Here is a 72,089-nt window from a genome sequence, read left to right on the forward strand (position 1 = left end):
TTAAGGATAATACGCAAGCAATTAAAAATTATTAAGAAATTGCATTCGTTGATTACAAGTGGTCAAATTAAACTGTCCAGATTATAGCACCCAGTGTGGTGTATTATGTACCAAAAATTAATTAGGCTTATTTAATTATCTTACTATCAGATTGGTGGACATTTATTGGATGGCTAAAAATGAAAAATATCTAAAGGTTCTATTTCCACAATCAAGTGTCCAAGAATCAGATGTTAGGATTGTCCAATCAATCTGATCTTCGGTTTATGATTTAGAAACAGTGATCTACACAATCTAGTCGGCTTACTTGAGTTGAAATCAGTCACGTGTACAGTAACTTAGTGCCTGCGCATCAAGTGTCATACGCAGCCTGAGTATTATTATATATATCAAAAATAGTATGAGAATGAAGCTGCACATACCACTTTACAAGAAGTCGAAAACTCGATCCATTCCTTTCGCTATCTACGTCAGGCCCACCCACGTGGCGTACATCACCATGACGAGCGTAGTGGACATGGGCTGGTCCATCAATCTCCCACGTCTTCTTTAGACAGTGGTGAATGTATTTGATGAATGGCTATGCTAGGGTCATCCTAAGGAAATCTAAACCATCTGTTTCTGGCTATCAAATGGATGGTTGAAAATTAACAGTAAGTTGTTTGGAATGCAACGGCTGAAATCAGACGGTCCAACATTGTGGGACCGCAATTTGGACGTCCTGAATCATCCCACATTCATTCCAGTCGTGTGGGTGAGGCACCGACAGTTTGAAAATAGTGGTAAACTATCACCGTAGTCAAGATGTCATGAGATAACCGAAGTACTCTGCAGCACCTATTTTAGTTAGCGTGTAAAACACGTATGTGAAATCCACTCCGTCCATCAGGATCTATCTTCGATTCTTAGGCTTGAAACCAAAAAAAAAAAGCCAGATTCACAGCTCAGGTGGGCCAAATCACACGGAACAATGGGGAAGGGATGTAACCATAGGTTTGTGTGGGGACACCAAGGTGTGTATCCTTCATCAAAACCGTTAATCAAGTGTAACTCACAAGGATGAAGTTAAGATGGAAAAATCATCGTGATACAGAACTCAGGCAGGCCACTCCGCGTGGACTTTACAGTTTCGAGAACCATTACATTCTTTTTATGGTGTGACCCATATATGTATCTACGGTCCAAATAATGGTTCTCAACTGATGGACGGAGTGGATTTTACATATACAACATGGTGGACCCCACAGAGCTAGCGTATTTTGGTCGACTGCGTAGAAGAGGTGTCGACCATTCCTGTCCCCCAAAATTTCTTTATTATTCTTTTTTCTTAATAGCCATCCGAATCATCTAAAGTCGTGTCAGCAAGAAGATAATAAACTATGATTGAAATGACCAAAATGCCTTTCATCCTAACTCTGTGGGGCCACACCATGATGAATTTATCATATCCACGCCGTCCATCCGTTTTAGTAGCTAATTTTAAGTTATAGTCCCAAAATTGAAGCACATCTAATGCTTAAGTGGACCACACCAAAGGAGAATGACGTTCACCTTTGAAACCTTTCTTAGGCCTGTACGGAAATTACAGAGGGAAGGGGATTGCCCGTGACAAATCTACTCCCTCTGTCTATTTTGAAAGACCACAGTCGCACAGGAATCTAAAATTCAGTAAGATCCAAAAAAATCAGGTGGGCCACACCAAACAAAACCGTGGGAATGGAAATGTCCACCGTTGAAACCTTTCTAGAGCTGACCATGATGTTTATATGCGGTTCAAACCGTTCATATGGTTATTACCACTCAGATAAACTGTAGGCAGAAATATCATCCTGATACAAAACTTCAATCTCTCCCAAGCGTTCAATCTCTACTGTTTCGTGTGGTATGGCTCAAATGAGTTTTGGATCTGCCTGATTTTTAGAATCCTGTATTACTGTGGTCTTGCAAAACAGATGGATGGAGTGGATTTGTGACAGACATTTCTATGGGCCCCACACAGCCCTGGCACAGGCAAACAACTTCGGTCAGGAAAACACAAATATCAGCTTGCTACAAAAATTTTCTTGCCCAAGACACTGTTTCCTGTGGTGTGGCCGACTTGAGCTTTGGACATGCTTCAATATAATCTCACGACTTACAATGAGGTGCTAAAATGGATGGACCGCGTGGATGAGACACATGCAGCAGGGTGGGCCCCACAGAGTTTAGGCCCTAGGAAGGTTTCAACTGTGGATATCATTGTTCCCACTGTTTCCTGTGTTGTGGTCTACTTGAGCTTTGGATGTACTTCAATTTTGATCTGATACACTAAAATGATCTGGTAAAATGGATGGATGGTGTGGATAAAAGACATGAATTACAGTTAGCCCCACTGAGTTTACTCAATACTGGGTGCTTCCATTTTAAGTTTAAAATCCAGTCCACTCATCAAAATAGTAGTGCCTTTCTGATGATTGGATTGGATCATGGACCTATCGTGCCATGCTGGCACATGTGTGGAGTGTACATGACCGCCTATAGATCACTAATCTATCTGTCCAGGCATCACTTCAGTATATCTGTTTATCTAGATTGGGTCCCACTATCCAAACGGTTCAATTTGAGTTACACATATGCCACGCTTGCAAATTCCAAGTGCTTGCATATCATCCATCATACTCTGCCAGAGTATCAAAGTTTTCTCATGGAATAATCTTAAACGTCGTTAATTATGTCTTATGCACCCAACCATACGAACAGGGCACATGGTTCTGTCACTTCTATGGGCTATGCCTACGGCCCATGGGCCCCACCATAGATGGGGGACTACTCAAAAAAAAATTCCCAGATGAGACATTGTCTTCAGAGGCCTACAAATAGACAATTCGTAGAGAAATGGTTCACAATCAGGGCCAAAGATTTGGATGGACGGGATCTTCTATCCAAAAGGTTTCTCAATTATCTTCCATTTGAAGAAATGCCCAAGCCCAAAAAAAAAAAACCAAAACAAAAAACAATGGTCAGGATCGATGGACCCTGTGAATCAGGAAACTCTGTGTGTGTGTGTGTGTGTGTGTAGTTTGGATGCGTCTGAAACTTGGTCTGACCCCTCATCCAAGTGGGACACACGTAATGGATGGGCTGGATTTGTGAACCAACAAATGATTATGAATGTTTTAATGGGAGGGTAACCCCTCTCAACTTTTGTATGTGGTGTGGTCCACACAAGTCATGGATTGACTTGATTTTTAAGCCTGAGGCTCACCATGGAATGGTGCATTTGACTGATGGGGTAGATGCTCGACATGGATCACGGTGGGGCCCACACAGCTCGACCTCATGGAACCATTTCCCACACACACACACAGATATATATATATATATATATATACTTTGGTGGACATTCATTGGATGGTTAAAAATGAAAATCTCCAATGGGACTTATTCAACAAACAAACAGATCAGAGGTTAGGATTGTTCTACAAATCTAATTTTGTGTTGAATTAGCAGTTTTTGGTCATTTGTTAACGTAGTGATTTTCTAATAATGTTATGTGACTCTGAGAAATTTCAGTAATTATTCGGTGGAATTCTTTGTGCTTTGTATGGTGGATTACAGCTGCCCTAGAAATTTGTGATAAGAAGGATCAACATTGAAGGTGGCCCGCCTTCTTCAGAGCCACAAAGTTATCCTTCACAATTTTGAAGATTGGAGCAACTCCCATATCCACTCAAACTACCCCATTTAAAAAATAACTTTTTTTTATTTTTTTATTTTTTTAAAAAAGACCCTATGAAGATGCCTCTTTGAATGTAGTTGATCAACATCAAAATTGGATTACTCCATTATAGTTATTTCAAAGAAAGAGGGCACCAAATGTTAGAGAGATTTTAGGTTGACTAGCCTAATTGGAAGTTGGATCCTTACTCTTGTTCTGGTGGTAGACTCTTAGGTGTTTCAACACCCGGTCAAGGGTTCGAGTATCCATAGGTGATGAAATCCCACTATAGCGTGAGTGCATGTGTTGAAAAAAAAAAGAAGGCTAATTTGAAACCCATGCAAGATTCTGACATCTAGGTTTCTTGTGGTCCTATCGAGTTGTAGTAGGGAGAGAATTTGATTAATTTTCTCATTACGCAAGAATGTATTGATTTGTCTCGTAAGATGAAAAAAGAAATGACATTATTTGCAAGTTGGACATTAAAAAAAAAAAAAACTCATAACAATGTAGGGTTCGAGTTTTTGAATTATATGTTAGGCCGATTGGGATGTAGACAAACATGGGATTGGATAGATTCCCCAAGGGCTATTTAAGGCCTTGAGGAGTCTTCAATAGGGGCATCAGTTGTCACCTTTCTTGTTTGGGGTGGTCATGGAACCTTTTACCAAAATGTTGGAGAAAAAGCAAGCAACGAGTCTTATAAAGGGGTTTATGGTGGGGAATATGGACCTAAGATTTCTAATCTTCAGTTCGTTGATGATACAATTATATTTTATGAACCAGAGAAAGGCATGGTGAATATGTTGGAGAAGATATTAACATGTTTTGAAGTGGTTTCAGGTTTAAAAGTTAATATCCAAAAGAGAGAAATATTGGGGATTCACTTGTCCAGAGAAGAAATATAAAGACCAGCAAAGTGTTCAATTGTGGTATTGTGTTGCTTTCGTCTACCTATCTTGTCCTTCCGCTTTATATTGGTAAACTAGTGAAGCATCTATACCATCGAGTTATTGAAAAAGTTGAAAGGAATTTGTCAATGTGAAAGAGTGGGCATTTATTGTTGGGTGGTAGGGTTACAATCATAAAACAGCCACGTCAAGTATGCCCGTACTTCATGTCTCTATTTAGATGCCTGAAATCGGTGTAATGAATATTTTTCTAGTTCTTAAGCTGGGTGGTTGTTGTAGGGCTTCTGTCGCCCTTCAGTGGCTTTAAAAAAGAAAAGAAAATTCATTTCTTAAAATACTAAAAGAAGAAAAAAGAACCTCCCGTTAGCTTCTCTTCATTCTTACTCTTGCAACTGTAAATGAATTTTCAAATTTCCATGGAATTAAAAAAAAAATAAAAAAATAAAAACACGTTTCCAAAAAAGAAAAGAAAAAAGTGTCAGACTTTGCAAGAATATCAGATAACTCCTCATAATTGAAATAATTCTCCCTTGTTTTCCTTCTACGTCTCTATAATTCCTTTTAGACCACTATAATGTTTGAAAAAAAACAAAGGCACCATAATTTGCAAGAGCATCGAATAACTCCTCATAATTGATAGGTTTCTCCTTTTTTTTTTCCCTTCTATATTGGACCACTATGATGATTGCCCCAACAATCCTTGAAACTGAAGTGGAGGCTATTTTATACTATGGATGTTTGTAACACTTGATGCACAGGAATGGTGTATATGGTAGCATGTATTATCTCAAAATAAACAGGTTAAATCAGTCTAAAAACCAGATCGGTTGAATAATCCTAACAGCTTTAAAAAAAGACTGCTGGATACCTTTCACTTTTAACTGTCTAATATATGTCCAACAAATCTGATAGGTGGATGATCAAATACGTTTGATCATGATACATATAAACTCGTAGACATGATTTAGACTGTTTAATTTGAATTACTCTTATGGAACAATATACCTATCTTTAAGTAATTTTCAAGTGCCTGCGTATCATCCATCACAATCTGCCTCGGTATTGTTCTTGCGAAGTGAAGTGCTATGCATTGCTCATGTAATGATTCCATCTGAGCTGTTCAGTTTCGTGCACCACATAGCTACATACAGGAACTATATCATCCAATGGAAGAATGTCCCACATGCAACTAGTTGTAGATGAAAAAAGGTGCAACCAGATACATGTAGGGTCCACCAGGGTGCATGTATGTCAACCCATCTATCAAACAGGGTTGCCCCATCATGAAAACTGGAGGGCCCAAAAATCAAGCTGGTCCAATCATCATGTCAGGCAAATGATAGAAAACAATAAAGGACCACACACAAAACATTGAAATTCAGTGGACCACATAATGGTTGGATTAGAATGATTTTTGGGGCAGCCCATTTTCATTATGGTGCAACCCTTGTTAGACTGGTTGGACATCATGGTAACCCCCCATGGCCCAACTAGCTCCATTCCAACTAGCTATAGGTGAGGCCTTCACATCCAACAGTGTGAAGCTTGCTATTTGAACTATCCATGGTAGGACCCACGTGCGAGGATGGGCATGCCACATCACATTGGGGTTCAACCAACTTGCATACCAATACAGAAATTGGGCACCAGATAGGGCATACATTACAAGGTTCCACATCAAGAATAGGCAAAGGTGGCTTTTCGATGTCCAATTGAATCCAGTTGTGATGATTTAGTTCAATAGGGTAAATGACCAACTTTCAACTTCTATCCTGTCAACTCCAACTTGAAATTGAATTCAATTGCATTTAGGGGCTGCTGGGCGGTCCCAGCAGCCATCATTATGAACTTAAAATGATCTCACCTCCATTTCCATCATATCCCCCTTATATTTAATCAATTATCACAGCACAGTTCAACTAAGCATACAGAAGCAGCTGAAATCTCCTAACCTGTTTGCAATTTGCAGGCATTGGTGGGTAGCTGTGGGCCTGTGGCTGTTGCTGCTCAATGGTCCTGTATAGAATTGCCGTCATTTGCTAATCAATCCCACACCTTAATTTTCTGTCATTCACTTCCATTCCTTTTGGTCTTTTGGACCTATGGGGCCTGCTTGTTGATGTGAATGAAAAGGAGAGAGTTGATGGCTAGATTGTATAGTTGGTACACCAGGTATTAGGTGGGCCATAAGCATTGCATGCCTTCTCCACAACCTAAAGATTCATTTCCTCACTGCTCAACCTGCAATAAGATTAATTCAAGGGCAAAGAAATAAGGCACATGGAGAAATAATTTCGAATTAAAGTTCCATTGTGATCTAGCTAGAGAGAGAGAGAGAGAGAGAGAGCACATGCACACACTATTAGATTTACATAAGCACTCTCTTCGATTTAAATTACAAACAAACATTTGGGCCAAATTTGTCACTGACGCTTGCTCAAGCTAGTGACGTCAAAATCACACTAGAGCAAACACACATCAATGCTAGATACAAACTGACCAAGTTTATCCTCAAAAAAGCTGGACCTGATTGATAACAAGGAATCTATATGATCCTCAACCAGAGGATGTTGTATAATATATTTGGGGTTCTCAGTCTGTATAATGGGGCCCATGGTTCAGTGATCCAGTCTGTTGGTATATGGACCATGCCCTGAAAATTTCCCACAGGAAGATCTTAGTCATCAAAATTGGATCTTGTCCTCGAAAGGTAAACAATTGTTATGATGTATTTTCTAAACTGTCTATTTCCAGGCCACAGATTGGAGCGCAATGATCGAGCTGTTTCGGCGCTAGTGGGTGATCAAGGGGTTCAGGCACCCCCTTGCCATAGAAACCTATAAAACGAGGAAGGAGATGGTGCTCCTGTTATATCCGATACTGTCGATAAAATTGGCAGATATTTATCTGTTTCACAGGTCAGCAATACAGATACAAAGTGTAATACAAAAAATATACTGTATCAGTCGATTTATCGCACGATAATTCGATATCACCAGATATCAGTGATAGCTCTTTGAAATAAATACACTGAATCCTTGATACATTGATAATATCACCGACATGATCGATGATATCAATGATACCAGCATTAATACCAGTGAAATTCCAGGAAAAAAAAAAAATTTCATTTTTCGAAAACATTTGGGGGATCTCTTCCTGAGGGTTTTTTAAATTAGTGCATTATATGTGCTAAATTATTGTGTTATTTCTTAAAAATTAGTGCATTAAAAACATTTTATTAATTAAATATTTTTGTCTGACATCAGATAGGTTGGGCCACTATAAAATAGAAACCTAATATTTTGAGTCTTAAGGGTGTAATCATGTTTCTTTTAACATCACTTTAAGTTTCACTAAAAAATTCCACCTTTCTACTTGTGTTTCCCCAATGTTTCCCTCTAAAAGGGATACATAGGGCTGTACACGAACCGAGTTAGCTCGGTTAGCTCGCTTAACTCGACTCGAAAAAGCAGCTAATTTTTTGAGCTCGAAAAAAATTCGAACCGAGTTTGAGCTTGCTCGAGCTCAACTCGACTCGGATCGAACCCAACTCGAATCGAACTCGGATCGAACCAGTTTGGTGACTCAGTTACTTTGATATTGATGTTGCTCACCAAGTGTTTGATGAAATGACTCAACAAAGTGTGGCTAATGGCAAAGAAGGTATGCATATGAAACAAATACCCTATTTTTTCTTGATTTTTATGTTTCTTAGAAGGTGTTTGATGAAATACTTGTAAAACCACTGCTGCTGTTTTACATACAGTGAAATTTTGAAGGTACAGTCCACATGTTTGTGAAAATGCTGCACAAGCAAACTCAGCTCGATCTTGGCTCAAACTAGCCTGAGCTGCTGACCAAACCGAGCCGAGCTGGCCAGTCAAGCTCGAGGACTGAGCTGAGCCCAGTTCGAGCTGGGGTCAGCAAGTCGCTGAGCCGAGTCGAGTTGTGCCCAGCTCGACTCATGTACACCTCTAGGGATACATTCCCTGCTGTCTGCCATACTATCGTCTATATCAATACATGTTTCCATATCTAATAGATGTAACAATAACAATAACAATAACAATATATATATATATATATATATATATATATATATATATATATATATATATATAAATGCTCACCTAGGCCCGTCTTACCAGAGTACCCGTGCACACCTTTGCACACATGTCATGAGTGCAGAATCTGAACGGTCCATGTGATGTGGCACCCCTTGAAACCCCACGAGCCCAACTTTCAGCCCGATACAAAACCTTGGTGGGCCATGGCAAAAGGAAATAGTTTCCTCCCTTGATTCGCATTTCCTTTTGCCATGGCCCACCAGAGTTTTGTATCGGGCTTAAAGTTGGGCTTGTGAGGTTTCAAGGGGTGCTGCATCACGTGGACTGTTCAAATTTTGTGCCCATGACATGTGTGCAAAGGTGCGCATATATATATATATATATATATATAGAGAGAGAGAGAGAGAGGTAACACCATTAGGGATTGAACCCTGGATCACTCACACTACACTGTCTTTACCAGCTCATCTAGCCAGCAGGAGAATAATGATATTTTTTAAGACTGGAATTGGAAGAAATGATCCAGCTGCTTGTGTTGTTGCGAAAGCATGCTCCATCACCCATGAATTGGTAACTTAGGTGTGGAGATCAAGGTGTTTCGTATTCGTTACGATACGCCCGTAAAGGCCAATACGTATAGGTAACGGCCATGACCATTACGCAATACGGAGGTAAAACAGGGCTGTTGGTTTTTTGAGACCGTATCAGCCGTTACGGGGCACAACGACCGTTACTCCCATAATGGTCGAAAAATGGTCACTTTTTTTTTCCCTATTTAATTTAATTTCTTTTTTTTTTTCACTTTTCTCATTCCAAAAACTCTCCTAGATCATTTTACAACAGATTTCGACCATCTTACTATAGCTTTTAAGATTAAAACTGTAGATTGAAATGATTTGAGCAAATAGAAGCTCCGAGGCTATTTTTTTGTAAGCTCTGAGGCTATTTTTTCAAAAAATTGAAAAAAGTAGTATTTATGTGTTTTTTCGGATTTCTAGTTCTAATGCTTGATTGTGATGTATAAATATTTGAGACATAATCATATTAAAAAATTCACTAGATAGCCCAATACAACACTCTCACCAAAGAGTGCACCATTACACTACCATAAACATGTTCAAAACAAAAAATGAATAGATATTTGAAATATATAATTATTCTTGATCTTTAGATATTTTCAGAATTTTTTGGGCAAAAGAAAATTTTCAACCGTTACGGGGGTCGTAACACCCCCGTATCGGCCGTTATGGCCAATACCCGTATCGGTAATGGTGGTAACCATTACGGCCACCGTTACCAATACAGAATACCTTGGTGGAGATGGGAGAAGTCATTTCTTTTTTGTTCATTCCTTTTCATGCAGTTACCCACTCTCCCGGTCGATCTTGATGCAATGCTCCCGACAAAACATATTCGGTCATACAAAGGCCCTCCAGGGTAATTGCTTCACTTGGCTGGTAGGAAATGGTAAGGTGCTGACAGTGGATAGTCTACAAAAAAGGCACCTGATTATCCCAAGTATTTTATGTCTCAACACATGATTTGGCAGTCACATGCCAGATGTATTAGGAGACGGGAATTGTAATTCATAATCATTACAATTTTACATTGCATTGCAGTGGAAATCACCTATCCAAACACACACATCAGTGTATTTTTCTCTATGATTTGACATTGAGGTAATGTTAAAGTGTCATCATTATGATTTTACCATGACAAAACAAACACGAGAATTGTTTGTCAAATTACCTGTTTTCAGGAGACAGGTATTGTTATTTGTAATCATTGCACTTTTACAGTACATTACTGATGCAATTTGCAATCCAAACAGGCTCTTTTTCATATTTAAGAAAAGTTGAGTAGGTACTGATGGCCCGCATTTAACATAAAATCATGTCAAATTTTGTACACGGTTCTCCCTCCAAAAGAAATGGGATAAAATCAATTAATTCATCTATTGGGAAATCAGGATCATTGTCCCCATTGTTGAAAATCACCAATGTCCAGCCAAAATATTTCCACAATCAAATAATACCAGTCTGCGTAACAAACCTGTTTCAATTGCTACACAAGCTGTTTGCATCTTACATCAGCAACAAGATGGCGGATGTGTGGCCCGTACCATTTCACTCGCTCCAAGTGTTCTATTAAAACATCCCAGCCATAACCTGAAACAAAAGCAGTTACAATAAGATCAAGCCGAATTTCCTCACAGACTATGTTTTCTCCTCAAGCCGGTTTTCCATGCATTAAAAAAAATAAATTCTAGGAAAGCGGGTTGTCCTTATATTTTTATCCGAGTTATGAAGACAATACCTTCAGATTTAGCAATGCTGCCTATTGATGTAGATACATGTTCTAACCACAAATCCTCCTCTGAATCTTTTACATTTCCATGCACATGCAATATGCCACCCTCTGGCCTGCAAAATCATCAAAATGAAAATGAAACAAGATTTCTACAAACACTGCTGAGGTTGATACCAACCCAATAGGCATGAGTTGTTGATCACATGCATGATATGATTTATTTGTTCTCAAATGCTGAATATTTACACAGATATAATCCTAATAAGTAATAACAAGGTCGAAAGATTTGACATTGGAGGTTCTCATGCTGTAGTCAATAATCATACTATTGACACTCGCTAGGCCAGACAGAGTAAACCTTGCTGGGCCAACCAAGCATACTTCTCCGAAGATGGCAATGATGTTCAATCTGTTGGGCCTATCTCTTGTCAACAATGGTATAGTCCTAGTACTCTTGAACTACTGAAGAGCCGGTGGACTTCCAACGATGCTCATTCCTCTTCTTCCACTGCCAAATTTGTGAAGACAGGTGTGTCTCGTTCCTCAACAATCCCCTCCTTGGGTCATTAACTCAGGAGCACCCAATCATATGACCAGAGAGTCATATGTGTTTTCTGTTCTTAACAAATCAATTTCTAATACTTCCAGCAACCTAGCCAATGGTACTTCATCTAAAATACATGGAATAGATACGGCTCACACTAGATCCTCTATCGCATTGTCATCAGTTCTTTATGTTCCTCAATTTCCATTTAATCTTGTGCCCATAAGCAAACTTACAATATGACTATGTTGCTCTATGCTTTTTAGGATATAAAGAAGATGAATGGGGGAGGACATGAGTATGGCAGACTCAATAGCATAGATCAAGGAACAGTTGGAGCTGCATGCATACGAACCTCATCAATGGCATTGTTAGATGGGTCATCCATCATTGAATACTTTGAAGTATGGTCTCACTGTTGTAGTTTGTGATTCGGTGTCCATGCTAGAACATGAAGCATATGAGTTGGGTGAGCATCATAGAGAGTACCAATTCCATCATACGCGGACAAATGTGGTTCAATTCCTTTCTTGCTGGTCCATTCTAATATTTGAGGTCCTGTCCAGGTTCCCAGTTTGTCAAGTTTTCAGTATTTTGTCACCTTTTTTTTTTTTTTTCGAAAGGCAAAGAAAATTTTTAGTTGGTTACATTTGTAGAGGATTTTTCAAGAATGGCTTGGCTTTATTTAACGAAAGATGAATCTAAAATCTTCTCTACTTTTCAGTGGTTTCATATGGAAACTACGAGGCAGTATTTTTTTTTATTATTTATTTTTAAAGCAAAACTACAAGGCAGTATTAATCTATGCATTTTATGTTTTGAATGCAAGGACAACTATCCCATGATTTTCAGTCTTATTTTGATAAACATGGAATTTTACATCAATCTTCATGTGTTTGTACTCAATAAAATGGAGTTGCAAAGAAGAAAAATTGACATCTAATTGAAGTCACATGTGGTTTATTGATACTCATGAGTTCTCCCAAGTATTATTGGAGTGATGCAGTCTTAACCACGTGTTATTTGATCAACATGCTGCCACCATCTGTTTTGAACGGTCAGTATTCAATTTTATTTCCCAAAGTCCCATTCTATTTTTTCTCTCTCCCCCCCAAAAAAGAAAAAAGAAAGTATATGGATGTATCAACTTGTTCATCTTTTTGAGTCCACAAAGTGATAAATTTGATATTGTTACATTAAGTGTATTTCTCTAGGGATTCTTTAACGGATACCAATGTTATACTCCAAGTTTGTGAAAACAATTTACACGCGCAGATGTCATTTCTTTAACTCCACTCCATTGTTTGTAGCAGCGGGTCAAAACCCTGCAGTACAATTTTTTTTATGCAACTCGAGAAGATTCCCTCTAGTCTACAACCCACATACTGCCACATAAGTCTGCTTTAGCCTGTGCAAATCTAGAGCCAATTGTTGAATCTTCACAGGCCCCCATTGAACCCTATCTTCCAAGTTCCAATTGTTCCTAGAAAAGGGTATAAACTTCTACCAAGCATACACTTTCTCAATTTGTTTTTTTAAAGTGTTCATCCCCTTCTTTTTCATAAACTCTCACTCTCATGATTCATGAAGCCTTAACTCATCCCTCCCTCCTACCCTTGGAGCTAACTGATTTTCCATTGGAAAGCATGTTGTTGGTTGAAGATGGGTCTATATTGTTGAATATCAACCCAATGGAACTGTTGAGTGGCTAAAAGGTGGATTGGTTGCAAAAAGGTATATTGGTATTGATAATTCCGAAACCTTTCACCTATTGCTAAGCTCAATTATGTTGAGTTAGTCTCCATGGCAACAAACATGTTCTGCCCTTTCCGCCAGCTTGATGTTAAAAATGCAACTTTTCAGGACGGTTGGATGAAGAAGTGCATACGGAACTACCACCTAGCCACCTAGGTCCATTGATCACCGGATAAGGTGTGCAGGCTAATGAAATCAATTTATGGCTTGAAGTAGTCCCACACGGTTTGAAAAATCAGTTAATTGATGATGGCATCTGGGGTTCAACGGAGCCAGGCTAATCACTCAGTTTTTATTCAACAAAGTGAATCAGGTCAGACAGTGTTGGTACTATACATGATCATATTGTTGTTAAAACTTAAAAGTCGTGATAGCTGAGGTATATAAGACTTAAGAGTATCTTAACCAGCAGTTCATACAAAATATTTGGTACAACTTGGTTGCTTCTTGGAATGGAGGTTGCAAAGTAGAAAGTAGATTAATTTGCTTAAGAGAAATTATCTTGTAGATCAGCCAGCAGAAACAAGGTTGCTTGAGACCCTCAGTAGATATTGTGGCCAGACATAACCTCTATAGTAAATGTTGTTAGTATGTTTGTGCACGATCGCAGTAGACCACAACCAGAAGTAGCAATACATATTTTGAGGTATCTCAAGAGGGCACTAGGATGAGGAATTTTGCATAGGCTCGATGGTTTAATTTATTCATGAACAAATGATGTGACAAGTAAATAAAACTAAATTGCAAGGATCAGAAACTCTAATCAGGCAAAAGAAGTAATAAATTTAAAGTAAAATGTAGAGAATATATATATATATATATATATATTAAAATATGTGTGCTTGTGACAAATTATTTAACAAACAGCTATAATGAACAGGTGGAACAAGAAACATAAAATATGAGAGAGTGATCATCGACAATGGCTCCTTACATCCAACCATTGTAGGTGATCATTCCTCAAGACATTATCATATAACTCTTAGAAAATATAAGATACAAAGGTGAAAACGTGCTCCAGCAAGTAGAAAGAATAAATAGTGAACAGAAACACTACCTCAATGCCCTAACAGCTGTAAGCCAGCTACTCTCACTTGTTGGCAGAAGACCAAGGCATACACGATCTGCAACTCCCTTCCATAAACACAAAAAAGAAAAAAGAAGAAAGTGAATTTGGGACAAAAACATAGCATCCTGTTACTAAGACACAGATACAGGTTTGGATTTTTCTTTCATCCTCAAAGGAATTGAGCATTGTACACAGTTTTTTTATGAATAAAGATTTAGTAACATTTAATATGGGAACTTCGACACAAACAGAAAGTAGAAATTCATTCATGAAGAATTAGTCAGAGTTTATCTAATGGTCTCACACCCAAAGGTTATAGCCCTTTAATCAGTGGCCTAAAAGGAGACAGTTAATAAAGAGCAGCAGCATTCCAGAGCAAAGGACAAAAATTAGATGACTAGGATCCTCCAATCTGGATGATTATGTGGAGTGATTCATCCCTAGTGGGGCCCGTCAGATCAGTAATTTGGCTAACCAAACCACGGGCTCACTTGTATGGAAGGTGGCTATCAAGACATACATCCACATCCGGTTGGATCAGGACCCTATAACTCCTCTTCCTTCATAAGATTGATGGTAATGGTGTGAGAAGTAACTAGGCAAGCTTTAATGAGATAAAAGTACCAACTTTCAACAATTCAGATAAAAAGGTACGAACAACTGATGGAGGAACAAAGTAGCTCAACAATTAATGCATAAAATTGTAGAAATAGCAGAATAAAGGAAACAACAGACTCTGGAAATGGCAACTATGATCAGAACTCCAACTGTACAGCATAAATTAAAGAGCCATGAAATGTGTTATATGTGCTGGTCCGGGATCAGGTTGACCATCCTAATCTTGGGATCAGCACATTGCATCCGTGTGTGACGTTTTCACATGCTGGCCTCCCTGCAGTAAAGTGCAGATATGTGAGTCCCCTTTGCCTTTATCTACATGGTTTGCACTCATGCATGGAGGTAGCCAAGGATTTTGCATGTTTCCTAGATTGGGATTGCCTCACCTAGTAAGCCAACATACTGCAATCAATCACCCGAACATGAAAGCCAGACTTGAAATGTCATTGTGAGGGTTCCATGAACATGATCATAATGACATGTCAAGAAAAGAAAATGATGCCACAATAAAACCAACCAATTTTTAGTCTCATGAATTTCATCAATGCCAATAGGAAAAAAGAAAAAGGAGACTCAGCCCCATTCAATTGACAGGGGCATGCAAACCCAGAGGAGAGTCGCATAAATCCAAGAAAAAGGAAAGAGAACACAATGCATGCAAGGTGACTCACCATAGTCACACACGGACAAAACCAATGTAATTTAGTGAGCTGGATAGTGTGTTTTTTGTTAAAAGCTACCAGGAGAAATGCTCGCAGTGACAAATTCTTTTGAAGCCCAGAAACTGACAATCCAGAACTGTAAGTTTGTAGTGAGTGCATGTCACGTTCTCACAAATCCACAAGTGACGGAAAAAAAAAAAAAAAAAACAAAGTGGCCACCAGTTCTATGATGGAAGTTAGTTTGCACAAGCCTGGGGAGAGGGGAGCAGACTTGGGTACGGGAGCAGGGAAGAATGGGTGTCAAAATGTTAGAAAGTGTAAAAGGCAAGGAAGTGGGGGCTGGAGCATGAGTTCAAAGAGGGGATGGCGCCTGGGTGGAAGAATCCTGCAATTAAGGATGGAAATTCCTTTGCAACTTTCATGTTTACAAATGACAAACAGTCTTCTAACAGCTTTTACAGAGGTTAGTACATGATATACTCAGGCTTCTCCGACATGATTTTTAGAGCACTAATGGATCTGGATATGAAGTGATCTGATGAGAAAAGTCCATGCAGGCAGTGCAATGGTTTGGTGATCCATGCTGTCGACAAGATGGGGTCCTCCATGGTTGGTAGATGCACCAATAAACTTTTGAACTAAAAGATCCTGACCCCACAATCAATGACCAGAAATAGACAGGAATAAAAAACAGCAATGGTCCAGAAAGAAGGTCAAAGATTGGATAATTTGGATGGTTTTAGTCTTCCAATCCTGGAGATTTTTGGGGCATCCCCTATTCATGGTGGAACCCATCAGATCAAAGGCCTGGATCAACAAGCCATGGGCCCCACTTGTATGTACTCGGCACATAAGGACACTACTCGTGTGCAAATTACTAATTTTTTATATATGACTTTGCTGATCATCAGTATCACATGTAGTTTTTTAGGCTGTATCACTGAAATGTCCTTGCATTAGAAATGGCAAAGCAAAATAACTCAAAAAATCAAGGTGCAACAAAAAATGAAGATAACTTAATCATTCTAAAAGTTAGTACAGCTTTCCACAGAATTCTATATGTATCTATGATATAGGCATTTTGGTGCATACTTTTGGTGCTGTAACTTTGTTATCCCCTTCGAGTATGACACACCTATCTGCCACCAAATTGGCTTGAACATTATGCCGAAGTGCCTCTATAGCATGGGGATTCCACTCGCAAGCATAAACCAGTTTTGCCTTAGACCTGATCAACAATCGAATTGAAATTTACACTTAAAAAGAAAATGAATAGCATGAAAAAATCCACTTGATAAGGTACAGAGATATAGATACATTTAAATCACAGAAAACAATCTAAGAGACTGCAAAATCATTAAGGGCTACACTGCAATGTGTGTTTACGACAAGGTATGAAATTGGGCACTCATCTGCAGTACACATAGCATACACACATGCCTATATATATATATATATATATATATATATATAATGCTCACCTGCGCACCAGTTCTCATGAGTTCTCGTGAGAACTTTCTGAGAACTCGTCACACGTGATGTGAGCCCAAAATCTGAACAGTCCACGTGATGCAACACCCCATGAAACCCCCAAGGCCCAATGTTTACCCTGATCCAAAACTTTGGTGGGCCATGGCTAAAGAAAACAGTTTCCTCCCTTGCATCTCTTTTTGCTATTCCCACCAGAGTTTTTGGTCAGGATGAAAATTGGTCCCTGGGGGTTTCATGGGGTGCCGCATCACATAGACCATTCGATTTTTTGGCCCATGACACGTGTGCAAAGGTGCTCACATGCACTAATGCGCATATGGGCATGCCTCTATGTGTGTGTGCGCGCGCGCGTGCCAGCATTTTGTGGATGAATTGCTATAGTTTAGCACATTTTGGCAGAACATGTTGGAGTCTAGCCTCATCAATAAACACAGTACATACTTGACAAGAAAGGGCAGCACAAAATATCCAATTCCAGCAAACAAGTCAACAACAACTTCATCCCTACAGTCCAGGCGAGCCATTCGAAGCTTTTCTGAAAGATTTCCCCAGGAAAACATGCATTTTGTTGCATCAAAAGAATAGAGAATTCCATTTTCGTGATGATTGACCCAGCCATTGTCTCCCACAAGGATCTCCAATGTGCTATCTCTTGTGCCATTCGGCACAATTCTACCCTAGAAACCACCAGAAAATCCATGTGAAGAATGCTTAAAAATGCCATACTACTACAAAGACATCATAACCAATAATTCCACCAACATTTGTATGTATGAAATGAAAGCAATAAGTAAATGAATAAGCAACCAACAGCACAACCAACTAGCTAGACCTGAACCTTAAGAGAGATGTAAACAGAGCCTTTTTCAAACATCTATGCTAATGCACTTGACCATAAATGAACAAGAGTTCCACTGTGTGTGTGTAAATAAATAAATATATATATATATATGAGTAATGCTCAAATGCAACCAGCTTGCGTGTGGGGCCCACTATGGTGTTTGTACATCTTGCCCCTCCATTAAGATTAACCCATCATGAAAATGAGATGCCTCAAAAATCAGGTTGATCCAACTATTACACCATCGAAAAACATGAAACAACACAACAACACCTAAAAATTTCACTCACCACACACACACACACAGATACACACACACACACACACACACACAAAAGCATTTCAAAATGGATGTTTTGTAGTGCTTGACATGTCGAAACAGTGATATTCAGTTTTAACTATTGTGTGAAACTTAGGTTCAACATGAGTGATTCAAAATATTCGGCTGGAACTGTGACCATGTCAAAAGAAAGTTTGAGACATCAGAGACCGTTAGATTCACATAAACAAATAAACATAGAAATGCAAGAAACAAAAACAAACAAATACGGAAATACAAGAAACAAAAGCACTCCCTATTTAGCAACCTCAGAAGATCAACGTGTGTTGTGAAACTTACCTGACGTGCAAGCCGATGGGCACCAAGCGATTTGGCGACCGTAGGCCAAAGCTCCTCACCAACCGAGTCCCAAATTGGATCCTTAAATGATGACACTGGAAGCACCACAATATCGCCAAGTCGCTCCCACCTACGTGGAGAAAGTTTGTGAGGAACATGGAAAGCAAATAAAAACAGTGACCACTATCTCTCATTCTGCTCCCAGAATAATAGCTTAATGAGAGAACAAAGGAATCAGCATGGAAAAAAACAAAAAACAAAAAACAAATTTCATCACCACCAGCCTTCCACAAAGATAATAGGCTTATTTTGAGAGGATTAATCTATAGGGATTATATATGATCCTCGACCTCAGGTAATGCATTTCAAGTTGAATACGTAGGGCGCACAGTTTCTCAATCCAGAGCATTGATCTGACAGCCCCCGCTTTGAATGGACCATGCCCTCTCCACCTTGGCTACAAATGCAGATTGTTGCAGCACCTTTTCTTAAACATCTATTTGCAGCCAACATGCGAAAGGAGAGGAGTGTCCCACCAAGGAGATTTTTTGGGCTCGTCCACTGTGGGCCCAATAAAGCAACAGCCTAGAACACGGGCCCTGATTGCAGGAACCGAGGGCATGAGGATGCTACGCATCCTCAGTTTGTGGAATGTACACTTCTTTATTAATGCAATATCCAAGACATAGCATGCCAAAAGTATTCAAGTTTCAATGAGAGAGAGAGAGAGAGAGAGAGAGAGAGAGAGAGAGAGATCAATAGTAGGAAGCACACACCTAGTGGGCAACTGCTCTAACAGCTGTAGCGATAAGCCTTTCCGCTTAATCAAAGAGCATACTGCTTCCTTCAGCACCTTTTGGGGAGCATTGGGAGCCTTTCTGACACAAGCAACATCATCATAAAGTATAGAACCACCACATACCGACAAAAGACTTAATGCCATTGTGAGAGAAACCTCATTCAACAGAACCCCCTTCCCTGCAAAAGGTCCCGATGCATGAGAGCCATCCAAACTATCAAATACATCTACTGAATGATAAGATTTTTCCTGAAAGAAGGCGTATGATTTTTCAGTAATCGGTAAACAAATGTTACGCCCATCCTGACTGGAATAAACCTTCCTCCCACAATCTAACCATCCAAGTTCTTTTAGTATGTCCTTTCCTTGTTTGGCATATTTCCGTTCAAGCTGTAGAACCCAGTTTTTAGCATCCACATGGAGCCCATCACTTCTATCATATTTATCAACCCTATGATTCAAGTTTGCAGTTTCAGGTGTGGTTTTTTCATTATCAATGGACAGAAATTCTCCCCCATTAGATGTTGAGAACAAATCCTCCATTACCTCTTTATGTTTTATAATGGGTGCATCTTCCATGCCAGAAGGGATACTATCTGAATATATTAACGGGCACAAGTCTATTTTAATTGGCTCATTAAACTTTGTACCAAATGCATAACATGATACCCCACCACCAACAATAACAAGATCATCGTCTACAACAATGCTTGTGCTACGAACCAAAAGCTCCTTGCTTATAGAGTCAACCCTCACATGCTTCCAGACATGGTTTCGCAGATCAAGTAAAGCCACCTCTTGAAACTGCTGTTGGACGGGGCACCCACCAACAATGCCCAGATAATATTTGTAAATGAACATAGAATGTGAAAATCTTGCAAAGGGGGCTTTCCCTATTGTCTTCTCCTTCTTCCAAATACACGTACCAACATCAAAACTGTAAAGGTCTCCAAGTGCTTTCTGACCATCGTACCCACCAAACATAAATAATTGTGACTCGTCTGCCACCAAAGAATGTGAATGCCGGGGGCATGGCCAGTCACCTTGGATGTGTACCTCACTCCAACATAAGCTTTTGGTGTCAAAGATATGCATGCAGGAATAGATCATGTCATTGTTAAGTCCTCCGTATACATATATTTTTGAGCCCGCAACTCCAGCTGCATGCCGGTGTCTGTGTTGCAGAAGTATTGAATTAGAAACACAAAAGAAACAACTTAAAAAGTCCTGTGGCTCTGAACTTGTAATTCCAAAACAACAAAGAAAGATTCTGATATAAATATTTTGGCTGATGAGAAGCTCTAAATTCTAATGCATTATTTCTAGATAATATTTGAATTTGTTAATCATTTTGGAATGTATTTAACTGTAACGAGAGGAAGCTTTGTCAACATTTTACAGATACAGCAGTGCACATTATGTAATTTCACATTTAACTCAAAAGGATGCAGATGAAACCTAAAGACTCAAAAGTTCATATTGATCCTAGAACTTAGCAGGATCCATCTAAGGTTGTGTACTTCAAACACCAGTTCTGCTTTCTACACTGTGAGATGAACTCAAGACATGGCAAGCACGACTTACAGTTTCAAAGACTCCTGATGGCTGATTCATAACAGTCCCAGAAGTAAATGCTCCATCAGGCATCGGGATGCGGCTAATTCTTTCGTCTTGCAAGACAGGTATTCAAAACGGTAACGGTGGCTGTAATGGCCAGCCTTATGGCTGTTAAGATACGGGCCGTAACAGCCATTACAACCCTGTAATGGTCGAAATTCTTTTTAAAGGAAAAAAATGTATCACCCCCCCCCCCACCCCCCCCCCTTTTTTTTTCAAATGCAACATTGAACCTCGTATTATGTAATGGTCACCACCTTCTTTTCTTTGAATGACAATGGCCAGCACCTTTACCATTATGTAACAGCCAAACTAACCCATTTTTAAATACCATGCTTGAAAGTTGTATTGTAATAAGTTAATAACTAAGGGTGCATGCAACTTCAGCAGTAGTTGAGCTTTATAGATGAATCATGCTTACCTGGCATTTGGCAGAGAAACAGAAACAAAATTAAACGAGCCTTTGTTTTCCTACTTTCTTGTCACAAATTAATATTTCCAGGAGCCTCTCCATAACCAAATTCAATATTAATTTGCAGGGAGCATGTTCCTACTTGCCACAAAAAGTAATGGACGAGTAACACCTTCATAGACAGAGGGTAGCCTTCATATTCAAAGTCATGACTGTTTCTCAGTTTTATCATTTGCCTGATTTTATTTTATTTTTATTTTTAATGAATGATGCAAGTTTATTAGCCAACTGGCAAGAAAAGAGTGAGAAAAATGAACCACAATGGCCAAAACTCTAACGGACCAACAAACAGAATGAACTAAGCATACATCTCTGATGCTGCAGGCAGCTTCTCTACACAATCACCAACAAAAATTTAAACTAGTTAAAGAACAAAGAAAAAGAAGGAAAAAAAAAAAGCCTTTTTCCCCCATCTGAGATATAAAAGAGTCACCAACAGCACCTTCCTTTGCTAGAGAATCAGGCTGATCATCTGTCGTCCGATTGGCGTGCACAAAAACCACATCCAAGTTATCATGTGCCCAACACCTCGCAGAGCCTCATCTTCACAAGAATTTTGTAGAGGATCAAACTTATTGACATAAAATCCTCGAGGCATTGCGCCTATTCTTTGAGATCAAAGAAAAAACACGACACGCCGATCTCTTTTGATAATTTCCCCTTTTCATAATATTCTGTGATGAGGATGATATGATACGCTTTTAGATCTTCCCAAAAGACTTGAAAAAATGCAGTCAGGAAACCGTTTGAACCCAGAGCCTTGTCTCTACAAGGAAATTTACCGCCTCCTTAACTTCTTTCTCCTCTACTGGCAATTTATGCAGCTATTTTATGTGGATCATTATTATCAGTAGCTCCTTAGTCATTACATTTTGGGGAAAAAGCATAGTTATTGTTGGAAAGTGCAATCACTAACTACTAGGTTCATTTGACATTGGTGAGAGCCACTACAAGAATAAAAGAAGACGTGGTTTACTAAGTTGATGAGTACAGTACTTTCAGATATCCTAATTATGGGTGATATATTCTTATCTTAAAAAAGTTGATCATGTATTGAAGACATTACCTAGGATGGAAAACGCTGCCAGTACATTCTAATAGCTTCCATCTATTCTCAGATAAATTCAGAACCCAAACATCATTCAGAATTTGGGTAGGATCACCCCTGCCTCCAATTACAAAAACCTGTTCCCCAATCACTGAAAATGTATGACCCAAGCGTGGAGATGGAGGTCCATCAGCATTAATCATCTTTAATGTTCCGGATTGAGGATCAAGCATCAGAGAATCATTTCTTCGTGAATGTCTTCCTAAGCCTCCAAAACCACCAAACACGAGAATTTGTTTGCAGTGTGTAATGCTAAACTTAGAAGCTGTTTGGCCCCAGAGAAAGAGCTTCTCGACTGGTTCTCCAATAATCGTCATCTTGACAGCAAAAAGACATAACCCTGGAGCTTGTGATAACCCTGCCAAATAATTAATATTCTGCCTCATTATCATAGTAAATGGAACAGGTATCCCACAGGCAATCTATTGACACTATAGAAATATGGAATGCTAGTATTCAACAGCTTGGTGTTCCAAATCCGTTACGATATGACTGTAAACATATAGGTAACAGCCATGACTGTTATGTGATACGGGAGTGAAATGGGGCAATTGATTTTTTGGGGAAGGCATCGGCCATTACAGGATCTGTATCAGCTGTTACGGGGCATAATGACTGTTACCCCCATAGCAGTTGAAAAAATAGCCATTTTTTCTATTTAAATCCATTTTTCTCCTAAATTTTTCACTTTTCTCATTTCAAAAACTTTTCTAGATTATTCTACAGCAAACTTTGACCACTCTTACTGTAGTTTTTAGGATAAAAACTGTAGATTGAAGCAAATTGGGCGAATAGAATTTCCGAGAGCCATTTTTTTAAAAATCGAAAAAAGTGGTATTTATGCCTCTCTTTTTTCCGACTTCTAATTCTAATGCTTGATTGTGATGTACAGATATGTTCATAAATTCACTAGACAACCAAAGACAACACTCTCACCAACGAATGGACGATTATGCTACCATAAACAAGTTAGAATATTTACATTATTCTGGATTTTCTAAATATTTTTCCAGAATTTTTTGGACAAATTTTTTTTTAAAACCGCTATGGGGGTCGTAACGCCTTCCAATCGCCAATACCCGTATCGGTGACGATGGTGACCCTTACAGCCACTGTTACCAATACAGAATACCTTAATCAACAATGATCGCGAGAAAGGGAACAAAAGGAAGGTCACAATGAATTGTAAGAACCTCAGCCCAATCTCAGGCCATGAGTTCTTACAAGTGACACCCACATTCCGGTGATCTAAACAGTTGATCTGATATTCTGATGGAATCCACCATTGATGGACCATGCCCCTCTCCTAGGTAGGAAGATCCTTATTGTTTTGAAGGATAGGTAGGAAGATCCTGTGAATCCGATATTTGTCCTTTTCTGTCAAATGTGGACTTCTATTATTCTTTTTCCTTTTCTTCAAAGCACTTTATTTGCAACCCACCAATCTATAGGGTTAGGATGTTTCTCATCAAAGAGAATTTGGTCCACTGACAACTAGTCTGGATCACCAACTACAAACCCAGCTTGTAGGCAGTGTTTGTAGTATCGGTATCATTACATGTATTGTTGGCTGGAGATACAGAAACAGGTATCGATATTGTTGATGCCTGGAAATGCATTGCTTACTGAGGGAAACAATGGGGAAACACAAGGAAATGGTGAAATTTCTCAATGAAACTTCAGTAGATGCTAAAAATACACATATTTGCATATTTAGAAATCAAATAATTGAAGAAAAAAAGATGCGTACACAAAAAGTTTCTCTTTAATGGGGGTCTAAAAGCATGTAGCATTAACTAAGGGAAACATTAGATAAACATGGGGAAAATAGTGAATTTTTCAATGGTACTTCAAGAGATGCTAAAATAAACATATTTGCATATTTAAGAATCAAATAATAGCAGAAAAGACGCATATTTACATATTTTGGAATCAAATAGTAAGTTTCCCTTTAATGGGGCCTAAAAGCATGTATCATTGACTTAGGAAAACATTGGAGAAAAAGATTCATATTTGCATATTTAGGAAAATGGTGGAATTTTTAGGTGACACTTTAGGAAATGTTAAAGAAAGACACATGATTACACACTTAGAAATCAAAACATGATTCCACACATAGAACTTAAGTGCGCATTTAGTTAGGAGCCTTGTAAATGAGGTAAATGGATATTCATATCACAATTACACTCAAATCAAGTATAAATGGAATCCTCAGTTGTGTTTGGTAGCCTATTAATGAAATGCACTAGCATCCAATATATTCTGTTCGTATGAGAGTAAATGAGAGGAATTGGAATGCATTGGAATTCCTCGATATATTCATAGGAACATATGTGATATCCCAAATCAGCTTTAATGTCCCAAATTAGTGTACATATGTGATATTTGACAGAATGATTATAATAAGCCTACTGAAATATATACTTTAGCCAAAAATGAGGAAATTCCAAACCTCGGGTGGGCTACAAACGTAAGGATCACGAACAAGCAATTTGCCAACATTTTTTTTAACCGTCCATTTAAATGGCCAACATTTGGACAGTTTGGATCATTCTATTGGTGTGATTTTAGTGAAACGGCCGATAATTGGATTGTTCAGCCTTCGGGGTATCATCAACGTGCCACGTGTAAGGCGGATTAGGCGCATAGCAACGCCTTTATTTACTCAACTCTTCAAGGGAGCCAAAAAAAAGGCATTTCACACCAATTACTCACACATCCCTCCTCTTCATCAGGATTTCAAATCAGCCCCATTTACTCCCAATCAGTGTTTTAAATATCGGTGATATTAGCCGATATATCTTGTATCCCACTTGTGCGATACGAAACGCACAGGCGATGCAGATATATCCCACCTATTCAAATCCAGTGAACATTTTCAATTTTCGATCAGTGTCAAATGGTTACAAATCTATGATTCTTCATGTTTTCCATGAAAATTTATGGATATGGAACTTTGATTTCGAGATTTGGGGGAGATGGGTCAAGTTGTGGAAAATTGAGAAAAAATAAAACGAATTTTCTCAATTTCTCACAAATCAATTGCAATTTTTGTATCCAAACATAAAATTAAACATGTATGTAACCTGATCTAGTAATTCTTCTTTTGCTTTTGAATGCATTGCTTGTGTTTCCATACATGTCTTCTTATGTTTATAAATTATATGAATATATTTTGAATATAGTTGCATCAGTTCAGTTGGAAAGCACATATATTAAGAACCCATTCAAAGGAAACCCCATTATGTGCATATTTTTAGTAATGTTCTTATTTCTAAGTGTGTATTGATGTCTTTTACAACAATCCCTGAAGTTTCATTGAAACACTCGACCAATTTCCTAATGTTCCCATGTTTCCCAACAACAACAATACATTACGCGATACAACCGATATATCCCATGTGAAGACCGATATTTATCCGTATCCCAAGGGTGCAATATATTACGCGATAACGATATTTAAAACATTGCTCCCAATTCCTTTTACTGATATTTACTAATAAAACTATGTTCTTTTATGCCATGTTGGCTGCTTTGTATTCTTTGGCACCTTTCGGTTTCTTAATAAAAATCTCACAATTATAAAAAATACATATATGCGCAATAGCTCCCCATTGAATAGGGGATGAAATCATGCGATGTCAGACAATTATGCTCCTACATTTGTCACCAATCACGATTTCTCCCCCACATTTGTGTTTTGATGTGAAACAACACAAGTGGAGTCGTTAAAACACAACTGCAAAGAGAACTCTCATATATATTGGGCAAAAATACTTTTCAATTTTATTTTCTGATTTTCCCTGATTTATGTTGGTTTCAGTTGAAATATCAAGTATCACAAATAGCAACAACATATTACACGATAGTTGCAAAATATCATGAATGCCATCATACATTGGCATGCATCAAGTTTTGCAAAATACTTTGAAATTAAATACCGTGCATGTGCAATACCAATAATATTGACCGATTTTGGCCAATACCATCAACATTCTAACCACTGCACAGGACAACATCAACTCCGTCAATCTTGTATCCTTTCTCTTTTCCAAGAAAGATATTTTTTTATTTTATTTATGACAATTTCAGGCAGCAGCTCCAGCCAAATCTTCCTGGCTGGAGAATGATAGAATTTGTTGAGTTATACTCATGAATAGTTCAATTACAAACAGTGACAGAATTTTTTTAAAATTTTTTTTAATTTTTTTAATTTTTGAAAGATAAAAAAAGTGACAAAACTAAAACCTTGCTAAGCTGATAGGAGAGAATAAAGCAAATGCTGTTTGTTGAACTAATTAAAAAATCAATACGATGCCTTCATGAACTTACATGAGATTCATTTTCATGAAAAACTAAACTAAAACTAACAAATGTGCTCCTAGCACAAAGAATGGAAGATCAAACAAAATTAAGCCAGATATTGGACCTGCTATCATTTGCATTGACAGTTTAATCAAAACTTTCAAGGTTTAAATTACCTAAATCTGAGTTTGTTCTCTCCAAATGGAGATCATCAACTGACAATTGGTGGGATGGGCATGCATCTTTAGTTGAATTCTTGCAAGAAGTGTTGGTCCCTTTATCTCCAGTACAAAGTCCAGCAGACTCAGTACTTTGACGTTCTTCATGGTTGTCATAAATATCTTTCTTACTATGTCTAGAATACACACCTGTACACATTGAAGTATCCTTCTCAGGCGGTGCTACCTTTGATAATAAATCTTGCTGTTTCTCTTCCAGAACTGATACACTTCCTTGGTTGGCATCCAAACAGCCTTGCTGTCTATGATGACTATCAATCTTCACTGCTGTTGTTCCTGGGGAAACCTGTATAAATTTCAGTAGGTTCCATCATAAAGTTGGGCAAGAATGAACTCCTTATAAAAATCCATAGAAGTTCACAGTTCACACTCAAAATGAATAGGAAAAAAAGTTATGTGATTGCATATAAGGGCATATTTGCAGTCCCACCTCAATTGCTAACCATGAACCTCAACTTGCATGCTCCATTTTGCATTATGTTTAGGGGGTGTTTTATTCTGGGTAAATACATGTAAGTAGTAGGTGTGAAAGCTTGATAATGACTATTAACTGGTTCTTGGAATAGAGGGAAATAAAGGAGTGATTTCACCTCGATTTTTGGGATGCATGCAATGAATTCACCATGTCCGCATACAGAGTAAAATTGGTGGGTCCCACCGTGATATATGCGTCTTAACCAGGCCATTCACCCTCTTTTTTTTCTTTTTTTTTTCTTTTTGAAAGATTACAGGGAAACTTTCATTAGAAAAGCATTGAGGTAGATTAAAAGCCAAAAAAAAAAAATTTCATAAGCAAAAAAAAACGAAAGAGCTAAATCAGCCAACCCCCTACATCCTGCCCTCAACAACACATTCCCAAGCATGAAAGGCAACCCCCTCAACATTATGACATACATTTCAAAAGCACCTAACATTTCTCTCCCCCCAAATTCCCCAAAGACCTGCAAGGATACAAAGTCTCCACATTTTCCGACGTTTTTTGCAAAATAATAATAATAATATTTTTAAAAAAAAAAATAGCCCTGTGCCATTCCATTAATAAGTCACCACTGTCCCATGGCACGACCCACGCAACGTTGAATCTATCGAAGAACGAGGCCCATATGCACCCAAAATAGGAGCAATGAATAAAGAGGTGGTTAACCGATTCAGCATTAGACATGCAAAGGAGGCAAATATTTGGGATGACCATAGACCGCTTTTGGAGGTTGTTAATCGTCAAAACTTTGTAAGGCAGAGACCACACCATCAAGCCACCTCATAGCTTAAAGCAATGATTAATCATAAGTCATAACATCCGAATCCGAAGCCAAGCAAGCAATAGCCGAGGGGGAGATGAACAGAGGCACATCACCCCTCCAAATATCTTCCCAAAACCGTATGTTCTCTCCATTTCCCAAGGAGAAAACCACACCTTTCATGAACTTTGGTATCATACTCGAGATACCTTTCCAAACCGCTGATGCCCTGTATATCGTGGAGTCTATAGTCCACCACCCAACAGTCGAACAACATATTTGCTAGCAATGATCTGCCTCCACAGAGAATCTCTTTCACAGTTAAACACCATTTTCCTAACAGGGCATCATTCATCACCGCCAACTTATGAATGTTTGCACCACCCCTATGCCCATCCATCCATTTTACCAGCTTATTTTAGGGTATGAGCCCAAAAAAGAGGCAGATCGAAAGCTCAAGTGGACACACCACAGGAAACAATGGTCCTGCTGATGTCTACTGTTGAAAGCTGAAACCTTCGTAGGGCCCACCAGTGACGTTTCTTTGTCATCCAACCTGTTCATAAGGTCATACAAACATGGATAAAAGTAAAGCACAGATATCAGCTTCATCCAAAACTTCTATGGCCCCCAAGAAGTTTTCAATGATAGGCGTTTAATTCCAAGAGTTTCCTGTGGTGTGGTCCACTTGAGCTTTGGATCTGCCTCATCTTTGGGCTCATACCCTAAAATCAGCTGGTGGAATAGATGGGCAGCGTGGATAAGACACATACTTCATAGTGGGCTCCACAATTTTTGTGCATGCAATGTTTTCCGCCTCGGTTATAGAGCCAAATACACCCAAACAGGGTAGCTGTCAATATCTTCATTGGGGTATGTGCCACAATTACAGTTGTAAGTAATTGTTAACTGTTTACAATGAATTACAATAGTAATTTGAAAACCAAACAGCCCCTTTGAGAAGTGGTTGGCTACAATTATAGAAATGTTTCTCACAGAATCAATTTGTATATTGAGAAGTAAAGGATTCAAGAGTACTATACTAATTACATTAAAATTCCATCACACAATCACCAGAGAGACCCAATTCACTCGAAATGCATGGATGTACAGACTTTTGGATGCAGGGCCTAACATTTAGTGGCGCACCTGATGGGCAGAGTAGATGTCAAACACGCTACACGATCTCTCTCAATGAGAAAACTTTTTTCTAGCCCGAAGTGTGTGATGGTTGATGCACATGCAGTAAGAGATTTGAGAAAACTTTTTGTAGCCCCGAAGTGTGTGATGGTTGATGCACATGCACCAAGAGATTGTACGCACAGCATACAATCTAGACCATCCAAATTGCTGATCCTGTTGTGGATGGAGCATAAACCAAAACTTACACTAAGAAGATGAAAATAACCATCTGATTTTAGTTTTGGCCATCCATTTGATTGCCATCAATGGATGCTTAGGATTGCTTGATCAGTGAGATGTTACTGATATGCTCCATTCACAACCTGCCCCACAACTTTGATGGGCTATAGCCGTAACTACAAGGGTGCCAAGTGTCAGGAGGATGAGTCACCACCACTTTCAGATTTTTATGATTTTCTTAAATTCTAAATAATTTAATTATTTTTTTATTCATTTTTGTGACCTATCCTGTATCAGAGGAGTCGTATCAGTATCCGCAATATAACTCGTTCCAATATACTCGGACCTAGTTGCACTTCAAAAGTGATATTTAAGTCCGTTATGGTGCTGCCACTGTTAAATCATTTTATTTGCAAGATAATGATAAAAAAAAAAAAAATTGAAATGCGTGTTAGTTCAGGTCTAGATGCTCACATTCCCCAAGATCTTCTAAGATCTCTAACTAATTTGCAGGCTTTTGCACAAAAAGGAAAGAAATTTTACCACACAAATGCAAGACTACGAGATCTACGAAACCTGTCATAGGTGACTCAATTAGGTATCAGAGACAGGAAGGAGAAGAAACAATGGAGATCAAATAACAGTGGAGAGATCAAATTTTGATCTAAAAAAAGAAATACAGACAGAGCCAACAGACTCAAGTGAAAAAAGGGCAAGGAACAATTTCCATTTGCACAATATAATGTGAAGGTCGACCTAGGTTAAGGAACTAGGAGTTCTGGAACCAGACCTGGGTCTAAGATTCTAAATGATACAACTCTTCATCATGGCTGAGAATTTTTATACAACTTACATTACAAAGTCTGACATGAATTACCCTCGCCAGAAAAGCCCTCAAACTAGAAGTATTTTTTAGGGAGTGTTTGGCATTGCTTTAGCAACTGCAGAATCGATTCTCAAGAAACAAGTTTCTCAAATGGTTTCTTGAGAATTGCTTAGGTTAAGAAGTGCATGTTTGTTAAACATGCATGAGAAAAACGATTTCCCACGAAGATTTAAGTGGTGAGCATTGAATCCCCACTGTTTCCTGTGGCATGACCCAGTCAAGTCTTCGATCTACCTCATTTTTTGAGTCATACCCTATCATAATATGGAAAAACGGGTGGACGGAATGGATTTCCCAGAGTCATCGACTTCTCCAAAGAAAAGATTTGTTGAGCCCACGTGTGTGTGCAATACAACTCATGTGTTTGCCATTATGGCACATATGTCCAAGATCCAATCCATCCATTAGAAAGGCAGCACTATATCGATGCCCTAGCCCAAGAATTAGGTTGATCTAATGGTAAGGTGGTCCACAGTTTTCAAAACAAATGTACGGCTCTAAAACACTTGGCTGAAGTTTTCTAATCCATCCACCTCTTTCTAATATTGGGGCCCACCTCCAGAGTGGACCAGATTCATTTTAAGAAAAATTTGGTTGGACCTACTGGTAGACGGATTTGACCTCGGACCTACTGGCATATGGATTTGATCTCGGATCAACTGGTAGATGAATTTGATCTCGGACCTACGTGCCATGGTGGCACATGCATGGAGGTGTATGGCTCTTCACCTGTACAATTAACAACCTTCCAACAAGAGAAATTTCTTCGATTTTATGAGTACTTTTTGTAGAAGTGGAAACGAGTGTAGGAAACGGGGGCCTAGACAGTGCCCAAAAAAGTGCAAATTTGGAAAAATTGTTCTTCTAAAAAAAAAAAAAACACTTATTTAGCAAAAGTCAAACAGGCTCTTACATATCAATGAAGTGCATTAACACTTCAAAAGACACATTTCAATACTACCAATGAAGAATATTCTTACAAAACATGTTACCAATCCAGAATACTTTATGAGTGTTCCTTTTTTTTTCTTTTTTAATTCTCTAGCAAACATTTTAGTAAGATGAAGGATTACAGAATGGGCAGAGAGAGGGGTGGCTGGCTCCAGGCCATAGCAAGAGAGATGGGATCACAGAAAGCAGGTTTGGAGATAGAGGGGGAAACAAATTGTTTAAACTCAAGAGACTCTGATTTTGTCAAAGTGAAAGGAAGATGCCACGAGTCCATTATCTCATTCCCGGCTCCACTCGGGCAGGAGTCTCGAGGAGCCCATGATAATGATATGATCATTGAAATGATCTGGAATCAAACAGAGACCTGCAAGGAGATATTTTGCCTCGGCTTCAACCAGATCGCTAGCATCAGCATGGCCTGGAAAGAAATACATAATGTTGGCAGTCCAGTCTAGATCATTCTTCTCACACCTGAAGATTTTGAGCAGCTGTTGAAGAAGACGGAGAACTTCAGCATCTAGGCAACAGCTGGGGGTGGAGCCAAAGTGTTATTCTAGTCCCTACTGCTGCCCACATACAGCAACCATCTTTTTGGATTGACAAAGTCTAAGGAGGCAACTTGAACATTCTTGCAAGACTTGGCCCAACTCAAAACATAATCTGGCGTATGGCAATCCTTGCCATCTGGTAGGCTGTCGGGGAGGAAAGGAACGAAAGGTGTTTTAATGATCGATCGTCATCAGTTAGGGTTGTAGGGGCTAAGGCTAAAAAATGGGTGATCAAATGGGCTATTAATGTAAATGCTTTAAAAGGGGTTGATCTGTCGTTTCTAGGTGGTTAGGTGCTCACTGCTATCTCAGCAGTCTGTTCCTGTGTTTGTTTCTTTCTTTTTTCTTGTTTCGCTTTCCTTTTCTTCAATATATTTGCAGTTATCTTTAAAATTATTTAAAAAATAATAATAATAAATAAATAAACACAACCCTTAAATTATTCATTCACAGGTAATCAACAGCCAACGTTTTGTCATAAATCTCTGAGTCCCAATCCAGCAGAGAAAGCCAAGCGCATTAAGGATACCACACTCATCATTTACTAAATATCATCAACATCTAAGCCATTCCTAATGCAGAGGCATTTTCACACCGGGCTCGAGTGGGGTGGCCTGTGGGATGGGGGGAACACACTCGGGATGGGCGGCCCGCGGAACCCATGTGATTTGGGGCCCGTGTGAGGCAGGTGACTTGTGTGAGGCAGAACCCATGGATTTGAGGCCTACAAGGAGGGTTTGGCCAAGGACATAACCCATGGATGTGGGGCCTGGGCTATGAGACAAAGGGATTAATTCATCATGCTCTATCAGTTCAAGCTTTTAGAGCAAGTGGAATTGTCCTGCATCAATTCCACTCTGTCAGGGCCATAACTTCAGTTAGACCATAGGTCATCAAGTCTTTTATCACTACCCCACCCCTTGGGCCTTCCCCTTGCCCTTTTAGAGCCTTCAACTTACAACAATTCACTCCTGGTTGGCACAGTTTTTGGTCTCCATTACACATGACCAAACCATCTAAGTCTACTTTCCCTCATCTATTACATATTGGTACTACTCCTGAGTTCCCTCAAATGCATTCATTTCTAATTCGATCCTTCCACAACATTTACTAGATACAGAGAAATAATACATTTATTCAGCCGGGATTCAACTCAGCAACTTGGCAATTAGGGGGAAAAAATGCATACCATGAATTGCAAAACTTGAAGAAAACCATCAGTTCTTCTCCTATTGGCCATCATTTTCTCATTGGCAATCCCAACAAGGTAGCGAACATACTCAGGTGAAACCATCAATTGACTAATCTGTCCCAAGGGCACCTCCAAGCGTATGGAGCAGCGTATGGCGACCATAATGCGTTTGTGTATGCTTGTTATACCTACAAACAATCACAATTGATCCTCTGTATCAAAAAACAATGTTGGCAAAACCAGTCAAATGATACATGACACGAAAAAAGAAGGGCATTTGACGAAAACAGAAATGTATAAGAAAAGAAGTTGAACTACAATAACGAGAGATACACATAAACATAAATTGCAAAGAAAGTATCCAACAAAAGAAATGACTATAGAAAAAAAAAAAAAAAAAAAAAAAAAAGAACTGGAAGAGGAGAAATGACAACCAATTCATCATCATTATTTAAACCTTATCCCAACTAATTGCAGTTGGCTACATGAATCCTATTCCGTCATTCCACTTTATTAAGGGTCATAAGTTCAAGTAGACCATAGGTCATCTAGTCTTTTCTTACTACCCCCACCACGTCCTTTTGGACCTTTCCCCTGCCCTTTTAAAGCCTTCAACTTGCACCAACTCACTCCTATGCCGCACAGTTCTTGATCTCCATTGCACATTACTAAACCATCCAAGTCTACTTTCTCTCATCTTATTACATATTGGTGCTATTCTTCCTCATCTTTGCACTCATCCATCTCAACATCCTAATTTTAGCTACACTAATCCTATGAACGTGTTGCTCCTTAACTACCCAACATTTTGTCACATAAAGCATGCCTGGTCTTATAGCTATCCTATAAATTTCCCCTTTAGTTTGATTGGTGCACAACAATCACATAAAACACTAGAAGCACATCTCCATTTCTTCCACCCAGCTTGAATTCTATGGGCAACATCCTTCTCAATCTCTCCACTCTCATGAATTATCAACCTGAGATATTGAAAGTGGTCATTTTGGGGAACTTCTTTTTTTTTTTTTTTGGGTTAGCTTGTTAGTACACACCCATGTCAGTATACACACTCCATGTTAGCCACTCCATTTTGGGGAACTTCTTGGTCATCAATCTTAGCTAATTCCTCGATTTGATTCCAGTTGCTACTAAAATTGCACTCCATATACTATGCTTTTATTTCACTAATTTTAAATCTTTTAAATTCTAAAGCACTCCATGTATGTATGTATGTATGTATAAGGTGTGCACAAAAGAAAATAGCACGAAAGGAAAAAATAAAAGCTACAAATAATTGCCAAAAAAAATAAAAAATGGCAATAAGAAAAGAGATAAAATTGAAAAAAAGAAATGAAATGATAAAAAAACCATGAAATATAGGGTCCTGCTCTTGGGTAAATGCACAGTTTTTTTTACACCAAGGATTCCATACATATGGGCACATGGTTCGAAGATCGAGATCACTGATCTGATGGGTCATACCTGAGCGGATTTCCCAAAACATCTAGATTCAAACAAACCAACAATTTATAGTTGAAGACATAATGATCTCTCTCTCTCTCTCTCTCTCTCTCTCTCTCTCTCTCTCTCTCTCTCTCTCTATATATATATATATATATGTATGTATGTATGTATGTATATAGTTGGAATATATTCATTGAATGTTGACCATTGTATTATCTCCTTTAACATCTAACCTTAGGCATTAATCGGAGGGTTGGGATCTTCCAATATATATATATAAAGATTTTGAGGAAGTGGGATTGACATGTGGCCCATCAAAACAACGGTTTGGATCACCAAAATATGGCCCCACATCTAAGAATGTATACAAATCAGTACACCAACAAACTATACTAGAAAGCTCAAAAAATAGGAACAACTCAAATTGACATTGGTAAACGAGAGAGAGAGAGAGAGAGAGAGCAAGAAATGAGACAAAAATATCAAAAAGATAAAATTGGTTTGTCAATTTTTGAAAGCTCACTAAGCAAAATTGGTTTGTCAAATTTTGAAAGCTCACTAAACTTAACCTAGATAAGGCTGCTTGGTTTTGGCCTAACTAACATGAAAAACTTGTTCGACTCGACAATAAAAATTTGCCCAACCAGGGGACTAAGGGGTAGTTATAATTCAAGCTAGGTTGTGTCGGCACAAGTTGTCTAGGGAAAACGGCTTGTATGTGGTTTGTCGAATTCATTTGTGCACAGGAACCTACAAAAATAAGGATAATGTGTCCCCAAGATCTGACCATGAGCAAGGATAGCATTTATTTACAAAAAGGGGAAATAACAATGGGGATATGGGTCTGGCAGCTCTGGCTCCATGGCTCGGTGCTAGACAGACTTTGTTTCAATACTGAGATCATGGGATCGAGTGTCCATGTGGGGTGTGTGCAAATAGGAAAAAAAAAAAAAAGGAAAGAAAAAGAAGAAGAAGAAAAAGAAGACAACCTCCAAGAGCAAAGGGAAGCTTGTCCCTAGTTTAGTGTGTGTGGGAACACAATGTTCCATGCACATGTGCCACATGTGCGACAATATAAGTTCAAGTACCCTACATGTGCATATGTGCCACCATCAATCTTCTAGCGCCCAACATGTGTCAAATGGGCCAATGTACATGTCTTGTGCCACGTGTTACATACGCCACATATGTCAACATGGCACATGTGCCACGGTCCATCTTTACTCCCTATTCCAAGTGTTTGACAAACCAACAATTTATAGTTGAAGACATAATGATCTCTCTCTCTCTCTCTCTCTCTCTCTCTCTCTCTCTCTCTCTCTCTCAGGTTAGAAAGCTCTCTATCTCGCAAGACTGCCATATTAAAAAACCCCTCTTATGACAGACATCCATCAATCTCTCATTCCCTCATCCATGTACATGTGCCATACCCTCTTCTCTATTTTTAATTTCCTTCATTTCCAACCGTTAATCAGCACATGTGGTCCATTTGAGAGATTATCAACACACATGGTCCATCTGAGAGATTATCAGCCAACAGCCTAGAGCCAGCATGGCCCACTAAGTAGATCATTAGATTTTAACTCCATCATAGGGCTTTTTTTTAATCCAACAGCTGAGATTATCCTAGGCCTCAAGACAAAATACCCTAGTGCCTATAAGTACTAATTTTATAATAAAGAAAACTACAATAGGCAGCCATAGGGAAGCATTTTCAAGAAGCCTGCAGAGGAGATGCACCCCAATAGCATTTAGGCACGGTTTTGAAAATTCTTGTCTTGGCCCTAACCCATTGACAGCATCATCCTTTTTTTTTTTTTCTTTTTAATAATAACCTTTGATGGCCATCAATTGTTTGGATCCAATAATTCCAACTGTGAATTGGGTGGCCCATGGTCAATAAATGGATGAACATTGTGGATTGGTGTGTATGTGGGCCATATCTATATCCATCATGCTTTTGAACAGTGTATATTTCAATTTCCATCTGTGCTTGCTGAATTATACAATGCTTGGGCCAACAACTCTTAGTACTCTCAGATTTTTTGTTTGTACAAGTGGGGCTCATGGCTTGGTGATCTAAGTTGTGCATACAACGGGTCTCACTGTTGTTCAGATTTTTAGTTTGATGGCTAGTGTGACCCTATCTAGAAGACTTTCGAAGCATCTCCATTCGCGGTAGGGCCCATCACATGAATATCCGTACCACCAATGTTTTAAATATCGACAATATCAGCCGATATATCCCACAATATATCCTGTATCCCACTTGTGCGATATGAAACACACAAGTAATGCCGATATATCCCACATATTTGATCCAGTGAGCATTTTCAAATTTCGATCCATGTTTTTATTGTAAATCATGTTAAACCAGTGTCAAATGGTTATAAATTTATGATTCTTCATGTTTTCCATGAAAATTATGGATTTGGAACTTCGATTTCGAGATTTGGGGAGATGGGTCAAGTTGCGGAAAATTGATAAAAAAAACAAAATTTCTCAATTTCTTACAAATCAGTTGCAATCTTTGTATCCAAACATAAAATTAAACGTGTAACCCAATCTAGTGATTCTTCTTTTGCTTTTGAATGTATTGCTTATGTTTCTATACATGACTACTTACATTTATAAATTATATAAATAGACTTTGAATATACTTCCATTATTTCAGTTGGAAAGCACATATATTAGGCACTTTTTTTGTAATGTTTTGATTTCTAAGTGTGTATTGATGTCTTTTTCAACAATCCCTGAAGTTTCATTGAAACACTAAACCAATTTCCCAATGTTCCCATGTTTTCCAACAACAACGATACATTATGTGATACAACTGATATATCCTATGTAATAACCGATATTTATCCTTATACCAAGGGTGTGATACATTGCGTACCCCTAAACCATGGGCCCCGTATGGATTGGGCATTAGGACACTATACATATCTTGATGCTTCAGGGCCGTTGATTCCTCTAAGGGTTAAGCAACTCAACCACATCATAAAAATGTCCATTATTGTGATGAGAGTCCACATGGGCCATGTTTTTCATAGCCGTGCATGGGCCAGAACTGACAACCCACAGCCGGCTGCATGCTAATTGCTTACATTTCATGCAAACCCCATGGGTCCCACCAACATGCTATGTTTGCAGGACATTTACCATGCAACATGTAAGCCACATCTAAAAAAATCAGGTTGATCTACTTATAAGATGGGCCACACATGTACGTTGAGTTCGATTGTCAGTTGTCCTCTGATTCCAAAAGTGTGGCCTACCTGATGAGAGGATTGGCCTGATTTTCATGATCAAGGCCAAAATTGAGGTGGTGCACATAAAATTGTTCCTCATGTTAGCGGTGAATACACTCCTTTATACCTAAGAGTTTATTATTTTAAATGGTCTGTGGTCACATAATCACAATGAAAGGATGATCTGGACCATTGATTTTTAGAGATGAATGTTAGATAGTAAAATTAAATTGTCCATATTCATGTACACATCTCGATGGTCAAAATCATCAATTGAGTGTAAGTTTCTAAATATGCCCCACCTATGGTTCCAAGCCGAACCTGGATGACTTCTATCATCGGATCATCTCTACATGTGGGCCTAATGTGGCTGACACATGTAGATGATCCTGAGCACTATCGTTTTTTAATAAGCAATGATTATGTGCTCTTAGAGCAGTTATAATAAATCCTACTTGCATTGGGGCACTTGGATAGCCTGATCAAACAATCCACACCGTTCATTAGATCCAATGCACATTTAAAGGACCACCATGCGAAAACCATATAACATATAATTATTTTTCAATTAGGGGTTGTTTGGATGCCTGTAGAGTTTAATCTGTAGATACTTCACATCCTTGCCGCTTATCATATGGTTAAATCCATTGATTGTATAAAATCAGCATCAACCAGGGTCCACATGATGTATGTCTTATCTAAATGATTGGCCAACCTTTTTCTTTTCTTTTCTTTTCTTTTCTTCTTTTGCACTGGTTAGGTCAAAGTTATTTTTTCAGTTAAAATTATTAAAGGTGGGGCCAATATGCTATGATGGACGATCCAACATGCAAATATTGTATTTCCAATAAATGGAATTATAAACCATCACACATTCCCGACCTCAGGTCAATATGTAGAATGAAGACATTTCTGGCACGAATTCCTGTCTCAGAAGACTCGGACATCTCGGACTAAGAGGCAGATATAACAATTAATATATTAGTTGTAGCAGTCACAACTGGTGCAATGATAGCATCTTGGTATAAGGAAAACCACATGAATCAAAATGCACAAGAACATCGGCAAGATTGGACAGGCTCTCAATCCGTACTTGCAATTATTAATGATCTGGGGTCCACATGCTACGATTACATTCGTATGCGTAAGGAGGTCATTAGTCACTTTCGAGACATTATGAAAATAAGTATGAAATGGGTGGCACATTCGGAATATCTCTAGAATAAGAATTAGTAATGTATCTACATACACAAGGAGATGTTAGTTTTTTAATTCACATGGTAAATACCTAGGAAATATGTAATAATTATTTACCGATGTAATTTTAACACTACTCCCAATGCAGATGTTGACGTTTTTGCTTTGTTAATGCTAAAATTGAGGGTGTAAATTTCATGTGGGGGCCCACTGTGATGTATATGGCTTATCCACGCCGTCCATCTGTTTTGTTAAATGATTTTCGGGCATGAGCCAAAAAATGAGGCAAGTCCAAATCTCAAGTGGGCCACACCACACGAAACAATGAGAATTGAATGCCTATCATTACGAACTTCTTGGGGGCCCCAAAAGTTCTAGATCAAGCTGATATTTGTGTCTTCCCTTCTCCATGTTTATGTGACCTTATGAATGGGCTAAATGACAAATAAACAATCTTTTGGGGCTTTGAATTATATATAATAAAAAAAAAAAACCTTTCAATGGTCCAAGTTTTACAGCCACCGTTTCTTGTGAAGTGAGTCACTTGAGCTTTGAATTAGCCTCATGTTTGGGCTCATGCCCTAAAATGTTCTAGTAAAACATATGGACAGCGTGGATATGTCACATACATCACAGTGAGGCACACAAACTCAAGACAACCCTTTTTGGATCGGTTTTCAAGGCGGAAATACTCATCTATTCTCAAACGTGAGCAATGAGTGATAATGACCTATTTCCTAGGTATTTACCATGGAAATGAAAAATCAAATAACCCCTTAGTCATCATTTCAAGAATTGTGTAATGCAGCACCATTTCAATCATTCAGGGAAAATAATTAGCCGCCACTTCAATACAGTACTTGACAGAATCATCAAACTGCATCATACCTTTTTTAAACCACCCAAAAACAAAGTACCTCCTGAAATAATAGACATTAGAATATTTTTCCCATATTTTCAGGTGAACATGTAGGTCTTTTCAATTTCACAATTATATGCACTTCATGAATAAAGTAGTAGAACAAATCGCGAGATTTATTTTATGTAGGGTTGTGTTGGAGTCATAGATGGCACACATATTCCAATAATAGTTCCCACGAAATAACAACCCAAGTGACATAACCGAAAAAGATTTGTTTCCCAAAATATATTGGAAAGTTGCTCCTTTGATTTAAAATTTTAATATGTTCTTGTTAGGTGGGAAGAGTCGGTTGCAGATTCACGAGTACTGACAAAAAAGGAGAGACAAGCTCGTTGTTCCGAAGGTACTAATTTAACAACACCAACGTGTAATAAATACAAAGATTAGATATTTAATATCTAGAGGCACGTACTCTATTCTCCTCGTAAGTAAATAGCTAAATATTACCTAGTGGATGTTGGTTTTCTAAACATGCTTAATTTCTTAGCACCCTTTCATGGGGTACAATATCAACTTAAGGAATTTAGGTAGGGCTGTTAACCAAGCGATGTGAAGGAATTGCTTAATCTTCAGTATTCATCATTACGAAACGCCATAGAACATGCCTTTAGAGTATTGTTAAAGGCACAATTTCCAATATGAAAGACAACCCCAGCTCATACATTATGTACAAAAATGAGGATACTAGCAGCGTGATATATCTAGCATAATCATTTTGTGAACAAAAATCAGGATGTAGACCCTGAGCTAGAAATAATAAATGAAAACAATGAGGAAGGTGAAGATGTCCGTGGTGATGCGAAAAATGAAAATGGCTATGACGTCTTTAGATGGAGTTATCAAAGAAAGGCCTAACCTAGCTAGTGTTCAAAGCGAAGTGGTGAGAGTCGGGAAGGAGAGACTGAGCTGAACCAACTTTATGTTAAGCATTACAAGGCAATGTCGGACAACAGAGAACCTAGACAATGTGTTAATTGAAGATATTTCAATATCTTTTTTCATTATGATAGAATATTGATTATATTATAATAAATGATTTTATTTTTTTTTCTCAGTGAATTATTTTTCTTAATGAATGTCTCAATATTTGAGTAACAAGTTATTATGTTTTGCTTGCAATTGATTTTTTTATCATGTTTATCATGCCTTTATATGTTGAGATTTAAGAATGTCACAACAACCAAAAGCAAGCAACAGTCAAAAATCAATCATCACTTGACTACATTTATGGACTAATGCATGGTGGACATTCTAATTGAGCAAGTAAATTTAGGAGTTAAGAGCGATCAAGATTTTAAGGCGTCTACAGTGAATGCGATAGCAAATGAGGTTGTAAAGCAGTTTCATGTCCCTATGGATGCAAATAACTGCATGAATTGACTACACACTTTGTCAACTAATTTTCATTTAGCGGGCCAAATGGATAAGGGAGGGAGATAAGAATACTAAATACTTCCACAGTATAGCTAGTATGCGAGCCAAAGCCAACAAGATTAGCAGCATTATAACGGAGGGAGTTCGCGTAGAAGACCGAGACACGATAGCTTCTGCAGCAGTAGAGCATTTCCGTTCGCTTCTCCAATCTGACGGATGGCACGGGCCTTGGTTGGATAATCTTCACTTCGACTCAATTTCAGAAGAAGAGGCCCTACTTTTAGAGTCTTCCTTTTCTAAGGATGAAGTTAAAGCGCCAGTGTTCAGGTTAGGAGGAGATAAAGCTCCGGGCCCGGATGGCTTCCCAATCAGCTTCTTTCAGACGTTCTGGGAGCTTCTGAAGGAGAATGTCATGGCCTTTTGTCTTGAATTTCATGCCAGGGGCAGATTATTGGCTAGTCTTGGAGCTTCCTTTCTTGCCCTCATCCCTAAATTCCCAGGAGCAGGAGCCTTCAAGGACTTCAAACTGATCTGTCTCTTAGGGGGTCCATACAAAATCCTGGCAAAGCTTCTAGCTGCTCGGCTACAAAAGGTGATCGGCAAGCTGATATCCGCTAATCAATGCGCTTTTATCTCGGGGAGACAGATCACTGATTGCACCTTAATCGCTAATGAATGTCTGCACTCAAGCCACTTGTCAGGATCAAAACTCCTCCTCTACAAGCTCGACGTCGAAAAAGCGTATGATCAGGTGGACTGGGGGTTCCTTCAGTATCTCTTGAATCGTATGGGATTCCCAGCCAAATGGAGACAGTGGATTGGAGAGTGCATAGGTTCTGCTTGAGATTTCTTCCGTTCTTCTAGAGGGCTAAGGCAAGGGGATCCCCTATCCCCGTTCTTTTTCCTTTTCATTAGTGAGGCCCTGTCAAGAATGCTTCATCAAGGTCAACACGCTGGCATCCTGAAAGGAATCGACATCAAAGGTCTTCCCTCCCTAATATCCCACATATAGTTTGTTGACAACACCTTAGTTTTTTGCGATGCTTCTCAAGAATTCGTAAATAACCTGCGGATGACCCTTCGATGTTTTGAAGCAACGTTAGGCTAATTGATTAATCTGTCTAAATCCAAACTGATGGGGGTAAATATGGACTTAGCTGAAACCGAGCGCTGGGCCTCATCCCTCCACTGTGCAGCGACCTCCCTCACTACCTCCTTCGTCGGCCTGCCCTTGTGCATAGGAAAGCCTCCCAAGGCAGCGTGGGACAAAGTTCTTAACAGGATGGGATCGTATTTAGCCAGATGGCAATGACTATATCTCTCTCTAGGTGGGCGCCTCACGTTGATCAAGGCCTCCTTATCCAACCTCCCCCTCTATTTCATGTCCATCTACTGTTGCCCCAATTCGGTAATCAATTCCATCAATAAGCTAAGTAGGGATTTTCTCTAGCATGGTAAGTCGGATAGAACCAAATTCCATCTCATGAATTGGAAGTCTGTCTGCCTCTAATGTCAATCTGGTGGAGCGGGGGTAAAGAAATCAGGTGTTGCTCGGGAAATGGTTTTGGAGACTAGGGGTGGATGATAGAAGTCTGTGGAATCAGGTTATCAAGTGTAAGTATGGCAAATCGAGGTGTGGTTGGTGGTCCAAAGATTCTTTTGTGTATCACACATCGGCCTTATGGAAAGGGATCCTTTCCACGAAGAAAAAGGTCCTAACTGCAATCAGTTTTGAGCTTGGCAAAGGCGGCAGAATCCGCTTCTGGGAAGACAGATGATTGGACGAAGCCCCTCTCAAAGAAAAGTTCCCAAGCATTTTCCGCCTAGCCCCAAATAAAGCCGCGCAAGTTGCTGACTGCTATTCTGTGGACAACGGTCAAATTGTGTGGCATGTGCGATGTCGGCGAAATCTCCAAGATTGGGAATACCAGGAGTTTGTTGATCTCCTAGCCTATATCTATAGAGCGGTGCCTTCTCCCTTTGCAGAAGATGCCATTCTCTGGACTGTAGACAAATCTAAGGCATTCTCGGTCAAGTCTTTCTATAAGGAGTTGGAGAGGTCATCCAGCGTGCAACTGCCCCTCTTCACATTCTTATGGAAGTACACGGTCCCCCCAAAAAATCAATGCCTTTGGATGGTTGGCAGGTAATAAAAAAATTTTGATGATGGATAATTTGAGGAAAAGAGGGATGATCCTGACTAATGTATGTTTGTGCTACATGAGAAACGAGGAATCATATAACCATCTCCTAATCCACTGCCCGTTCACTCTCCCCATCTGGTCTGAGTTTTGCTCCCAATTCAGCGTCAGTTGGTGTTTCCCGGAATTGGTTAATAGTCTTCTTCAAGCTTGGCATGGAGTCTAGATCGATACGCGTAGAACTAGAGTGTGGCGGATGGTGATTCCAGCTGTTTGGTGGTCTATCTGGGAAGAGAGGAACAACAGATGTTTTCGGGATACTTCCCCCCCCACAATTGTCTCAAAGGCCACACGCCGCGTTATTGAATGGGCGGCCCAGTCGAAAGTAGGCATGCACACGGGTCGGTTCAGTCCGGTTCTGGGGTGAAATCGAAACCGAACCATTCCTAACAGTTCCATGATTTCGGGAACCGGAACTGGACGGTTAGTACCCTAGAACCGGAACCGGACCGTGAAAAACGGTTCGGTTCCGGATCGGGTCCACGGTTTTGGCCTAAAGGTTGTTTTAATTCTATTGTGTTCCCGCTGTCTGTAATTTAAAAGATCCTACACTATAATGTGCGTTTGTAACAAAAACATGCTTGATTTTACTAAGAAGTGGACCATGAATGACTGGTCCATCTAGATGGGCCGTCCTTCGATTGCCTGCATGTGTCAACAAGGGGGACCAACCATCTAGTGGGGCTAGCTAGAAAACAACCCTAGCCGTTTGTTGTTGATTTAAAGGCCATTGGATCATCCCATCAATGTGCATCTGTTAAATGTTTGTCATTATGTCAGGGCCCATTATATGGAAGGTCATGATTGATGTAATTACATGTCATGTGTATTGTGGATAGATGGCTCTGGGCTCGCAAGATCTTCCAGCTCCACTGCAACATCTCTCTTTATATTTCATCACTAATTGGGACATGGTTGTATGTTGAATGCGGACGGTTGGTTTGTACATCAGGTGGGACATGCTTGTTTATCGGTGTGATGACTGGATCAACATGATGTTTTGGCTCTGGAATGAAAAAATGAGGGGCCCACCTAATGGTAGTCACTAGGTTTGTTGTGGGACTATGAATTGGTTATTGTTTTGGGCGACTTTTCTTTTCTTTTCTACGCCAATGATCAGATCGGTCTGATTTTTGGGCCAAAACATAAGGAATATGCAGTCCACAAACAAAATTAAAACAACCTAGGCCGTCAGTGATTGGGCAGGGGCAGGCTGCCACTGATTGGGACGGCGAGAAAGAAAGAGAGAGGGAGAGAGACTGAGAGAGAGAGAGAGAGGGCAAAGGGAGGGCGGCAGTTGGCGAAAGCGCAAGGGTAGGGCACTAAAGGAGGTTAATATATTTAGGGTTTTTAAAAAAAAAAAAAAAACTAAAGTCCGGTCGACGGTTCGGATTTACGGTTTGGTTCACGGTTCGGTTCGGTTCTACGGGGCTCTAAACCGGAACCGATCCGTAACCAACGGTTCTGGAAATTTTGGAACCGGAACCGAACCGGACCAAACCGGACCAATCCAACGGTTCCAGTCCGGTTACACGGTTCCACCGGTTCAACGTGCACCCCTAGTCGAAAGTGTTAAAGTGCTATGATCTTAATTTTCAAGGTGTCTAGTCCGGGTTGCCTCCTTGGCAACCCCTCTAGCCCTCTTTTGTATTTTCCTTTCTGTTTTAATATAGTTGTTATCTTTCAAAAAAAAAAAAACTAATTTTCATTTATTTAAAAAAAAAAAAAAAGCATTGAACAAAAGTGGATTCGATTGGGACGAGGAACGTCTGTGCATAATTGCAGAGGAAGATGTTTGGAAAGAATTTATCAAGGTTAATTTTTAAAAAAAATTTTAAAAAGTTGTACCCTTTACATTCTTTCATATTTTTATTATAGAGTTTCTTTTGAAGATAATATAATATCTACTCTTTATTTCTACAAGCACACCCAAAAGCTAGCAAAAACATAAACCATTTCCACTCTATCACGATATGGAGATTATATTCGAAGAAGACAATGCTATGAGAAACATGACAAATGTTGTTGTCGAATTTGTAAAAGAAGCCCTGCCACATCACCCATTGGATGATACTTCAATATCTTCATTATTGTTTGGAGGATTTGTTGTTTGGAGGATTTGGATCATATCACCATTGGACGATAGCATCTCAATGGGGACATTCGCAGGCTAAACAAGTAGGAGAAAACGCTCTCCAAATGTCAAAACATTGGATCCAAGGCTGCCTAAGAGGAAAAAGCTTACTCCCCATGGGGGCATGATGCAAAGATTAGACTTGCAACTGTCAACAAAAAAATGATATGAAAGGTCTCCGGATATCTTGCAAGACAACCTAATTTATCTAGTCTTTTTCTTAATATTGAGCTTGAGCTTAGACATATATGGCTGGAGAAGAATATTCCGTTATAGATTTTTCCTTTACGACATCATTTAGGGTTTGTTTGGATTAAATTACCACATGGAAAATAGCAGTAAATCAGCAATGATGACTCTTCATAGTCATTTGGAAGATATGGAAATAGCAAGTTAATTATGCCTTGAAAAACATGATTGTATGCATGGAAATTGGCAGATTGCGTCTGATTAAATTTGTGGGTCCTGCTGTGATGTATGTGTCTAATTGAGGTCGTCCATCCATTTCACCAACTCATTTAAGGGCATAAGCCTAATAATGAAGCATATTACAAACTCAAGTGGACCACACCACAGGAAACAGGGAGGCTAATGATGTCCATTGTTGAAAGTTGAAATGTAGCTCACGGCCCATAGGGATGTGTATCTATCATCCAACTTGTTCATAAGGTTACACAAAAATGGATGAAAAGAGAACACAAATATCAGTTTCAACCTAAACCTCTGTGGACCCCAGGAAGTTTTCAACTGTAGGCATTCAACGCCCCTTGTTTCCTATGGTGTGGTCCAATCACGCTTTCAACCTACAAAACTTCTGCTGTTTGGAAAGACAGTCTATCTGTTCTATAGGATGTCTTCAAAGGTATTTTCTTCGCTGTCGAAAATGGTTGTAAAATCCATTTTTGGGAAGACATTTGGGTGGGGGAAGTGGCGCTGAAAGACAGATTCCAGAACATCTTTCATCTCGCCCCAAAGCATGACATTCAGATTGCTGAATGTTATTCTGTTTGTGGAGAAGATATCGTTTGGAATCCCTTATGTCATAGAAATCTTCAAGAATGGGAGCTTGAAGAATTCTTGGCTCTTCTCCAATGTATCAACAGTTGTAAGATAGAGATATTGGGCGTGGATAGGATCGCAGGAGATTGGACAGAGCTGGTAACTTCTAAGTTACTTCCTTATTCTCCTCCCTAGACAACAACAACTCTTCTCCCATTGCTTCATTGTCGACTCAAGTATGGAAGTATAAAGTCCCTCCCAAGATAGCTGCTTTCGGATGGTTGGTTAGCAAGAAGAAAGTTCCGACTATCGATAATTTGAGGAAAAAAGGCGTGATTCTCACAATCGTTTGTCTTTGTTGTATGGATAATGAAGAATCAATCAATCACTTATTCATTCACTGCCCTTTCTTCTCCAACGTTTGATCAGCAACCTTAAAATCTTTCCATATTACCTGGGTTTTCCCTGAAGTGACGGACCGGCTTCTCCAAGCTTGGCATGGCCCTACTTTTGCCAAGGAAAAGAAAACAGTGTGGAGAATGGCTCTATTGGCAGTTTGGTGGTCTATTTGGGAAGAAAGAAATAGAAGATGTTTTAATGACATCTCCAACTCGGCGGACTTAGTTCTACTCAGAGTTCATCATCATAGAGCTGAATGGGCCTCCATTTTCGTTAATCTCCAAGGTTGCAATCTATTTTGTAACTGAGGGGTTTCTTCTCGCTTTCTCAGCGAGTTTTTTCCCTTTTTCTGCTGTTTTTCTGTTTTTGCTTTGCTGTTTCTTTGCTTTTCTTTTTAATCAAGTTTCCGTTACCTCTGGAAAAAAAAAAAACTGCCTTATTTTAAGCCTCATGCCCTAAAATGAGCAGATAAAACGGATGGACAGTGTGGATCAAGTCCATACATCAAGGTGGGCCCCACAAATTTTATAGGCATCATATTTTCCTTCCTCGGTTTTAGCATCAAAGCCTTCCAAACAGTGTAGTTGTCTATGTTACGTGGAGGCATTTCTAATGAATTACATAAGTAAATAATAATAACTTATTTAATGTGCAATAATCCAATTCAAGCAGACCCTTAAGAGTTGTTTTCTATTTGGATTACTGAAGACATATGTTTAAACCTATTAGTTGCTAATAATTTATAGTTAATTGTTTATATTTAATAGTTTCTCATGATAAAAAGGAATTTGAACTAGTGAGCCAACTTCTATGGCCCACCAAATGATTGGTTTAGCGTAAGGATAGGCCACAAGCTTTATTGAGTTGGGCTTATCCCAATGATCTATCTTAAATGAAGACTTTACATGTCATTTGATGACTTTAAAAGGATTTACCACTCCAAGCTCTGCTGTGCACGAATACCAGATTATAGGCTATAAAGAGACAATTGTTTACCTGTAATCAGATTACAGCTTAAAGCCAAAAAAGATAGGCTGTAAACACTTTATACTTGTAATCCGCTTACCTGTAATCAGATTACAATTTAAGGATTTTACAAACATCCAAACGACCCCCACTTTCAGGTGAGAGTCACTTACAACTTAAAAACTTTCAGGCATCCAAACAACCCCTAAGTGTTTATCATTGCCGTATTCCTGTCATAAACCGTCTAACAATAAGCCACCAATCAATATGTTAAGGAGCAGTCCATCCACGGTGAGAGAGGGCCTCCTAGCTAGAAGACAAGTTTTGGTTTAGAAAAGTGGCCCGATAGTCAAGAAAAGCCCACCATGGGATCTCATGATCGTGGCCCACTCATCGGATTGGTTTTATATTTTAGGTTTTGCTTATTGTTATTATTTAGAACATCGTGAACGCTTTAGATTTCCTCGTTTGATTTTTATTTTAGTTTACTTAATTGCCAAGTAATAGGTGTCGCATATGGTGCGAGTTTTTGGGTATAGGGTTCTCCCTATAAATAGGCACCCCTTGTAGTTCTTTTCGGTCATTGAAGTTAAAAAAAAAATTCCTGCTTTATTTTTCTGCTCTCTTCGTGAGTTGTGGAAGAATTCAAAAGTGGGTGTGAAGCCCTCCCTTTTCGAAGGGCTAACTACCGTGGTGCGAAGCCACATCGATCCCAATTCACCCCCATCTTCCATCATCTTTTTTTTTTCCATCTTCCCCCACCATCCGTACTTTGAATTTGTCCTTTTGTTGCATCAGATTTCTTCATTGAAGCAGGTTTCCAGATTTCGGCCCGCAGGCGAGCTGAAACTTTGGCGGAGCACCACGCACAAACCGTACATCGGATCGATCTGAAATTTGGAGGTTTTGGAGTCCATCCCTAGCTGACCAGGGCCAAGGTGGCCTTTTTCTGAATAGTGGGCCCCACACACGTGCGGCCAGGATCACATGCACGTCCGTTTGGGCCATTGTTGTTGTCCACACGCGGGATCATCTTTTGGCTCAGGTTTTTATCCTCTTTATCCTCTCATAGTCATTTTTTCATGAATCCTAACCCTATATTACATGATCCCTAATTGATTTGCCCCTTTTTATCACCTTAGGGTTCCTTGAATTGAAATTAGGGAATCCCTTGGATTAGGGACTGATTTTTATGCATGAGTAGTTGATTTTATTTCCCTTTGACATTGTTTGGTTTATAATTTTATTGGTCCAGTCCTAGCCTGTGTCGGCTTGGACCCGCATAGATTCCCCTTTAATTGAATGTTTGGATTTTCATGTGGGATGTGGAATTTGTGTGATTGTTTCTGAATTGGTGTGATCTAAGCCTGCAATCTTGCATATCATATTTAATTTTCCATGTCCTGCATCAAATTTGGTATCAGAGCCTAGGGTTCTTGTAGGGGAATTCACAACATATTTAGGGTTTAGTTTGAGTCCTTCATGCATTCAGTCCATCATATATAGCTGAATTTTAGTAACAGTGTGTAGTCTCCTTCATATAGAGTCTCGTAGGGTCATTTAGTTTTTAGACGCATATAGTTGTCATAGAAGGTCTTTAGGTTGAGCAAGTCACTATATGCCCACACGTACGGGTCGCAGTTTCGGTTTGCACCCTACACTAAACATGGAACAATTGCAAGAGTCACTAAACAAGATATCTCAGACGTTGGAGTCTATGATTAAGCGCTTGGAAATGGACCAATGCTGTGAACAGCTTGATGTACACATTACTCGACTAAAGACCATCGCTAGGACAAACCCCACCATTGGGGTAAATGTCCAATCTCAAGCAAGTGGCCTGGAGGATACACTAATGAATGGAGTTGGTCAAGGAATCAATTATGGGTGTGCACCCGGACACCCACCCCATGAGAGACATAAAGACCACTATTTTGAGGGGTACAACATGTGTGGCCTTGTGGCTGGAGAGAGTGCACCGGCTAGTGTAGAGTTACCCACCGAGGCCATTAGGTAATGGATGAGTTACGTGATATCTTTCCCGATGATCTACCTGGATGAGTCCCCTAGGAAGGATATAGAGCACACCGAATATGGGACATCGTAATACCTACAACCGAGTTCACGTTGAATAAGTTTGTTGATAGGTCCACATGTCTAAGTCCTTGTGAAGTCGTTCGATTATAAACCTAGGAAACTTATTAATCTTGTCCCTATGTCACCGTCCCATAGGCCGTCGAGTCTGCAGAGTCTTTTGCGCATCACATTCATTCATGGAATCAAGAAATCAGAAGATCATGACTAATAATGAACATTGCACATTTTATACAGAGACCCGTATAAATGTTTCAAAGGATTCAATATTGGGGACTCTGTGATGGTCCGCATCGTGCCCGAGCGGTATCCTTCGAGGGCCGTCAGAAATTACACGCGTGTAGCGTGACCCGTCAAAATTATAAAACGAAACGGTCTCAATGTGTATGAGATAGATCTTCCACCTTCCATGGGAATTAGTTTCACATCCGATGTGGAGGATTTAGTTACTTTTCGGGGGACCACCTGATACTTTGTCCGGCCCTTCGCCCACCCATCCCGATTCCTCATATTTATCCCTTGAACCATGGCCCCTTTCCAACCCATTTTCCCAACCTCTACCTCCCATATCTACTTTTTCTAACCTTTCTTCCCACCTCTACCTCCCATACCTACCATTCTCGACCTATTTTTCCAGCCTTCTACGTCCCATACCTACCCTTCCCAACCCATTTTCCCACCTCTACCTCCCATATCTACCCTTCTCAACTCATTTTTCAGCCTCTACGTCCCATACCTACCCGTCCCAACCCATGTTCCCACCTCTACCTCCCATACCTACCCATCCCGACCCATCTTCTCACCTCTACCTCCCATACCTATCCTTCCCGACTCATTTTCCCACCTCTATCTCCCATACCTAACCTTCACGCACCCAAAAAGGAAATAGAGGATATCCAGGACCATCGAGATAGTTTCAACGTCGGACGGCGGGTTTCACGTGGAAATCACACCCAACGTGCAGAAGGAGCAGGCGCACTCGGAGGAGCTTCAGAGACTTGATCCCGACATCCTAGAGCGGTTAGAGTTTTATTTCTCCAGTGGCGAAATCTTCGCAGGCGGGGAGAATTGATGGGGACATCACGCGCACACGCGCACTCACGCGCCCCTACGCACGTACGCATGCAGGAGGACCCCACCATCGATCCGGCTCGATGACGACGTCCAGAGAGTTCCTCATAGGCAGAAGACAAGTTTTGGTTCATAAAAGTGGCCCGATAGTCAAGAAAAGCCCACCATGGGATCTCATGATCGTGGCCCACTCATCGGATTGGTTTTATATTTTAGGTTTTGCTTATTGTTATTATTTAGAACATCGTGAACGCTTTAGATTTCCTCGTTTGATTTTTATTTTAGTTTACTTAATTGCCAAGTAATAGGTGTCGCATATGGTGCGAGTTTTTGGGTATAGGGTTCTCCCTATAAATAGGCACCCCTTGTAGTTCTATTCATTGAAGTTAATAAAAAAATTTCCGCTTTATTTTTCTGCTCTCTTCGTGAGTTGTGGAAGAATTCAAAAGTGGGTGCGAAGCCCTCCCTTTTCGAAGGGCTAACTACCGTGTGCGAAGCCACATCGATCCCAATTCACCCCCATCTTCCATCATCTTTTTTTCCATCTTCTCCCACCATCCGTACTTCGAATTTGTCCTTTTGTTGCATCAGATTTGAAGCAGGTTTCCAGATTTCGGCCCGCAGGCGAGCTGAAACTTCGGCTGAGCACCACGCACAAACCGTACATCGGATCGAGCTGAAATTTGGAGGTTTTGGAGTCCATCCCTAGCCACCAAGGCCAAGGTGGCCTTTTTCTGAATAGTGGGCCCCACACACGTGCGGCCGGGATCACATGCACGTCCGTTCTGGGCCATTGTTGTTGTCCACACGCGGAATCATCTTTTGGCTCAGGTTTTTATCCTCTTTATCCTCTCATAGTCATTTTTTCATGAATCCTAACCCTATATTACATGATCCCTAATTGATTTGCCCCTTTTATCACCTTAGGGTTCCTTGAATTGAAATTAGGGAATCCCTTAGATTAGGGACTGATTTTTATGCATGAGTAGTTGATTTTATTTCCCTTTGACATTGTTTGGTTTATAATTTTATTGGTCCAGTCACTGTGTCGGCTTGGACCCGCATAGATTCCCCTTTGATTGAATGTTTGGATTTTCATGTGGGATGTGGAATTTGTGTGATTGTTTCGGAATTGGTGTGATCTAAGCCTGCAATCTTGCATATCATATTTAATTTTCCATGTCCCGCATCATCCTACTTTCAGGTGAGAGTCACTTACAACTTAAAAACTTTCGGCATCCAAACGACCCCTAAGGGCCTGTTTGGATGCCTCGTAAGTTGGGTAAGTGGGAAGTGACTTACAGGAAGTCACTTACAGTGGTGTTTGGGGGAGAAAATCCCTGTAAGTAACTTACAACCCGTAAGTCACTTACAGACAAATCTACAAAACTGCAGGGGGATGGGGTGGGAAGTCACTTCCCTGTAAGTCACTACACGGTCAGATTTTTAAAAAGAGGGGAAGAGGGAGAAACGCACCAACCCACCAAATCTCTCTCCGTCTCTGCAATCCCTCGCTGCAATTACTGCCTTCTGTCTCTTCTCCTCCTAAAATGGTAGGGTTTCATCTACCCATTTTTTTCTCCTTTGAAAACGGGAGTGGTTTGGCCTTACTCTATAAAGTACGCCGGCATCCAAACAGTCACTTATACGCACCTGCGTATTTTTTCACACGTGTCATGGGCCTCTAATCCGAACAGACCATGTGATGCAGCATCCCATGAAACCGTCAGGGACTGTGGCCTGTGGTTGGTGATCCTGTAGATCGTTTATCTGGTTGGTCTCACTGTGGCCTGTGGTTGGTGATCCTGTGATGTACTCGCAGTGTTGGTGAATCTCTTAGATTGCACAGTTAGAATGCAAGTAATTTAACGATCTACATCAGTGTTGGTGAATCTCTTAGATCCTAAGCATCAAACTCCTCATTAGAGAATGAGAAACACTTTGATGATAGAGTGGGATTGATGATGCGCTGGCCCTTGGAAATTACATCAGATTGCACAGTTGGAATGCAAGTAATTTAATTATTAGATTTTCTATTAATGTTTTTAAGTTTATTCTCAATGCTTAAATTGAGTTATTACTCCATATTATAGATTTTTTGAATTCGTGGGCCCACTTTTATAGCCCACTTGATGATTGGTTTAGCTTAATAATTATCTCAAATATTCATCTTGATGGGCTTAACAAAATAACATATTTGATCCCATGTTTTTTTATATGATTATAACATTTTAGAACGATTCCCCAATCTAAGATATGCTCGATGTGAATATACAGCTTTCTACGTGTAAGTAACTTACAGGTTATCTAAACAGAAAATGTAACTTACCTGTAAGTGACTTACAACTTACATCCAAACAGGTTACCTGTAAGTAACTTTCACATGTAAGTCACTTTCAGGTGAGAGTCACTTACAACTTAAAAACTTTCAGGCATCCAAACAACCCCTAAGTGTTTATCATTGCCGTATTCCTGTCATAAACCGTCTAACAATAAGCCACCAATCAATATGTTAAGGAGCAGTCCATCCACGGTGAGACACGAGATACCAATGTTCTGGATTGCCAAACCACGTGCCCCGCTGATCGGAACAGAAAACCATCTATACAATCAAACAAGCGGACCACGTAAACACAATGGGAAAAAAAATGGCTTACTCACCGGATTCTCGGAACCCACAGGAGATCGCAGAGGAGACCAGTGCCTGCGCAGACGCTACTTCCTTGCAATCAACGGCGAGAATGAAAGGCTCGAACCTGAAAACCAAAGTCCCAGCAGCGTACGGCTGCGACGATGGGTTGTGGAAAAGGACGTCGATGACGGAGTCAGGGTGGGCCAGATCGTGGGTGATGAAGAGCCAGGATCCTCCACCAGCTTTCTTCTTCTTTGTATTGCTAGATAGGAGTTGAGAAGGTGACGGTTGGGAGAGGATGGAAATGCGGCCGGAGCAGGAGCTGGTGGTGAAGTAGGAAGGGTGTAGGTTAAGGATTTTAAGGAGAGGGATTATGGGTGCATCTAACGTGCCCTTGGGTGATTTATCGCTCTCTTCTGAGGACATTTCTGCAAGGGCTATGGCCTTTCTCTTCTCGAACTCCATGACCTTGCCTTACTCTCAGAACCTTGTCCGTCTCCGTTGACAGTGTGGTTAATGGAGGAGGAAGGGTATTTTCGGCAATTGTGAATAAAGTTTTGGGGTTTATGGGTCGAGGAATAATGTTCTGAGCTCGGGTTTTCGGGTTGCCGAAATAGGGCCGTAGTGCCGTAGTTCCGTGATCCAGGCCGTTCTTATAGTGAGCATTACCGGGCACGGGCAGACTCCACTCGTTCAGACCCAACTGGATCCTAACCAAATGGGTGAGCTGGCTCCAAGTGAGTAGGGTGAGCCGGCTTGATCCAAAACTTGATTCAGTCACACTCAACTCAGATTTAAGTATATATATAATAAAAAATTCTAATTTTCAAGTATCTCTTGATTTTTTCACGGCAATTGACCCGGCTCATCCCAAAGTGTCTCTCTCTCCCTCTCTAACCCTCCTCTCCTAAGCTCGGCAATTGCTTGGCAGCTACCCACCAACATTACCACCCTCCCTTCCCTCCCTCCCTCCCTCCCACCCAAGCCCGGCAACCACCATCCTCCTCTCTCTTGCCTCTCCGCTTCTTCCTCTTATCTCTCAATCTGATTCAACGTCAAGTCAACTCAACTCTTTGTTTTTGACTGGGTCAGACTCAATCTAGATTAATCCAGGCTAGGCCTAGACTTGAATTAGATCAAACATGCGGGACTTGGTACCGAGTTGTGTCAAGTTAGAGTCAAGCCTAATTCAAAACCAGTTCAAGGTGGGGTGTCCGATTCGACTGGATGCCCAGCTCTACTTGTATAGACAGACTCAACTTTTGCGTGAATTTCCTACATTGGGATGCTCGTTGGGGCTACCATAATATTTGTGAAAAATTTAACCCATCCATTTGTTTTTCCATTATTATTTTGCTAGAACTCCAGTGAGGTTTTGAGCAGATCCAAGTGTGAGACCCGACCTGAGTTCGCATGTGTGCATGTGTGTGTGTGAGTATGCATTCCGTCCATCTTGATCCCGCGGTCCTACCGGTCGAATCCCGGTGACCCGTGACCCTTGGATAGTGTTTGCGGTCATCCGTGAGCCCAGTCATGAAGACCCGACTCGGATCGAGTTGAGACTTATACCATTGTGACCTCATCGTCGTTGTGATTCAAACGACGCGTATTGTGCATTCATCCGAATTATAGATCAATAGTTGTGAGCATTTCTTCATGTGGGCCACTTTTTGTACAATAGCATATGGACCACTCTCCGGCACTAGTTTCCATGCACACCACCCACACACACTACAATTCCCATGGAATAAACAGTACCCATCCTAAAAACTACCCACCCCTACCCTACCCTAGCAATCATTGTTTGTATCACCATAGTTCTTGATTTCTTTCTCTAACAAAGGTGGGAGAGTATTGATGAGTCCCCTACACCATTCCCTTCCTCTCTCTCCTCCTTCATTCTCTCATTTTCCTCTTTCATGGAAGAATTTCCAGCCCTCCCTCTCCCAATTTCCAACAGCAACTTTCCCTTCCTTTCTTCCTCCATCTAGCCATCACAAACTCATCTTGACCATTGAACATTTAAGCTTGGAGCTTGGAGTACCTAGTGTTGGTGGTAGCTTGAAGATTCAAGGTGGGTGATTATAATTGTTGATATTATTTTCTACCCTTTGATCTTTTTTTCTTTCTAGATGGATCATATGGGACCCACCAATCCATGGTGGGAATCCCATTTGATCCCATGGATGTGGCCCTTTGGCCCATCCCTGCATGCATGTCATGATCCATGATGGGGCCATTCTCCATGGACCCCATCATGATGTATTTTATAATCCACTCCATCTTAAGGTCATCTAGACCCTAAGGATCATGTTGGGATAGCATCCCAACCATCCATAACAATTATATATCATGCATGTGAGTGATTTTATGTTGCATGTAAAATCACTGTAGTTGTATGGGTATGATTCACTCTTGGGAGGGCCCACTAGTGGCGGGGCCCTACCCCCATGGCCGGATTACTCTCTTTCCTTCTTCTCTTTCTCTGATGTATGGATGATAGTGTGTGTGTGGCCCATTTATAGTGGGCCTTGGATGTCCCAAAATAAATAAAAATAAAAATCCAGCAAGGTGGGATGCTCTTATCACCTAACTCCATGATCATCGGACACCTTAATCAAATGCATGCAAGTGTCCTAGTTCTACTCTGTGATTAGGACTTATGTGGGGCCCACTGAGGAAGGCCACACACCCTTTTATGGCTGGGATTATTGAGATATAGGCTGATGTGTCTAGCCATGTATTGCTGTCCAAAAACTTGGACTGTTGCATGGATTGTCATGTTCAATCTTTGGCATGAATTTTTGGATCATGATTGTCATTATTTTCTTTATAAGTATGGAGTGTAATGAGAAGGTGTGGACCCCACCATGAGGTGTGATGGGTCATACCTCAGATGGTCCATGATATGGTACCCAAAAAGGAGGCCCATAGGGGTGGGCGGTCCACCTTGTTGGGCTGTCCAACCCACATGTATGGAGGGAAAACATACACTTCAACTTGGTTTCTCTGAAGGATGGGCCACTTTCATGGACCCCACCTTACTTTATTTTATGTAAAAAATACTAAACCTCCATTTTCCCCCTCTTGGATGAAGGTTGGGCCCACCTTATTGGGTAAACAATGCATGGACAGCAACATCCCTTCCTGGACAGATTGAAATTCCTAATTTAATTAAAATATTTATGAGTATCTAAAAATTATAAAATTTTACAGAGAAGTGGTTCACTTATGGTAGGACCCACCTACAAAATTTTGGGGCCAATGGACACCTGTACACACCATGGTGGTGGCTGGACTGGCCCATTACAATACGGTGTCCAGATCAGTCCGATTTTTAGGACAGATTGATTTCTTTAAATAAATTAAAATATTTATATACTTTTGTGGAGATATGTTCCACCCATTCTAAGACCCACTTACAAAATTTCAGTGCCAATGGATCTCTGTGCACACCATGGAGAGGGCCGGACTGGCCCACCACGTTAGGACGTCCAGGTCAGTCCGATTTTCTGGACAGTATATTTTATTTAAATAAATTAAAATATTTCTAAGTGTCCAAAAATCTTGAAATTTTGTGGGGATGTAGGTCACCTATGGAAGTGTCACTCTGTAAAATTTCAGACCCAAAATACATTTGAGTTGCCCATGGTATGGCTAGAAGTGGTCTGCTAGGCAGGGACGCCTAGGCTGGGGCATCCAGCCTTCGTGGGTCCACCTTGATGTGTTGAATGTCCCACCACCCATCCATGTAGGGTCCTTAGGGGATCGATCATACTTGTCCCCTTTTTATTCAATTATAACCCATTAGGTGGATTTTTGGGCCAGATACCCCAAGCCCATAGGGCTGCCTACACATGAGACATCCCTGCCTTAGGCTACTGCTAGGCTTGTATTCTAACAGTCTGGCCCATTTCATATATGTATTGTATATCCTCTCTCATCTGGTGGGGCCTACAGTGATGTGTGTGAGCCATCCAAAATTAATTATACTAAGAAATACTTCTAATGCTGAACTCCAACCAACCCAGAAATTTGGGTGGGCTGGAATTTGGCATTGAGCCCAATAATTGTTGCCTATAGATGTTCTTTGGGGCAATATGGCCCACTAGATTTGAGGAGGATTTATGTCAGTATCTTATCATCTTAATTTTATTTTTGGGCTTAATTAGTGTATGATTAAAGGCCCATCCCAAATAGGATTCTTCTTGGGCTAGTCTCTTAGTTAAGTAAGGGCCTTATAGCCTTGGTTGGTGGAACTTTTGATAGGCCCATTGAACCCTTGGGTCCTATATTTACCATGTCATTGTGATGGGCCTTATGGGCCAAATACTCAAGTAGTTAGGCCCTTGTTTGCCCACTATAATAAATCCATACTTGGGCCGAGATGTGAGGCCCAACTTACATGTGTTAAAAATTTAAGAATTTCCCATATGTTGGGATAATGGGCTGCCCATTAGGCCTACTACAATGATTGAACCTATGACCCTTATGGTTGGGCCCTAACCTTGCTTAAGGGCCCACCAGGTTGCCTTTGTTTTGGGCTTAGTGTATGGCCCACTAGGCCATGGGTTGATTGTGCCTTGGACCTTTCTTTACATATATAGTAGGCTACCTTTTGGGACCCAGGTTGAGGTTGGATGTCCTCCTTGGTGGCCATAAGGTAGGCTCATAGAGGCCCTTATAGGTGGTTAAAGGTCCACCTTGGGCCTGGCTAGGACTCGTTCCTCCTTAGGATTTTGACTCTCTTAGTTTGTGGGTCATCCCAAAGTACGGGGCTCCCACTAGAGGGCTTCTCTTCTTCTTAGAATACTCGTCGATGTGCCTAGATCTTGACCCTCCTTGGGACAGACGATTTCATATTCCTCGGGTAGCACACTTACATCATTGCGACCCATATGCATCATCTGTATGAATTGATTGCATTGTATAGTGGTCAATCAAGGATGGAGTTTCTCCCATTTTTCACATTGAGTGACTGAAACTTGTGCATCATCTGAGTGTGCGACTAATGAATTGGCATAGAATTACAAGAGGATACCGCCCTAGAATCATCAGGGCCTTGCCTCCACAGGGACAATTGTGGATGGCCGCATGTGTGGACACCGGAAATATTACTTGAGCATACCTGGGTGCGTAGGATGCCCATGGGTGAGATTCCCAAAACTTCCATGGTACCAAGGATCTGCTCCAACGTCGTGACCGGTGGAATACATGAGCGCACGAGGGCCTTATACCGTTAGGCCGCGACTCCCACTATCGTGTAGTTGATTGGATAGGGGTGTGGCCTTACCCGCCTGGTGTGAGGAGGCATTACTAGGCTGAGTCTGATCAGCTCGTAAATGGGTCCGCTACCTTCAAGCCTTGTTGGTGATTGGTTGTCCACATGCGGGTAGTGAGGTCACTTACGCTCGTTTGACTGTGTGAGGTCTGTAGAGCGGCAGTCATTCAGCAGTGTAATGGACTCTGGTGATTTCCTTAGGATTGGAAATGTACTCGACATATGGTTTGGATATGGGCACTGACATTACTTGCATCGCATTAGCATTGGTTGTGTAAGCCCCTTCATACATTGCCTTGGTATGGCGTCTAATACTCATCACATCGCATTCATGGTAAGCCTTGGTAAGACTAGTGATATGTTCATTGATTATGCTTCTCTCCTTATACCTCCTACTATTCTTCCTGCACCAGTGTCACACACTTACACCACCCTCTAAGCTTCTATAAGCTTATGCACGATTGATACGTGCACGGATCTCTAGGTAGGCGCCGTAACAGCAGAGCATGGACTAGAGTTGAGCAGTGAGGACTCCAGTGTTGCTGATTTCTCTCTCTTTTCCTTTTATTCTCATGTATATCCTTTTGGACCTTTTGGATGATTGTAAAAGTTCAAATTTTTAGTGGATTTTGTGATGTGTGCCTTTGTTATTCTCAGATGTACTTGCTGTGATCTTGAGTATGCTCGCATTGGAAGTGATTATATTGTTATGAAAATCCTCCTTGTAGGATCTCGGGATCGGAACATACGCTCGGAGCCGAGAATGGGATACTACGGAGGTCATTGGCTTGTTTTTCCATTATTATTTTAGGACATGAGATAAAAAAATCAGGTGCATCCAAAACTCAAGTGGGCAGCACGAGAGGAATATTTCAGCTAGGAGGTGGGCCACAATTCACCTACCTAAGAGTTTCTATGCACAAATTTACATTTATCACAGTTGGTGTGACCCATCATCTTATCCAGCCGATATTTTATATGTACGGCGAACATTAGTTTTTTGTCACCTGATGGAGGGAGAAGATTCCCCATGGGGCCCACCATTTTTTATGTTTTAGGCTTTGCGGAAGGCTGGCGTTGTATACTATTCTGGACTTCTTGGGAGCTGGAGAAGTTTCAGATGAAGCTGATATTTGTGTTTTCACTTCATCCACGTCTACATGACCTCATGAATAGGTTTTATGGTAAAAAAACATCACGTTGGCCCTTAGAAAGGTTTCAACGGTGGGTGTCATTAACAGTGTAGGTTCCTTTGGTGTGGTCCCCTTAAGCTTGGACCTGTCTCATTTTTTGGTTCACATATTAAAATCATCTAAAACAAGTGTTGAACGGCGTGGATAAAATAATTACATCACGGTGGGCCCCACAAGGGCGGGGGTAGGACGCAATCCACGTCCATCCATATGGTACGCACGCAGCACCCATGTGGTACGAGTTGGTGCTAGAATTGCCCTGTGGACCCACTATAGTGCATGTCTTTTATCCATGCCGGCTCGTCCATTTATTTTTGCAGCTTAGATTAACGAAATAGCCTAGTGAGGCAGATCCAAATCTCAGGTGGACCACACCACAAGAAACAGTGCTGATTAAACAATCACCATTGAAATATCCGTGGGTCACATGAGTTTTGAATCAGGCTAATAATATTTGTGCTTTCAGTTCATCCGGAATAAAGCCATGAACAGTATGGATGGCTTGTAAACATCACTGTCAGCCAGGGAGGAGTTTTCCTAACCACCTTTTCATCCACCACGGGCTTGGATCCCCTCATACGATGGATCGTTCCCACGAGAGAGAGCTCATCTTGATACAAAAGTACGCGGTTATGCAAATGTTTAAACACCAATAATTCATTTCATAATATTTTCTCTTCTGTTGCCCATTGGAGTTTTGGTTCCACTTTTTTTTTTTTTTTGGCATAACGCAGTAAAATGGATGGCAAAACCGATGGACAGGATAGATTTATGACAAACATCATGGTGGCCCACCTAGCTTCTCAATGCACGAACGGTATAGGAAGATTATGTGTTGGAAACTTGGGTGGGGCTCACTGTCATGTTTGTAATAAGTCCACCCTCTTCATCCATTTTGAGAGCTCATTTTAGGAAAGTTAGCAGAATCTTATATTCAAGTGGGCTGCACAAAAGGAAAATGTGGGTAAGGAAATTACTACCGTTGAAACCTCTGGAGGTTGATAGTGATGTTTACATGTCCTACTCGGATGAACTGAAAACACCCGTACCAATCTGATTCAAAATTTCTGTGGCCCCATCAATATTTCAACTATAAGATTCAATCCTTACGTTTTCGGTCCGCTTGATCATTGCATCTGCTCATTTTTTCGCTTCATGCCTTGAAATGAGCTAACAAAATGGATAAACGGGTAAGACGGCACAGGTTGCCGGAACATCTTGGGATGGCTTTGCAGGACCAAGCCTTGCCACGGAATGCTACTGCACTGATGCTAAGTGGGCCATGATTTTTCTGAAAAATCCACTCCGTCTATCCGGTTTTTCAGATCATTTTAGTACATTAGAACAAAAATCAGGTGGATCAAAAACTCTAGTGTGTTACACAAGACGAAAAGATGGAAATTCAATGACCTCCATTTAAACATTTGTATGGCGAGAAAAGTTTAGTAGAAGGATAAATGTTTGTGTTTTCGCTTCATCCAGTTTGGATGGCGCATAAACATTAAGATGGAGCCCAGTAAGGTTTCAACGGTGGAAAACTAATTTTCCTTATCCTGTGGACGCCTTTATTTTTGGATCCACCTGATTTTTGTCCTAATCTCCGAAAATGATTTGAAAAAACGGATGAATGGTGTGGATTTTTCAGAAACATCTTAGTGGACCCACGTAGCATCGCGCATGAACTTCCTGCGAAAGCCTTTTGCGCGCAATCCGCGTCAGTCCCTATAAATACCTCCCGGACACCGTGTCGGGCATATTTCTCATCATTGATCGCAACAGCAGCGGCAATGGTGTGCGAGAAGTGTAAGATTTCCTCCCCTCCTTCCTTATCCTGCGCACCCTTCATCATCCCACGTTACTGTAGCTTGATTTTGGCGGTGGCTTTTGCTATTGTACGCAGGTGAGAAGAAGCTGTCGAAGGTGATCGTGCCCGACAAGTGGAAGGAAGGTGCCAGCAATACTACCGAAGGTGGAGGCCGTAAGATCAATGAGAACAAGCTCCTCTCCAAGAAAAACAGGTAACTCTCCCTCTCTCTATACCCATCCCTTTTAACTATGTTTTCTTCTTCGATTATTTCTTCTGCAGTTGATTCCATCACTTTCTCAAATTAGGTCTTCTTTGCATTAGCTATTGCTGTTATAATCTGAATATCCTGGTTGATGTTTATGCCAACAGTTCTGATTCTGATCTCAATTCCCGAAGATGGGCCTTCCCTTTTGAGTTCTTGGATAAATTCTTGTTGATTTTAGATTTTTTGGGATTCTTAGGTTGTAATTCCAAGTTGGTTTCTTTTCTTCCTTGTCCCACAATGTTACACCTCCAACAGGCCTCATGTCATCTCCTGATGCGTAGGCTGATAGAGTCAATAAACAATTCTAGTCAAATAACTTATATAGGTAATATATGCAATATAGTGCATATCTCATGTAAAGAGAGAAATGTTGTTATCCTTTTATTTAAATTTTTTGTTAGTCAGTTCCTATTTCTTAGGAGAGAATCTGATGCAAACTCGAGAGGGAAAGCAAATAAATCAATAAGAAAAGAAAGAGATTGTGGAAAAGATCCCACTATCCTCTAGCCGAATGCTAGAGATAACAAATGCATGACTGTGAGCAAGCTCAACAGTCCTCTAGTCTAGAACTAGAGATCACTTTTCCCCCCCTTCAACAAATATCGTAGAGAATAAGAAATTTCATAAAGAGAATATTAATCAGCTTGTCTTATTTCATAGGACATAGGTCCTATTATAATCAGCCTTACAATATCTAATAAAAGATTTAAAATCTAAAAATCTATGAAATAGGAAAGCACTTAAGTAACAAAGCATTCTATAATTAAGAAAATACCTAAAATAAGAAGATACTTGATAAGAAAATATTTAAGATTATTCCCTGCCTAAAAATAAAGATATGAAAGAAAGAGCAGATTTCTTAATTTAGAGATTTGAGAAAAATGGAAAGTGATGATGGCTAAAAAAGGAAGGTGGTCTTTTTCTTGTACACATGTGCAAAGCGTGCACGTGTGGGATGCGGGACGATTGCATCAATTCCCCCTGGCTTGAAAAAACTCGGCTCCATTGAGTTAATGGCAATGTACTCATAGAGTTCTGGGTTGATGCACCTGAAATCCTCTGCCGAAATCCATGTGCTGTCGGACCTTAGTCGACCCTTCCATTTGACGAGAAACTTCTGATACCCCCCTTGACGTGCGGAAACTATCTGATCATCCAACACGTCTTCAAGGGAGTTGGTTAAGATAAATTTAATGGGTTTCGTTAATGATTTCTTCGCCTCCAGCTGCATCCCATTCGAGATGGGAAGCATGTTCTTAGCTCTTATCCTGAAGATCAAAGGCACTGTTAGTTTGAAGGACTCATGCTTATCAACCTTGATGAAAGCCCATACAAAATGCTAGCCAAGATCTTGATCCATATTTGGAAAAAGCATATGATCATGTTGATTGGCCTTTTTTTCATTTTGGACTATATGTTGGACTGAATTGGGTGTAAGATGAAATGAAGAAGTTGGATCAATGGTTGTGTTTCATCTGCAAAATTTTTTGTTCTTATTAATGGCTCCTTGTTCATCTTCTTCAAGGCATTGAGAGGCCTCTGACAAGGAGACCCCCTTTTTCACTGTGTTGGAAGTGTTACGTTAGATGTTGATTAGAGGTCAATCAGTGGGTCTATTTTAGGGTTTTGATGTCCCCAATTCTCCTCATTGTATCCAGTGTTCAAAATATCAGTATTGCTACAAGTTTCGTTGGCTAGGGATATGGAAACAATATTGATATTGACGATAATATCGCCGATAACTGGAAATGTAGGAAAATATGGGGAAAATGGTAGAATTTTCAGTGAAACTTCAGGAGATACTAAAATACACATATTTGTATATTTATGAATAAAATTTTGCAAAAAGAATGTATACACAATAAGTTTCCATTTAATGGAGGCTTAAAAGCATGTGTCGTCAAGAAACTGTCTATCCATCCCATCTAATCATCCATCTAAAAATCCATCGGTATTGCATGATATCGACCACTCATGATATTTTGTCAAGAAATCATCAACAACTAAAAAGGAAATAAAAAAAATATAGTCTTGATATCCCGCTTGTTGCGATAACGATAATATTGGGCTATTATCAATATTAGCAACGACAAATTGAAAACTGCATGCAATGAAGTTTTTTTTTTTTTTTGAAAGATGATCAGATTTCATTAAAAAGTAAAGAAAAAAAAAAAAAAAAAACCAGAGAAAGGCTGCTGAGAAAGCAGACTGCAATTACACTCCTAAGAAGAAAAAATCGGGACCAAAAAGATCGTTGACGTTCGTAACCCATTCAATGATAAGCTGCTTAGCTTTCGAAGCCACGGTCACTGCCGAGTTGGAAAGATTTCTGAAACACCTGCTATTTCTTTCGCCCCAAACCAACCACCAAACACCAAGAATGGCCATTCTCCAAATAATAGTCTTCGCCTTTCCAAGATACACCCCATGCCATGCTTGAAGTAACTGAGTCACGTCTCCCGAAAAGCACCAGAACAAATTGAAAGAGATCATAATTTCAGTCCAAATAGATTGAACAAATTGACAGTGAATTAACAGATGGGTAACTGATTCTTCCGATCTCATACAGCAAAGGCAGACGTTGGGAAGAGCCATCCCCTTCTTCTTCAGATTGTCGACAGTGAGGATTTTCTTTTTCCCTGCCAGCCAACCAAATGCTAGAATTTTCGGTGCATGCAACAATGTGCTCATAAAAATTTTGAAATTTTTTTTTTTTTAATAAACAAACTTTCTGTGATCTCTCTATGTTGGCGATATTATTGAAATATCGCCATTACACTAGTGATACAAGCGTCATGGCATCACCTAGAATTTACACAGTAAAAAACATTGGTGATACATTGGCAATACATTGGCGATATTGATACATTGGCAATACAAGCGATGCCTAGAATTTACGCAATTGAAAATATTAGCGATACTTAGTACATTGCTGATGCCTGAAATTTCTAATACTATCGGTGTTAGTAACGCCAAGTTAGAGATAACAATAATATCGAAGATAATTTAAACAATGATTGTATCAATCATCTCCAATTAGTTGATGACACTCTTATTTTGACAGAGTTGATGGGTCTATGGCGGATAACATTAGGAAAATAGTTACATGTTTCAAGGTGGCCTTGGTTCTTAGAGTAAATTTGGTTAAAAGTGAGATGCTTGGGATTCATCTATCCTCGTTTAAGGTTTCCCGATTGGTAGGGATCTTTGGGTGTTGGTCTGGTTCTCTTCCTGCTTCCCATCTCGGTCTCCCTCTTAGTGTGGGGAAGCTTGCGATACACTTGTGGTATAAGGTGATAGGGAGGATGGAAAGGAAGCTTTCTCCCTAGAAAAGTAAGCTTCTATCTCCCAGAAGCAGAATCACCCTAATTAAAGGTGTCTTTATCCAATCTCCCTCTTTATTTCATGTCTCTTTTCCGTTGTCCTATGTCGGTCATTGCCAGGATCAACAAGCTTAGGTGGGATGTTTTGTTACAAGGAGGTGCAATCTCGGGCAAGTTCTATTTTTTGAATTGGAAGGATGTTTGTAGGCTCTACAGTGAAGGGAGTGCAAGAATGAAAAAGTCTCAATGAGGTGAATTCTGTCTTGTTGGGTCAGTAGGTATGGAGGAAGGAAGCTTCTAGAGGTCCATAGTTGTAAGCAAATATTTTATCTCATATGGGTTGGTGGATTAACGAATTGTCCCTCTATCGTGCTTCTCATGTCCAGAAGGTTATCACTAGGATTGCTCCTAAGGTTCTCGATGGGGTGAGCTTCTCTGTTGGGGATGGTGATATTTGACGTGTGTCAGTTTTTGGGATGATATTTGATGTGGGTGGTCATTTCTTAAAATGGAATTCCCCAAGTTGGTTGGCTTTTGTTCGGTCTGCAATGACTTTGTTGCCGGTTGTTTTACGATCTTTGGAGAATGGGGTGCGTGGGTCCCTCCTTGTCGGAGAAACCTCTAGGATGCTAAGTCAGACTACTTGATCCGTTTCCTCTCCTGGTTGTAGGGACTTCAACCTAACCCGAGCTTTAAGGAATCTCTGGTTTGGTGTTTTGATAAATCTAGAGCCTTTTCGGTGAGATCGTTCTACTCCCTAATCTCCTGTTTTGTTGACTAGATTTCCTATTGTCACACTAATGATGTGTGGTTCTATGCTGCTCCTTCTAAAGTTGTAGCCTTCTCTTGGTTGGTGGGAAACAATAGGATTTTAACGATTGGCGATCTTCAAAAGAGGGCCGTAGTGCTCCCTAATATCTACCTTCTATGCTACAAGGATGCGGAATTTGTTGATCACCTTCAATGTTTTAAATATCGTTATCGTGTAATGTATTGCACCCTTGGGATATGGATGCATATCGGTTATCGCATAGGATATATCAGATTATCAGTTGTATTGCGTAATGTATCGCTGTTGTTGGGAAACATGAGAACATTGGGAAATTGGTTGATATTTTCAATGAAACTTTAGGGATTGTTGAGAAAGACATCAATACACACTTATAAATCAAAACATTACAAAAAAAAAGTGCACATAATAGGGGTTTCCTTTGTATGGGGTCCTAATATATGCGCTTTTCAACTGAACTGATGCAAGTATATTCAAAGTCTATTCATATAATTTATAAACGTTAGAAGACGTGTGTAAACACAAGAAATACATTCAAAAGTAAAAGAAGAATCACTAGATCAGGTTACATACATGTTTAATTTTGTGTTTGGATATAAAGATTATTACTGATTTGCGAGAAATTGAGAAATTTCGAATTTTCTCAATTTAAAGCAACTTGACCCATCTCCCCCAAATCTCGAAATTGAAGTTCCAAATCCATGACTTTTTATGGAAAACATGAGGAATCATAGATTTGTAACCATTTGACACTGTTTTAATGTGATTTACAACCAAAACATGGATCGAAAATCGAAAATGCTCATTGGATCGAATAGGTGGGATATATCGGCACTACCTGTGCGTTTCGTATTGCACAGGTGGGATAAAAGATATATCATGGGATATATCGGCTGATATTGTCGATATTTAAAACACTAATCGCCTTCTCATTCTTTGTTTCCCAGCTAGTGAAGTTTGGAGCATGTCTTGCTGAAGTTTGGCGTCCCCTGGATGATGACCAGGTCAATTGCTGATCTGTATTGATCCAAGCATGCAGGAGGGCCAGGGAGAAAGGAATTTCCTAGATGGAGAATTGCTTTGCTAGCGGTTCTTTGGTCTCTTTGGGGTGAGAGGAATGACTGTTACTTCCGGAATAGGAATAGTTCATCTAGGGGTGTTATTAATTAGGTCAATCAGTGCATTAGGGATTGGGTGCCTTTATTGACTTGGGTTTTTTATTTTTATTTTCTAGTTGTTTTACTTTTCTTTTTCTTTTCTGTTTGTTTCTCTGTTTTGGCCTTTTTGGCCTGAATAAAATCAGTCTCTTTATATATATAAAAAAAATCTTATTTAAGAAAAAACTATCTTTTTTTAATAATAATATTGCCTGTAAAAGCTTTTCATTTCTTATACATTCACTTACTCTTAAGTAGTACATATTGAGTTAGGGGGTAAAAAGCTTCACCAACTGCATCCACCTCCAATCTGCAAATGATTGTGCTGAGGTTAAAAAGAGGTTAGGGATACTTTGATGGTGAATTTAAGCAGTTTTTACCCTAATCATGTGTGATTCCTTTACAGTGAATTTATTTATTTGTTTGATGGTTGATCATGAAAAGAGAAACGCAACTCCTCCTGGTACCAATGTGCCAGCGAGTCCTCAACACAGGTAAAGGAGGAGGGTCAGTATCGGGTAGGCAGCCATTCATTGAACTTCTGCCAAACAATCATGTGAAATCCTATTCTGAATCAAAATTCATAAAGTCGGCCACAAAAAGCTTGGAAAAGGCTATTATAATGCTAATGGTGATCCCCAAAAGAGAAACCACATGGCTGTGGTGCACTAGAACATGGAAAGTCATTTTATGCTCGTTCTCGTGAGTGGGCCCATGGTTTGATGAACTATTGACGTTGTGGACTCGATTGCAGATGGGGGTGCCTCAAAATTCTTCCAGCTAAAAGTTCCTAACCCTTGACTTATTGGTTCTTAAATGACTTTTAGGAAAACTACTACAATCTAGAAAAAAAAAGGTCGAGGATTGGAGTTTTAAAAAGGGGGGTTAAAAAAATAAAAGAAAAGGGGTCGAGGATTGGATCTCTTAGATCTTCCAGCATATATTTGATGTGTTGGCAAGAAGCGAAATCAGTTTGACCATATTTTTCTTCATTCCAATCTCTACAGGACCTAGTTATTCAAGGGATAGAGAAAGGTGCCGATGCAGGAGATACAATACTTATCATTTGGGGGGAGAATAACACCTATCAAACGCACCTTATCACCTCCCTTTTTACCTCTGTTTAGAATTTTGGGTCTGGTGGCCAATAAAATCGAAAGGTTACAAATAGTTTCTTTAGGAGGGAAAGGATGGGTCATAAATATCTTGTGGAATTGATGGAGGTTTGCAAATTTAAGTGCAATGAATGATTGTTGTTTGGTAACATCAGAAAAGGAATGGCGATAGAGGGTGGCGGAGATCGAGGCTTTAGTGGGCAAATGGCTATTGAGACTGGGAATGTGCAACATATGTTGTGGATGAAGGTAATTGTGGCCAAACATAGGAATGGTGATAGAGGGTGGCGGAGATTGAGGCTCCAGAACATGGATTCTCTGGCCAAGTTTGTTGCGAGTTTGATAAGGTTATTTGGTACAGGGAATGGCCAGGGTTACCCAATGACATGACATGGTGCCGATTGCTAAGACATCCTCAAGTGTCTATCACAACCAACTCCAAAATTCAGGAAAGGCTGCAAATTAAATTCATAACACAGATAGTTCTGTTTTACTGATTTCATGTTTCTTTGGTTGCGTTATTATGTTGTGAACAGATTTTATACTAGTTGCATTAGTCCGCATGTACCGATTTACACAGCAAAATTGCAATATCCGTCCAAACACACTTGCTCTGTTGGATACAGCTACCAGGCATGGATGGAACATACCATTTATAGGAAGCCAGCAGCAAGTGAATTGAAAGAACATAAATATAGGTAGGTAAAAAGTTACAAAAATTAACTTGTTAAGGAAGAGATTCATAAAACTACACGGAACTTCATTCGCCTATCTTCAATCTGTGACAAGATGTGGAGGTGACCATGGTTTAGAAAATTGTCTGAACCATGATATGACTCGATTTTGTCCACGTCTTTTTGGTTTCAGTCCGAACCTAAAACAAGTGACCAGGGACACCAGGCTGAAATGGGCTGATACGGGACAAGTTTTACCAGTTTTATTCCTGTGCCAACACTCAGGTGAAATTGCCAATTAAGAACAATTAACACTTAGGCTTCCAGGCCAAGTGGGTCTAATCGCATAGAGTAGCATACAATCCATTCAAGCATTCGTATAATTCAACCAATTAAACTCATAAGCATGAATAGAAATGTGCTCAAATCACAATCGCAAATACAAGGATATATGGTGGTTTGACTACTTGCCTACTTCACTCTCCTGGTGGACGCACTCTCCTCGAGTGTACCGGATTTCACCATTTTAGGAGTTTTCAATAGGTTCACCCCTAACTTTTACAAGTGTACACTCTTGTTGGAGGCTTATACAAGGTCTTAACAAACGTATACTCCCACCGGAGGCCTACACAAGTACTTACGTACAGACCCGTGTTGGTGGCGATATGGTCCTACACAAGAACCTACGTGAGTTTAGGTCACAAACTCTATACTCAATCTTACACAAAGAAATAGTGTGTGGACTCTAAAAATGACAACCTTGTCGGATTGAACCTCGTTGTTAGCCTTCTTGAGATGTTTCTTCAATGCTCTTTCGTGCTTGAACCAACTCCTCATTTGCTCCCATAACCGTTGATGTGGATGCTTCAGCTCCTACAACCAGAACCTACGTGAGTTTAGGTCACAAACTCTATACTCAATCTTACACAAGGAAATAGTGTGTGGACTCTAAAAATGACAACCTTGTCGGATTGAACCTCGTTGTTAGCCTTCTTGAGATGTTTCTTCAATGCTCTTTCGTGCTTGAACCAACTCCTCATTTGCTCCCATAACCGTTGATGTGGATGCTTCAGCTCCTACAACCAATCGCCTTGTATTTGATGCTCCAATGAGGTGACCAAGGCAATGTGAGTTGGGTTGAATCTCCTACAATTAATTGTTTTAATTGGTTCATAGTACGAATTCACCTAGATGGATATTCTAGAGAACTTGGATAAGGATTTACTTATAGGTTTAGAGTCTAATCTCTAGAAAATGGAATTGACCAAGTGCATCTTCATAAAGGATGTTGAAATCCTCATTAGAGTGATAAATCACAAAGAAGATCACTTAGGTTTAAAGCCTATAGTGATTGGAAAAGAGTTACAATCATAAATGCTTCTAATACTAAAAAACCTATCAAAATACCCAAAAATCGTATGCCCTTTATAAATAGAGCTTGCAATGGCTAGAAAAACAGACAGAAAACGACTAGTTTGATTGATTGATTTTGATTGGAGGCAAAAAACTTGCTGGATTTTTTTTGCCACCATCAATCAATCAAGCTCGGCCTTCGATCAATCGATGCCGATCAATTGAGATCGATCGAGCTTTGATCAATCTCTTCTAAGAGTTTGCTGTTTTGGGCTATACGGTTTACAGTAGCTCAAAACCTCTTTTAGCCAATTTTATCATGTTCCAATTTGAGCTCCTAAGGCTATATGATGATCAAGCAAGGGTCTACCTATTTTGGAACGGATCATCTAGAGGTTATGTTGTTTTAGGTCTAAGGTCAGGGTCACCAAGGCACCTCAACCTCAATTTACCTGTTCCTTTACTCCTCGATGCTTCATATCTTCATTCGTCTTCGGTCTTCAGCTTCCAAGGGCTCGACCGATTCACTGACACACTGACCCACGTGATTGACAAATAGGTGCACAAATAAGTGCACTGACATCAGGAACTGCTATTTAAATCCATGAGGTGGATAGTGATTTCTGATTCTTGACAGTTATGTTTCAGCATCCTGGCAACTAAAGCTTACTTTCCATGACCCGTCACCATATCTCCCATCCAAGAGGAACAATAAGGTCCTCATCAGGAAACACATGGTTTGCTGACATGCAGAATTCCATACATTTGGGACCATGGTTTGGTGAAACAAACCTTTGATTCAATGGACCATACTTTGGATTGAGGCATCTCTCAAAAAATTTCAAGATTGGAAAATCTAACCCTTCGATCAGTTGTGTAAATAGCAGATGGTTATGGAGAAAGTTCATTGGAGCAAAACCACGACTGAAGCCATTCGTGCAAACCTATGACGGGTTAGAAAAAGTGTCAGGACCTGTCAATCTAGGATATTTTTGAGGCTTGGCCCCTTCATAGTCGGGCCCATTAGATCAACAGTTTGGATAAAGGTTACCTGGATTGTGGTGGCTTTTGATACATGGTAGGGAATGGGTAGTCTGTACACTTCTTCCTCCAGTATGTGGAA

General features: G+C 40.0%; 2 protein-coding genes across 6 annotated transcripts in view; one reads left to right on the forward strand and one right to left on the reverse strand.

The window, feature by feature from the left end:
* Positions 1 to 6,292: 6,292 nt before the first annotated feature.
* LOC131240207 (tRNA wybutosine-synthesizing protein 2/3/4) lies at positions 6,293 to 54,636 on the reverse strand. Of its 5 annotated transcripts, none has more exons than XR_009168658.1 (13): positions 54,038 to 54,634; positions 33,302 to 33,492; positions 27,257 to 27,413; positions 22,542 to 22,941; positions 19,364 to 20,560; positions 18,588 to 18,717; positions 17,569 to 17,804; positions 16,729 to 16,864; positions 14,345 to 14,421; positions 10,995 to 11,101; positions 10,730 to 10,846; positions 10,428 to 10,551; positions 6,293 to 6,849 (listed from the first exon to the last, which is right to left on the reverse strand). XR_009168658.1 is itself a non-coding variant. In XM_058238327.1 (12 exons), exons 1-11 carry the CDS (start codon positions 54,471 to 54,473, stop codon positions 10,743 to 10,745), a joined length of 3,363 nt encoding a protein of 1,120 aa, XP_058094310.1. In that variant the 5' UTR covers positions 54,474 to 54,633; the 3' UTR covers positions 6,293 to 6,849; positions 10,731 to 10,742. The 5 variants fall into 5 exon arrangements, 2 of the variants coding, with proteins under 2 accessions (XP_058094310.1, XP_058094324.1); XR_009168656.1 differs by having other exon boundaries at positions 27,065 to 27,413; positions 54,038 to 54,633; XM_058238327.1 differs by lacking the exon at positions 10,428 to 10,551 and having other exon boundaries at positions 10,731 to 10,846; positions 27,065 to 27,413; positions 54,038 to 54,633.
* Positions 54,637 to 62,139: 7,503 nt separating this feature from the next.
* LOC131240224 (uncharacterized) overlaps positions 62,140 to 72,089 on the forward strand; it is an 11,418-nt gene continuing 1,468 nt past the window's right edge. Inside the window, exons 1-2 of the mRNA XM_058238353.1 lie at positions 62,140 to 62,285; positions 62,383 to 62,500. Coding sequence (XP_058094336.1) covers positions 62,270 to 62,285; positions 62,383 to 62,500 — 134 coding nt within the window. The 5' untranslated portion in view covers positions 62,140 to 62,269. The remainder of the gene's footprint in view (positions 62,286 to 62,382; positions 62,501 to 72,089) is intronic.

Source organism: Magnolia sinica, chromosome 1 (assembly GCF_029962835.1).
Source record: "Magnolia sinica isolate HGM2019 chromosome 1, MsV1, whole genome shotgun sequence".
In the NCBI taxonomy this organism is placed as follows: domain Eukaryota; kingdom Viridiplantae; phylum Streptophyta; class Magnoliopsida; order Magnoliales; family Magnoliaceae; genus Magnolia; species Magnolia sinica.

Bases quoted from the DNA above. Each gene is read 5' to 3' on its own strand.
- LOC131240207 (XM_058238327.1), bottom strand. From the start codon at position 54,473: ATGGAGTTCGAGAAGAGAAAGGCCATAGCCCTTGCAGAAATGTCCTCA. The intron at 18,718-19,363 runs GTGTGTGCTTCC...TTCTCCACGTAG, and splicing joins TTAGAGCAGTTGCCCACTAG to GTGGGAGCGACTTGGCGATA. The intron at 14,422-16,728 runs GTATGCACCAAA...TGTTTATGGAAG, and splicing joins ACAAAGTTACAGCACCAAAA to GGAGTTGCAGATCGTGTATG.